This window comes from Dendrobates tinctorius, unplaced genomic scaffold (genome assembly GCF_039654945.1).
Source record: "Dendrobates tinctorius isolate UK_male_01 unplaced genomic scaffold, ASM3965494v1 ptg000126l, whole genome shotgun sequence".
In the NCBI taxonomy this organism is placed as follows: domain Eukaryota; kingdom Metazoa; phylum Chordata; class Amphibia; order Anura; family Dendrobatidae; genus Dendrobates; species Dendrobates tinctorius.
In genome coordinates, this window is record NW_027361794.1 from 27,750,388 (window position 1) to 27,822,476 (window position 72,089).

Below are 72,089 nucleotides of genomic sequence, written 5' to 3' on the forward strand. Positions count from 1 at the left end.
CTTCCAGGTTTGATGGCAAATTCGCGCCGAGGTAGGCTTCCGGGCGCTAACCATTGTAGCAAGCACCTCGCGCCCAAACCCCACCTGGGTCAGAATCCAAGATTCAACGGCCATGCCATCAAACACAGGGCCCCTGAGCTCGAGTGGAAGTAGATCTGGGCGCTCTGGCAGTCGCCAAGGAATGTCGGCGAGCAGCTGCACTAGATCCGCGTACCAAGCTTGACGGGGCCAGTTTGGGGCCAGGAGAATCACTGGAACCCCTTCTGTTTTGATCTTTTTGAAGACTCTCGGAAGTAGTGGCAGCGGGGGAAATAGATATGAGAGGCAAAACGGGTTCCACGGCAGAACCAACACATCCAAAGTGACTGCCTGCGGGTCCCTGGACCGAGCGACAAACAGGGGCACCTTGGCATTCGCCCCTGAGGCCATCAGGTCCCTATCCGGTGTCCCCCACCATTGGAAAATCTGCTGGAAGATCTCAGGGTGTAGTGATCACTCCCCGGACGCAAGACACTGCTGGCTGAGGAAGTCTACTGCCCAGTTCTCCACGCCCGGGATGTGGACTGCCGATATCACCGAGTGGTTCCTCTTGGCCCAATGCAAAACGTGCCCTACTGTTGTGAGTTCATTTTCCCCTTCACTACTGAGGCCCGATGAACTCCCTCTTCTGGTAAAGAAAGGTAGTGAGCCTGATTGTCAAGCACCTGAGCCTAATGATGATGACTGGCTGAGTGGAGTGACTGACTGGATATAAGGCCGCCGACGCCCTTCTGCCCTGCGGGTGATTTCTCTGTGGGATCCTTGGAGACCAGTCTGAATTCCTGCTCTTCTAAAGCTAAGTTTTCGGCTCTGCCTTTTGCATTTGTGCCTTGACTTTGTTTTGCTTTGTTTTTCTGGATTTCTGCCATTCCCTGCTGGGGTGAGCTGAATTCCTTTAGCTCTGTCTTCAGAAAGTACCTGAGTGCTGATATAGCTTTTGAAGCCTAGCTGCTTCAGGGTCTTTTTCCATATCAGCCTGTTGGCTTATGTCTTTGATAGGGTTTTGGCAGATTGCAGACAGCAACCTTCCTTTCCTGTCCTGTTTAGTTAGTTTGGGCCCCATCGTTTGCTCAGCCTATCTTTCTGTCTGTGTGAGTGTTTTTTCATCTTGCTTCACCGTCATTATATGTTGGGGGCTGCCTTTTACTTTGGGGTCTGCTCTGGGGCAGTTTAGATTTCCTTTTCTGTCTTTAGGCTATTTAGCTCTCCGGCTGTGATCGAGGGGTCTAGGGCACCGTAGGAACCCCCCACAGCTACTGCTAGTTGTGTTGATAGGTTCAGGGGTCTGCAATCTGATAGTTGCCAACTTCTCAGGTTTCCTGGACGTAGCTTCTATTTTTGTGTCTTCCTCCTACGGTGACTCTTTCATAACACCCTACCTTGCGCATGGTTGCTCTGCTGCGGGTGCCCCCTTGATGATTTATGTAAGCCACCGCCGTGGCGTTGTCCGATTGAATCCGGACTTGGCGGCCTGCTAGAAGGTGACGAAAATGTTGCAGAGCCAGCCAGATCGCTCGTATCTGCAACAAGTTGATCGGGAGGTGTGCCTCCTGTGGCGACCACCGTCCTTGGGTCGTGTGGTAGCGAGAAAACGCTCCCCAGCCGGGGAGGTTGGCGTCGGTTGTGACCACCAACCAATAGTCTGGGGGAAAGGGTTTCCCCTGAAGCAGGGAGGAACTGGTTATCCAACACTCGAGTGACTGTCTGACCTGAGAGGACAACCGGCACCGATGATCGAGCGAGAATGGGTTCTTGTCCCAGGATGACAAGAGGGCGTGCTGCAGGGGGCGAAGATGGAACTGGGTGAACGATATTGCTTCCATCATTTTTCCTAGAATCCTCATCCCGAAACGGATGGTATGAGGGACTGGTTGATGAAATGTCCGGACTCCCTGCCGGAGAGCTAGGGCCTTGTCCTGATTGAGAATTACCAACCCTCGAAAGGTGTCGAAGATCATCCTAAAAGGAAATCCTCTGAGCTGGAACAAGAGATGATTTCTTCACGTTGACCAACCACCCTAAGCGGGAAAGAGTAACTAGCGTGATGTTGACACTTTCCTTGCATGCCCAAATAGAAGGGCCCTTGACCAAGAGGTCATCTAAGTAAGGCAAGACGACTATGCCCTGGGAGTGCAGGATGGTCATGACGACTGCCATGACCTTTGTGAACACTCTGGGGGCGGTGGCTAGCCCGAAGGGAAGTGCTGCGAACTAAAAATGTAGACTGTTGATGGCGAAGCGTAGAAATCTTTGATGCGGAGGAAAAATGGGGATATGTAGGTAAGCATCTTGGATATCGATAGAGGCCAAGTATTCTCCCTGCCCCATGGCCGATATGACTGAACGGAGTGCCTCCATTTGGAAATGTCTGACCCTGATGAATTTGATCAGGAGCTTCAGGTCCAAAACAGACAGTCCCGTCCCTCTCGGGGACCATGAATAGGTTGGAATAGAAGTCATGAGCCTTTTCGTGTTCTGGCACGGGAATAATGACTCCATTGCGGTAGAGCGATTCGATGGCTCCTAGCAAAGCCCTTGCCTGGGTATCCACCTTGGGAAGATAGGAAAGAAAAAACCGTCTTGGGGGGGTACCTGACAAACTCTATCTTGTACCCTGAGGACACCAGCTCTCTTACCCATGTGTCGTGTGCGATGGTGAGCCAGACATGGCGAAACCAGAGTAGGTAGCTCAGTGGATAGCACTGCAGCCTTGCAGCGCTGGATTCCTGGGTTCGAATCCCACCAAGGACAACATCTGCAAGGAGTTTGTATGTTCTCCTCGTGTTTGTGTGGGTTTCCTCCGGATACTCCGGTTTCCTCCCACATTCCAAAGACATACTGATAGGGAATCTAGAATTGTGGGCTTCATCGGCGACAGTGATGATAATGTGTGCAAACTGTAAAGCGCTGCGGAATATGTTAGCGCTATATAAAAAAAATAAAGAGAAGATCTTTGGGACCTGGATCCCCTCGACCTGGGCTGGTGAGTATGCATTCTCCCCAAGGGGTTGGCTCTATATGAGACCTGTCGATCTCTATCCTGGTTGGGGCAACCTGAAGCGGCGGAATTGGCCGCTGTAGTCCACCCGGGGTTGCGAGAAGCCCGAAAACGTGCCTGAAACTGGTGACGAACTGGCGGTTTGACCTATTGTTGAGGGAGAAAACCGCTCTTCCCTCAGGTGGGATCAGAGATGAGCTGATCTAACTTCTCTCCGAAAAGGCTGCACTGATAAGGTAGAGAAGTCAAGGACTTCTTGGAGGCTGAATCGGCCCGCCATGTCCTTAATCATAGAGCTCTCCTAATGGAAATTGTGCTTGCGTCAGCAAGTGCCGCGCAATTGGCCGCATCCAAAGATGCATTGATTAAGTAGTCCCCAGCCATAGCGATCTGACTCGCGATCTCTGATAGTTCTGCAGGTAGGGCCCTATCCTGCAAGGCTTTGTTTAATGATTCTGACTAAGAAATCATGGCCTTGGCCACCCACGTTGCCGCGAACGAGGGAGAGAGTGAGTGCTGACCCTGATGCCTCAAATACTGAGTGAGCCAAGCTCTCTATGAGACGATCTGTGGGATCCTTCATAGAAGAACCACTAGGTACGGATAACAGGGTTTTAGAGGCCAAGCGTGACATGGGTGAGTCCACCGTTGTGGATTCCGTCCATCTTTTACAGAGGTCCGGGGCAAACGGATACCTCGCTTCGAGCGCCTTCTGGCCCGAGAAGCGTCTGTCCGGCCGTTCCCTGTGTCGTTGCACTATGTCCTCGAATTCTGGGTGAGTGCAAAATACTCTATGCGGCTGCTTAACTCGCTTAAATGACACCTTATGGCCAGAAGCCAAGGTGCAATCATCCTCAATCCCCAAAGTCTGGTTGACGGCTTCAATGAGGCTGTCCACTGTTTCTCAACACCCCGGAGTATCTAGGTCAAGGGGCTCGTCTGAGCATTGCTCGCTATCGACTACTGGTGAAGGAGAGCGAGAAGCAGAACTCACGGATGCCGAGGCACCGGATGAACCGGGAGACGCCGTGTGGGTTCGTTTCCCCCGCGTCTGCCTGGAGTGAGGGCGGCCCCTGCAGGCCGGATGCTCTTGTGAGGTAAAGGACCCCTCTAACACAGGCAAGCCACTGTCCCTGCCCCTATCTGGGGCACGAAGGGACTCGATTGCTCTTGTAAGCGACGCCATGGACTGCGACAGTGATAGGGCCCACTCGGGGGACTTGCACTGGGCTCAGTCGCAGGGTAAGGCTCCTGGGCGCGTTTGGAATCACAGGCTTCGCATAATCGCTTGCTCTGTGCCCGCGGAAACGCGGCCCGACAAGAGATGCATGCAGCGTATAGAAACGTGTGCGTCTTCGCTTTTTCAGACATGCTGTATCTACCCGGCATCAGCACTGCAGACCGCTGGGGGGGGCACTCCTCATTTTCCCGCAGCGTGGCCTCTCGGGTTGGGGGGCAGCACTTACCCCAGTCCTGTGCCCCCACGTGTCCTGGAAGTGCCGGGCATTGCTCCAGCTCAAAGAAGCGCGCGCCACAGCTGCGGGAGGGCCGTCAGAAGAAGAGGCATCCTTGGGACAGTCTTTCCAGTTTTGCGGCCTAGCGCTGGTCCGAAACCGGGGCCTCAATTTCTTCGGCGCCCGCCCAGGCCACAGGAGGCAGGCTGCCGGAAGTGACGCGAAGGAGGGACTTCTGCCTGCGGCCTAACGCCAACCGAAACCGCGGGCTAGATTTACATCGCCTGCCCGTGACGGGGGGTGGGCGGACCCGTCTCCCACGGAGTTCCAGGCCGAGGATACATGGCTGGACATCAGGACCCGCCACCGTGCGCGACGGGGGTGCTATCTTCGGATGCTGCCGCTCTGACCCCCGAGGAAAAGGCTAAGGGCTCCATCCCTGTGGACGCTGCTGCAGGAGCCCTCCCCGGCCATCCCCCTCCGTGACCATGCTTCAGCTTCCCAGCTCAGGTAGAGGGGAGGGGGGCCACATATAGGACAGTGCAGGCACCCTAGCTCCATCTTTCCCTCCAGGGATGAGGAGAGGGACCGTCCGCTGCCTTGCAGCACCGCAGTCTAGCATTGGTGGAGCAGTGGGAGCCGCACGGACTATGCTTGTGCCTCTGTACAGCCTAGGGTTTCAATACCTTAGGGAGGTCAGGGCTAAGTCCGGCATCATGTCCCACGTTGCGGGACAGGATACATGGAGGCGACACTCGCACGTGCTCGCCCGTTGATGGTTTGGGGAAATCGGACCCTTTCAATAGGATCCATTGCCCCTATCTCATCTTCATGGAAAAAATAAAAAAGTCTGGGAAAAAAGGACCAGATGTGTCCCACGTTGCGGGAGAGGATACGTGGAGGCGACACTCGCACGTGCTCGCCCGTTGTTGGTTTGGGGAGATCGGACCCTTTCAATAGGGTCCGTCGCCCCGGTCTCATCTTCATAGAAAAAGGGAAAAAGAAAAAAAAATAAGTCTGGAGAAAAAACAGGCATGTGCCTCCAACGGACACAAAACATGAACTGGTTTCTGCCCGCAATCAGGGTGAGGGTGTTTACGGCGGAGGAGGAGCTAACCTCTTTTTTTCACTCTTAGTGTCAGCCTCCAGGCGGCAGTAGCATACACCCACAGTACCTGTGTCCCCCAATGAGGCGAAGGAGAAAATCTTGTTTTTGAAAATTTTGTCCCCGCCAATCCTTTAGAATGTGAAGATGTCAGAAGACTCACCAAGTGACATTTTATTGCACTCATCCCAGTAACTGAAACAAGAAAGAACCCCCAGAGAAGATGTCGTGTATGTTCCTAGAGAGGAATGAGGCATGATCCCCGCTATTATTACCCACAATGCCCATCATTGCCAGCCTTATGCCTCCATGACGGCTTTACAATCTTCCACACAGAACCACGTTTTTTAACTGTTTTGACATTCAAGCATTTGGATTATTTAGTGACAGACACATTTGAGTAGAGCGGACTTAACAACTTCCGGGGGTAGGTGGGGGGAGGTCTCCAGAGACACAAGCTGGGCACAATATATTGGGCACTACAATGACTTTTTTTTGCAATTTTTGCTCTGAAACTTCCACTACGTGTTTCTGGAAATCATCCTTGTAGTGAAAATGGTCACTATATCCATAGATGAATTCCCAGAGGGGTGTCATTTCCAAAATGGGGTCACTTCAGGGGGGATTTGAGGGGGAAAATTTTTGTGAAAGAAAAGTAAATGTTTATATTTTCATTCCACATTCCATTCATTCCTGTGAAGCATCTGAAGGGTTAATAAACTTCTTGAATGTGGTTTTGAGCACCTTGAGAGGTGCAGTTTTTAGAATGGTGTCATTTTTGGGTATTTTCTGTAATTTTGACCCCCTAAACTCACTTCAAATGTGAGGTGGTTCCTAAAAAAAATGGTTTTGTAAATTTTTTTGCAAAAATGAGAAATCGCTGTTTAACTTTTAATCCTTATAACTTCCTAACAATAAAAAGTTGATATAGATGCTACTGTGCAGGCGCCGCCATCGCCGCTGACATTTTGCTGGATGTAATTTTTTTTCTAAGCCTCACAATAGCCACAATATTATAGGCATTATCACCAATAATATCAATGCTATTATATGCATTATGTAATAATGGGGGCAGGTCAGTGAGGGATCAGCGACCTGTCATAAGCCAATACAGATGAATATGTAATCAGAGCACCACATAAAGCCCCGCCCACAGCCCCACCCACAGCCCCGCCCCAGAGCACGAGAATCTCATTACCTGAAAGCTACAAATACAGATTAAACAACAGTAAACCAGAGTTGCCCTCATTTATGGTGGACCATTGGAGCTACTATGGATCCTGAGCAGAAGATTAGAGAAAATAATATTGCTCCCCATTTCAGGAGAGATTGTGCAGTAATCTGAATTCCTAAGGATCAAAAAAAAATGTAATTGGTTGTAAGTTTTATAGAAAAGGGCTTTCAATGCCCAAAGTCATTTGAACAGTTTTGGGTGTAGGAGAATGTTGTGGTCTAGAGGCAAAATGGGGATCATGGTAATGTGGCACCCCTGAGGGTTCAGTCGCCACAGAGGTACTGCACCTCCTCCTGAGGTGTGGTACCCCACCATCCAGGTAAGGTGAAGACACCTGACCACACTCCAACACCTACAACCCCACGCCACAAAGTAGTGTAGCAAAGCACCTTCGGCGGCTCCCTGCTTGGAGTGTAGCATAGCACCCCTTGATGGCTCCCTGCTTGGAACATGAAACGTGCTGGGAGGTGGGTGGGGTTAGTTCACATAAAAGAGCGGAAAGAGTTGAGTCAGTCATTCAGTCAGTCTTTCATTCAGTCAGTGAGTGAGGATGTAGAAGGACAGAGTATGAGACACAGAAGATCCCTGGGAGAGGGATGGAAGAAGGAAGTGCTGCAGCAGGCCACAGTGATCTGGGTCTGCTGGCACAGGAAAGAGACAGAGAAAGGAAGCTTGATTCTCCATTGGGAAGAAGGATTAGCACGGAACGTGAGGAGAATAAGACCAGGGTTAGAGGAGAACCCTTTTCAAGTTCTAAGCGCAAGGCCGGGGTCCGGTCCCCGAGGTTGTACGGATACTAATGGTCCTGCAGCAGACACCGGAGGAATAGAAGTAGTGACCACTTTATTCCCACTCAAGACTTGGGGGCACAACAGCAACATATTAGTGAGCCGGGACTTAGTAGCAAGGAGTCCCCGAAGCAGGCTACAGCTGTCTGCCGTAAAAAAATAAAAATAAAAACAAATCTGAACTGAGAAAGTAAGTTAATGTGTATGCACAATGTAAGTGCATATTAACACATGACCATTAACCATAGAAAACAAAAAGCAAAAAACACAAATATCCTGAACTAAAAAGTAAAAAATATACTGCCAATAATGCATAAAGGTAGTAATAATAATAAGGGTATTTAGTAAACATAATTTTGATCAAAATAATGTACAAGCCATCCCGCCACGTCACGGCAACCCTTGTGGGACAGTCCCTACTCTAGTATTTAAAACCTTTTCACTTGCCAAGTGACGTGAATGTTAACAAGGATCGAGCAGCTGAACCACTAGTAACAGCTTAGGCCAGACTGGATGGCTTTCCCAGCTCAGAAGCTGCCGTACAAGAAGAGTTCATAGGAACATCTGTCAGGAGGAACTCCAGTGTAATTCAGTACTGAGAGTACTTCACTCAAAGGCGCTATAAGAGGAGACGTTCAGGAAAGGCACATATGTTGGCGGAGTGTTGGAAAGGAGTACTTCATCTTGCCTGGAAGTTGGCTGAGCTCCTGGCCCGGAGGACACGGCACAGATGCGGGCACCTGTACCTGCAACAGACTGTGAGTAAAGCTTTGGAACTACATGCCCTGGTGTCCTTATTCCTGCGCCAACCTGCCCAGCACTGCTACATCTCTTGCGCCTGACACTACACCATCTAAGTGTCACTTCACCTACACTGCCCGGGGACTACAGCCCTGCCTGTGGAGGGCTATAACATCATTGCTGCACCACACCATCTGTCCCAGAGGATCTGTCTGCAGCGTCGGCTTACATCTCTATTGCCAAACACCACAGGTGGCATCACGAATCACTCATCATAAGCACACTGAACATTTCCCTTTACAATGGGCACCCAGGGCCACGGGCCAGGTCCCAGCTGCTGTGACATCTGCCATTGAAGCTTATCGGGCCCGGTACCCCACAGCCCTGGGAGGGCGTCCCAGTAACACGGCCGGACTACACCACCGATAAAGCAGCCACAGCCGGTGACTGAGAGGAATCTGTGACTTCTCTGCATTCAGTGGTTACTACTCACCTGGGTAGTCATATGTGGGAATCTCCTCTTTACACCACTCATCACCCCTTCACATATGTCTCTGTAGTATTAATATGGGTCAGATCTTCACCCTGAAACAAATATTGTAAAAGTCACAGACAGATGGAGAAGTCCCATCTATGATCAGCTCTAATCCTGCCATCTCCACCGTTCTCATTACACAAGCATAAAACATATAATACTGGTGGATAAAACAAGACTGAGCACAAGACCTTCACAGCCGTCTACACATCATAGGGGAGATCTCCTGACACCTTCTCTCCATCTACCTGATGATCCTGAGGAGCACTGGGATCTTCTTGTTTACAGTCCTCACAGACAAAAGGCAAATACAGTCAAAAGGTCAAACACCAAGTAAAAACAATTTTATTGGTATGTATAAAAATATGTATACACATATATACAGACAAACATGCATGGAAAAGGGCTGAAGGATGGAAAAAGGCTATATCAACCACATACAAAAGAGCCCAGGTAGGTGTGTCACAGGGGAGTAGCAATAAACAACAGGGTACTGTGAATACATCAATCACTCATAATGTTATGCCAACAGGTAATAAATACCGGGTACCCATGCAGGCAAATATGCCATATCAAGAACACATTCACATGTTCATACAAGAGATGAATGCCACCAATATTAAGCAAAGTATAGAAATATACAGGTACCTTGTAGGCAAAAGGCAACCCTCCCGGACCAACCTACCAACCCCAACGCGCGTTTCGGCGTGCCTTCATCAGGGGGAATAAGGCTTAAGGTACTGGATCTGAATTTAAATACAATCCATACCGGAACCATCATCGCGGCCGCGCGGCCCCCCGGTGACGTCACGTCCGCCGGATCGCGCTCGCACGGGCAGCCGAGAGCCGGAAACACGTGGGGCCCCACGTGATCCGGAAGTCGGCGCACCACAGAGACACGAGCCGGCCGACACAACGAAAGCAGGGCGCACGTGCACCGTAATGAATAAGATAGGGCGCGCCATGGCATATGTGGGCAAGGAAATGGGCGGCTGGAAAGAATGATAGTCAAAGTATGTCACAAAGACAAAACCTAGCAGAGAATTATATACAATTTACATCACATAACAAATAATAAGAAAAAGAAAAAGAATTGGCTTTGTAGAAATGACATCATACAGTGGACCAATAGCATAAATCCATATAGTGAAAACCCATGCCTAGACGAACATAATTGCCATAGAATCGCAGATGAACATAACAATATAAACAAAAGCGTTAACATTATACAGGTATATGTTTATATAGAGTATCAACAAAGAAAATGAAAATGCACATACAAATATAACAAAAGTGATCCCATATGGATGCATAAAGACAGATACGTCACAAATATAATGGCCATGTCATTAATTATAGCACACATATTATCCCATACATTGAGAGTATAAATACAACATGACAGATACAACATCAATCTGTCTCACCAAAAATACGGACCCCAAAAATTATTTATATATATACATGTGCATATACCTGCAAGCAAAAACATTCAAGATGACAAAAAACGACACCAACGCATATAATATATATGTATAACGACGATTATGGAATAAATCCAAAGATGAATACGCGTCCATATCAGTAACCGGATACAGATAGCCGTCAACAATAACACAAAACACTAGAAAAAAAAAGGAAAACAAAAACATAATTAAAATCAGTTAAAAACAATGTATGCGGAAGCATAACCAAGCACAGTAGACCAATGGTTAGAGAAATGGCGAAAAGCTGAGATTCTCATTTAATCCGTATGGCTGAACTGTATTAAGGGTCCAAATCCATCTACACTCCAATTGACCTAAACGTTTGGACAAATCACCACCCCTGATATTAATCTCCAACACATCAATGCCGCAAACTCTCAAAAGAGAGCTGTTGCATTGATGGAATAACTTAAAGTGTTTGGGGATAGTTTTGAGGGTGGTTGTCTCATCATGCCCGTCGGCAGCTTGAATGCCCAAAACGTGTTCTCTAATCCGGACCTTAAGCTGTCTTGTCGTCATCCCCACGTAAGTTAAACCACAAGGACAAGTGGCGAAATACACCACATACCTTGTGGTACACGTGATACGTTTCCTAATACTATAGGTTTTTGTACCAGCCGAATTAGAGAAGTCATTGCACCTGTCCACATTAGGGCATGCCACACAGCGGCCACAAGGAGAACAACCACCCACAATTGAGCCAGCGCCCAAAAACGTCTGTGACTGTAAACCCACATGGTGGCTTTTAGTTAAGAGGTCACGTAAATTTCTAGCACGTCTAAACGTGATTAAAGGTTGTTTAGGTAGAAACTTATTAATTATAGGATCCACTTGTAGAATAGGCCATGCCTTAATTAGTGCTGACCTAACACGATCCGAATGAGGATGGAACGTAGTAATGAACCTACAATGATTCATGTTATCAGGTTCCCTGACCCGTTTATTGTATAATAGAGAATTCCGTTTAGAGTGCTTGGCCCTATGATAGGCCTTCTTAACAATCCGCCTACTATGTTGAATCTTTTTTATTGAAGAAGTTAAAAGATTTTAACATACAACAAACAAGACATAAGGTACAAGATACAGTATTAGACATGGTTATACACCAATCCGTACCGGATTCGCCAACATTTTACCCATAACCTGTGAGGGTGTATTACAAGTATCAAAGAGATAGGGTAAGGAAACAGAAAGAAAAGGATAACTCACAGGGAGGGGAGGGGGGGACTGAGGGATGGGTTACGGATCTCCGAGCCGGTCTCTAAGAAACATTTTCAGTTAACCGAAGTAGTCCAGGCATCTCCCTGAACACCATCCAGGGCTGCCATGTTCGAATCAAGCGAGAATTATCTCCCTCCAATTCAGCCATCAACTCCTCCATACGAAAAATGTCTATAAACTCTGATAACCACTCTGCTATAGTTGGCTTTGTCGTTGTACGCCAGTAGCGCGGGATCACCATCCTTGCTGCAGTAATACAAAACCGGAGAAGGCTCTTCTTTTGTGTTGATATGGAACCCGGAAGAATTGATAAAATGGCAATTTGTGGGGAGGGAAGGACACATTTCCCAGAGATCTCCTGGTATGCCCGAAAAACCCCCTCCCAAAAGGGTCGTATAGCAGGGCATTGCCACCATATGTGGTATAGCGTGCCTCTCTCCATTGCACATCGCCAGCATGTATCATCCAATGTCGGGAAGATGGACTTCAATCTAACGGGGGACAGATACCACCTAGTCAGTATCTTGTAATTTTTCTCTTGAGCGCCCCCGGCCGGAGACATTTTATGTGTATAAAGAAAAGCTTTATCAAGGTCCTCCTTCGAGAACTTGCATCCCATCTCTTCCTCCCATGCGCGGATGTAACTTGGAACCCCTTCCGAATCCCCTGAGTGAAGTTCCTTATATAAAAAGGAAATCAAATGTGAGGGAGGGTCTTGCATTTGTAAGAGAGCTTCCAACCGCGTCATGGGAGGGCGAGAAGTACAGTCGGCCAAACGTCCCCGTATAAACGATCGCAACTGGTTATACTCCAACCAGGAGAGTGTCCTACCTGGGAACTTTTCCCGTAAGGCGTCCCATGTCAGAAATTTTCCGTCCATTAGTGTCTGTCCCAATCGTAAGTCAGAACTCCTGTGCCAACCCAAAAATTGGTCTCTGTGACACCCTGGGGGAAAGCCCGGATTACCAAATATCGGTGACAATGGGTTCAAATTACTGATCAGTTTCTGTTTATGTTTAACCCGATTCCAGACCCGTAGAACTTCTCGATTCAAGAAACCTGTTGGTCCCTTATAGTCATTTGCAACCTGTTCAGTTCGTCTGATCCACGGGAGATGACGCAATGGGACGCCGAAAGATACCTGTTCCAATTGTACCCATTGTTTAGAATGATGACCGAACTGCCAGTCAAACAGACGTGCAAGTAGGGAAGCTCTGTGATAGAGTTCCAAGTCAGGGAGGCCCGCTCCACCTCTGGGTTTCGGGGCGGTTAGAATAGAATATTTAAGACGAGGTTTAGATGTCTGCCAGACAAAGTGTATTAACGCAGATCTAATGGTCTGAAAGAATGTCTTCGGCGGCACTATCGGGACCGCCTGGAATAGATATAAGAACCTTGGAAGAATGTCCATTTTAAATGAATTCATCCTACCAAACCATGAGATGGTCTTCCGTCCGTATTCCCTCAACCGTTTCAGAGTCGACTCCAACAAAGGCACATAATTTAACTTATATAAGTCGGTCGTGTCAGTAGGGATTTGAATGCCTAAATATTGAATGGCCCCAGTCTTCCACCGGAAGGGGAAATTTCCCATAAGTCTTATAAGTTCAGCCTGTCCTAGGGATATATTTAGGGCTTCAGTTTTCTGAAAGTTAATCTTGAAGTTACTGACCTCTCCGTATTTTTGAAACTCCTCCATCAATGATGGAAGGGTTATGTGTGGCTGGGATATGTACACTAAGAGGTCATCCGCATAAAGAGAGACTTTATACTGAATATCGTCCACCCATAGACCGTGTACACTAGGATTCTTCCTGATCGCCACTGCTAAGTGCTCCATAACTATCGCATAGAGAAGGGGCGACAAAGGGCATCCCTGCCTGGTCCCGTTCCCAATGGTCATAGAGCCCGACATTGCTCCATTTACCTTGACTCTGGCCGACGGGCCAGAGTATAGGGCTGCGACCCTATGCAGAAAGCGGTTCCCTAGGCCCAGCTGTCGCAGGGCCGAAAACATGAAGCCCCAGTGCACACGGTCGAAGGCTTTCTCCGCATCCATCGACAGTACAGCCAACGGTTTACATTTCGATTTAGCATAGGCAGTCAAGTTGAGAGTCTTACTTATGCCGTCCCTCGCCTCCCTTCCTCGCACAAACCCCACCTGATCTGAATGTATTACCGAGGGCAAGAGGGGAGCCAGATGATTAGCCAGTATTTTGGCGTATAATTTTACATCAACATTGATGAGAGATATTGGGCGATAATTTGTTACTAATTTAGGGTCCCTGCCCGGCTTTGGCAACACCGTAATAAAAGCCTGTAAAGACTGTGGGGCAAACGGGGACTCAGCTGTGATGGAGTTAAATACCCCCATCATAATAGGGCTAAGTTGTTCCTGAAACATCTTATAGAAATGAGGGGAAAACCCATCCGGTCCCGGGCTTTTACCAGCCGGAGTGTTTTGGATGACTTCAACAATCTCCTCTGTCGTAAAGTCCGAATCCAACGGGATGGTTAAATCCGTGGACAGTGTGGGAAGAGCGGTGTCGTGAATATACGATTCTATGCTTGGTTGAGGATCCAAAGGTGACTGAGGGGAACAATCTCCACCAATATTATATAATGTATGATAGTAATGCCTCATTATGTCCAAAATTTCTGTCGGGTTCGACGTCGCTCGACCCCCCTTTTGCTGAAGAGAAGAGATATATGTAGTCTGGTTACGCGGATGTAAGAACCTGGCCAGTAGACGTCCGCATTTGTTAGCCTGACCGTATAATATACTTTTAAAGCGATTTCTGTGGTGTCGGTATTTCTCATTCAGTAGGGACTTCAGATCGTCTCTGTATTTGATCAAGTCAATCAGCGTTTCCGTGTCCTTGTCCGTTTTATGCTTCGTCTCTAACGTCAATATCTTTTCTGTCAAGTCTGTAATCTCTTTACTTTTTATTCGTTTCAAGCGAGATCCATGCTTAATGAGGACCCCTCTGAGAACACATTTAAGGGCCTCCCATTTAACAGGGATGGCAGTAGTGTCGTGTGCATGGTCTTGTAAGAAGTCCGCTATGGTAGACTTGATGTCGGCCGCACAAGTATTATCTTTTAAAAGATTATCGTTCAATCTCCATGTCCAATGCCGCTGCCCCGAGTCAGGATGGCTAATGTCCAGAAACACTGGAGCATGATCCGACCATAGAAAACTCCTGATAGAAGGTCTCGGGTTCCAGGCCAATGCACAGTGGCTAAGGAGAAAGAAATCAATCCTCCCATAAGAGTTGTGCGGTGTGGAAAAGAACGTGTAGTCTCTTTCAGTGGGATTACAAAGTCTCCAGACATCAGTGAGTCGCAAATCCTGGAGATCCCTTTTCAGTGAGGATAGCTGGCGATATGAAAGATATGACCTTGCTGCCGTGGAGTCTAGAGTCGGGTTAAGAGTCATGTTAAAGTCACCTCCCAGTATGACCACCCCCTCGGCAAACTCAGCCACGATCTTCAGGAAAGATCTAGCAGCTCGTATTTGGTCCCGGCCGGGAGCGTACCAACCCGCTATAGTATATGTGGTTGAAAAAATTTAAATTTTCAAAAGCACGTATCTGCCCTCCGCATCAACCAATGTGTCCAATATGGTATGCTGGAGGGATTTATGGAGCGCTATGGAGACCCCGCGGGAGCGTGAATCCGGGTTAGCACTATGAAACCAGGTCGTGTAATGTCTGTCGTGAATATTAGGGGTGTCCGACTTTAAAATGTGTCTCTTGTAGGATTACTATATTTAATCTTTTCTTATGCATGCCATATAAAATATGTGACCGCTTCTGCGGAGTATTAAAGCCTCTAGTATTCAAAGAGCCCAGTGTTATCTTTTGTACAGTGTTCTTACCCTACATTGTATCTGCAGCGTGAGGCCAAGGATGCAGGCTACGGCTAACAAGATGGATCGGCTCCGGAGTCCTACGCCCATTGTTGATGAGGGAAGGAGAGCTAGGGAAGGGAGTGGGTATTAACAAAGAAAGTAGACGAGAGGTTAGAAAAAGGAAAAAGAGAAAGGAGACAAAGAAATAGGATTTTTAACTATACGAGTGTAAGTAAGCACACTCCAGGAATACCTGTTGGAGGTAAAATATAACAGCTGCGTGCCTCGATGGCAACCCAGCGCCTCCGGGGGTTAAGTGTATAGCAAAAAGAGGAGTTGGAGACACCTACTCCCCCAGTTCCCGACCATGCAATGATTTAACCATCGTATTCCCTTTATAACGGGAACTAAACAGATAGAGAATATACGTGTAACAGCTAATTATAGGCTAGTGAAACATGCCCCAATTCTCAACTATTTTCAATATCGACAGCACTGATAGTATTATAAATACTTCGCTTTTAAACAACAAACCAGTATAACCTACTAGACTGTAAGTTAACTCTCAAAACATAACACCGCAGAGCCACCTGCAATTTAGGACAAGGCATACTATCCAGCCTCGTCGTCTACAGGATGCATGTGCCCTGGACCGTTGGGCCGACCCCTGCGACGACGTTGCTGCTGAGGGATCTGGCCTCTTTGGAGACCTTGAAGTCCATAGTATGAAGGCAGGGGTGGCCAGTCAGGTATATCCACCTCCGTTAGATCCAAGGCAGCTGAGAACGCCGGAACTCCGCCAGGATGACTCAAACAATGCACTCTACCTCCCTTCCGAACCCGAAGGCAGAATGGAAATCCCCAAGTATAGGGAAGGCCTCGTCGTTGTAGTTCGTCTAAGAGGGGGTGGAGAGCTCTGCGTCTCTGTAGTGTCCATCTGGACAAATCTGCGAAGAGCTGTATACGAGATCCCAAGTGGTTCATAGATTTTGCTTTCCTGGCTGCTCCCATGATCGCATCTTTAAGTTGGTACTTGTGAACCCGGCATATCACATCTCTTGGTGGATCTTGCTCGCCGGGACGCGGGCCCAGGGACCTGTGGGCACGATCCAGTTCCAGTTGGGCATCCTGAGGCCTATCTAGTACCGAGTTAAAGATATCTCTCAAAGTGGTGTTCAACTCTTGGGGGGATATAGTCTCAGGCAATCCCCTTATTCTTATATTGTTTCTGCGTCCCCTATTCTCGGAATCGTCCAGCATTTCAGCTAGAGTTTGCAACTGTCTTGCTTGTGCGGCTGTGGCAGTTTCCTGAGCCTCCATTCTTTCGGTTAGGGAGGCTATAAGCTGGTCATGAGATTCCACTTTCTCACCACATTGCTGGATATCATCTCTTAATACGGAAAGTTCAGCCTTATAGGAGCATTCCAGACGAGCAATGTACTGCTCCATATCCTGCTTCGTCGGGATATCTTTTATCTTATTGTATAATAGGCTGAAATCAGCTCCCATGGGTGTCACGGAGCACCCTGTCGTGGAGGAGAATGATCTCCCGTGTTGCGGTGTCAGGAGTGCGTCTGGTCGGCGGGTTACATTATTTTGTATATCTGATGCTGCGGTGTCCATCATCATAGAGTCTGCAGGGACAGCTGTAGTGGCCATGTCGACGTCTGGGGGGACACTGCCGCCTCTCTGTGACACGGGGGGTTCTGCACTCATCCCCCCGGGGTTCTTATCTGATCCGCCGGCCTGTATCTGCGCGGGACCGTCCGCGTGGTGCCCCTGTGATTGACGGATCTCCTGGGCCCCAGAGGATTTATTAGGAGGAGATAGCCTCGCTGCCTGCTGGGCCCCCGTGGATGTGCCCCCTTTCCCTCCACGGGGTCCCCCTCCGGCTGCCGTCTCACCAGTTTTCTCTCCTCCCGCCTGCGCCTTACTTCCTGGTGGCGGCGGGGCCTGCAGCGCTCCGGTCTCCACACCTGTCATGGCGCCCGCGGCCTTCCTTCTTTCCGCTCCTACAAGGTAGCGGGAAATGCCTCCGGGAGTGCTGTCGGGTGCTGAGGGGCCCGCGGACGTATTCCCCCTGGTCCTCCTAGCCGACATCAGAAGGTGGGGTAAGTATTCTGGGCTCTGTTCGGGTCGGTCACCGGTGCTGGAGCGGGAGCTCTCTTACATGCGTCCTCACTCCTCGCTCGCCATGCCACGCCCCCTTGCTTTTACTTTTTACAACTGAAGAAGAGGAGGCGATAGAGCTGGAGGCTGAGTCAGCAATGTAAGACAAAACTTTTTCCTGATGCTCTGCCTTTAAAAGCGGTTTGCCAACTCCTAGAAAACTAAGCGTTCGAGGCCTTAGGCTGGTTTCACATTTGCATTTTTTTTCGCGGTAATTTAGCGCTAAATAGCGCATGCGTTTTTTTTCCCTATACTTTGCATGGGATGCGCTTATGTGCGCATACACATGCGTTTGTACGCGTTTTACCGCGCATGCATTTTTTTTGCGGTATGCGCTCGGGCGCACAAAATGCAACTTGTTGCATTTTTTGTGCGTCCGATTTGCCTCAAAAAAACGCATGCGCGCGCAATGCGTTTTTTTACAGCAAGACACCCAATATAAGTCTATGGGTGCGCATATGTGCGCATTGGCATGCTTATGTATGCGTTTTTTTGCACATGCGTTTTTTTTTGTTAACCATGGAATTTAGGGGTTTGGGTTAGAGTTAGGGTTAGTTAAGGGGGTTTAGGGTTATTGTTAGGGTCAGGGTTAGGGTTAGGGTCAGGGTTAGGGTCAGGGTTAGGGTTAAGTATGGTTTGGTTAAGGGTTAGGGTCAGGGTTAGGGTTAGGGTTAAGTATGGTTTGGTTAAGGGTTAGGGTTAGGGTCAGGGTTAGGGTTAAGTATGGTTTGGTTAAGGGTTAGGGTCAGGGTTAGGGTTAGGGTTAAGTATGGTTTGGTTAAGGGTTAGGGTCAGGGTTAGGGTTAAGTATGGTTTGGTTAAGGGTTAGGGTCAGGGTTAGGGTTAGGGTTAAGTATGGTTTGGTTAAGGGTTAGGGTCAGGGTTAGGGTTAGGGTCAGGGTTAGGGTTAAGTATGGTTTGGTTAAGGGTTAGGGTCAGGGTTAGGGTTAGGGTCAGGGTTAGGGTTAAGTATGGTTTGGTTAAGGGTTAGGGTCAGGGTTAGGGTTAGGGTCAGGGTTAGGGTTAAGTATGGTTTGGTTAAGGGTTAGGGTTAGGGTTAGGGTCAGGGTTAGGGTTAGGGTTAGGGTCAGGGTTAGTAAAGTCATGGTTTGGGTTAGTGTGAGGGGCCACCTAATGTTGGAAAAAAAACGCAAACGCGGTAAAAACGCACTAAAAACGCATACAAACGCATAAAAACGCTGCTTTTTTTCATGCATGCTCATAAAAATGCTTGAAAAAAACGCAGCAGTTGTATGCTTTTGTATGCGTTTTTCAATGCGTTTTTTTGCGGGAAAAACGCGCTGCAAAAAAAAGCAAGTGTGAAACAGGCCTTATGTAGCCAGACGATGACGCAGGGTCAGCACCTCCTGCATTCGGTCCTATTTTGCTCTTGCCACTACCATCAGATCCACCACCAACACCATCATTACCAGCTGCCAACCCCCGCCCAATTCCACGGCCTCTTCCACCAGCCTTCCTCATTTTTGGTAGAAATGTAGACAAAATCCAACAAACTATATAGTAATGTAAAACAAGGTACAAGGTGTCTATAGGACAGGGGAGATTTAGAATTTCTGCACACACTTGTGGACAGTGGACACTTTTGGATTGTGTGAAGCCCACTGATATCTGAGCGCTATGTGACAGGCTCGATGGCACAGCTGCCTGTGACCAAAGTGACGAGAGGATAATGGAGATTTTGAATCTCTGCGCACACTTTTGGACACTGGACACTTGTGGATTATGTGAGGCCCACTGATATCTGAGCGCTATGTGACAGGCTCGATGGCACAGCTGCCTGTGACCAAAGTGACGAGAGGATAATGGAGATTTTGAATCTCTGCACACACTTTTGGACACTGGACACTTGTGGATTGTGTGAGGCCCACTGATATCTGAGCGCTATGTGACACGCTCGATGGCACAGCTGCCTGTGACCAAAGTGACGAGAGCATAATGGAGATTTTGAATCTCTGCGCACACTTTTGGACACTGGACACTTGTGGATTGTGTGAGGCCCACTGATATCTGAGCGCTATGTGACACGCTCGATGGCACAGCTGCCTGTGACCAAAGTGACGAGAGGATAATGGAGATTTTGAATCTCTGCGCACACTTTTGGACACTGGACACTTGTGGATTGTGTGAGGCCCACTGATATCTGAGCGCTATGTGACACGCTCGATGGCACAGCTGTGACCAAAGTGACGAGAGGATAATGGAGATTTTGAATCTCTGCGCACACTTTTGGACACTGGACACTTGTGGATTGTGTGAGGCCCACTGATATCTGAGCGCTATGTGACACGCTCGATGGCACAGCTGCCTGTGACCAAAGTGACGAGAGGATAATGGAGATTTTGAATCTCTGCGCACACTTTTGGACACTGGACACTTGTGGATTGTGTGAGGCCCACTGATATCTGAGCGCTATGTGACAGGCTCGATGGCACAGCTGTGACAAAAGTGACTAGAGGATAAGGGAGATTGGATTGCTTTTAAAAAAGCAGTTTGCGGAGCAGTGGGTAAACAGCAATGCCAGCGTGTCAGGAAGCCTTAAAAGGCAGCCCAACAACCAACACCACTGATACACCACAATATAGCCTCCCCTTGCACTGCACACACAGTGACTGGTGTGTTGTGCAGGCCAAATCGCTAGCAGCAGAAGCAGTTTTTTTGTCTTCTTCCCTGCCTAACGCTCTCCCTACAGAATCAGCAGCAACCTCTCCCTATACTAAGATCGGCAGAAGTAAGATGGCGGTCGGCGTGCACGCCCTTTTATACCCCCTGTGACGCCCACCAAAGCAAGCCAATCACTTGCATGCCCTTCTGAAAGATGGTGGTGACCCGTGCCTAGGTCATCACGTTTCCCAGTGTCCGTGGATCCTGATTGGCTGAAAAAGAGCGCAAAACAAACTTTTGAAACGCGACTTTGGCGCATAAGTCGCCGACCTCGTGGCCGACCTCATCCTAGGGTCGGGTTTCGTTTCATGAAACCCGACTTTGCCAAAAGTCGGCGACTTTTGAATTTTTTTGACCCGTTTCGCTCAACTCTAGTCAGGCCAGTAGATAACAGGCTCCAATTAAGACGCCAGACGTACATTACAATAGCCGTGGGATTTACAAAGGTGGGGGGAGGTCAGAAGTGGCATATCTTGCTTACTTCTGCCCAGGGGGTGGCAGCAGGTCGGTTGCTGCATTAAGGGCATACATCTCCTATTCGGTGTGCTGGGGGGGTTCTGTAACAATGACTCTACGTTATAAACTTCTGTGAAGCACTTAGGGGTTCAAAGTTCTCACCACACATCTAGATAAGTTCCTTGGAGGGTCTAGTTTCCAAAATGGTGTCACTTGTGGGGGGGTTCCACTGTTTAGGCACATCAAGGGCTCTGCAAACATGACATGAGGTATCGGTGTACTGATGAGAAATTGCCCAACAAATTTTAGGATCCATTTTATCCTGTTACCCATGTGAAAATGAAAAAATTGATGCTAAAAGAAAATGTCATGATCCCAGTGCAGGTTTTTGAGCTGCACACCAGGGGTTAATGTCTGGAGCTCTGTGCAGGTTTTGACCTGCACACTTGGGGTTAATGATTGTGACCTCTTTCTGGTTCTGGGAGAGCTTCATAAACCCCTGGGTAGCTTCAATCCCTGCCAGTTATACTTTTGCCTTTGGCCGAGTGTACTGACACTGTGTGCCTGTTTGTTGCTATAGCTTGTTTATATGGTTCTGACCCGATTCTGTTTCCCGTTGTGAGTTTGCCTGTTGATGTTGATTTTGTACTGCGTTATTATCTGTGTATGACTCATTGCCTGTGACTTGACTACTCTCTGCTCGCCCCTCTTGTACCTTGCAACTATCTGTGTATGACTCATTGCCTGTGACCTGACTACTCTCTGCTCGCTCCTCTGGTACCTTGCAGCTATATCTGTGTGTGACTCATTGGCTACGTCCTGACTATTCTCACTGTCTATGCCCCTTGGTAACTTTGTCTCGCAGTTACTCTGCTAGGAATTGTCTTGCATCTCCTAGCTCTGTGGAGTTTAGGCCACGCCCCTCACAGATCTTACCCAGAAGGGAGCTGATGTAAAAAATTGGTCTGTACTCGCTAAGGAATCCTTCTCAGCGATTAAGAAATGTTTCATGTCTGCCCCGGTGTTGGTGCAACCTGACCCGTCCAAACCATTCATTGTGGAGGTGGATGCTTCTGAAGTGGGGGTGGGGGCTGTGCTGTCCCAGGGTCCAGCCACCCTTACCAATCTCAAACCCTGTGCCTTCTTCTCCAAGAAGTTCTCTTCAGCTGAGAAAAACTATGATGTAGGCAATAGAGAACTTCTTGCGGTCAAGCTGGCGTTTGAGGAATGGAGGCACTTTTTGGAAGGGGCAGCTCACCCTATCACGGTTGTCATGGATCACAAAAATTTGGCATACCTTGAATCTGCTAAGAGGCTTACTCCTAGACAGGCCCGTTGGTCACTTTTTTTTTCACGATTTCAGTTCTCAATTACTTTTCGACCGGGGTCCAAAAATGTTAAAGCGGATGCCCTGTCCAGAAGTTTTGATCCAGTGTCTCCCCCTGAGCCGCCGTCCTCCATTCTTCCCCCAGGGGTGGTAGTGGCGGGGGTCTCAACTGAGTTGGAACAAGAAATCCTAAGGGCTCAAGCCCTAGCTCCGGCAACCAGGCCAAGCGATAAACTGTTTGTTCCAGATTCATTGCGGCCTAGACTTCTGCAGGAGTTTCATGATTCTAGGCTGAGTGCTCATCCAGGTATCAAGTCTTCATTAAGGTCCGATGTCAAGGAATTTGTTTCTGCTTGTGACATATGTGCCCGTTCCAAAAGCTCGCATAACCGACCGGCTGGGGAACTCATACCTTTACCGGTTCCTGATAGGCCATGGACTCATCTTTCCATGGATTTTATTACCGGCCTTCCACCTTCCAGGGGCAATACCGTGATCTGGGTGGTGGTGGATAGGTTTCCTAAACAGGCCCATTTCATTCCCTTGGCAGCATTACCTTCAGCAGAAACGTTGTCAAGATTGTTTGTGCAGCATGTGGTCCGATTGCATGGGGTACCCCTGAATGTTGTGTCTGACAGAGGTGTGCAGTTTGTGGCCAAATTTTGGAGGGCGTTCTGTATGAAATTGGGCATCTCACTCTCCTTCTCGTCGGCATATCACCCGGAGAGTAATGGTCAGACAGAACGCACCAATCAATCCCTGGAACAAATTCTCAGGTGTCTGACCTCCGCCAGACAGGAGGATTGGTGTGATGCGTTACCGTTGGCTGAATTCGCTTTTAACAACCGGGTGAGTCAGTCCACCAACATGTCCCCATTCCTGATTAACTATGGCTTTAATCCGCATTTTGGGGAGTTTTCTCGGGTGGATTCCATTCAATGGTTAAAAAACCTCTGGGCTGAAGTCCGGCGTAATATCTCTCGAGCCCAGGGGAGATACAAATATTTTGCGGACAAAAAGAGAGCCTCGGGAGACATGTTTCAGGTGGGAGAGAAGGTTTGGCTCTCCACGCGTAACATCAACTTAAAGGTACCATCAGTTAAGTTGGGACCAAAGTTCATTGGTCCGTACGAGATTATGGAGATAGTCAACCCTGTGGCATATAGGTTGCGTCTCCCCGCCTCCTTAAAAATATCTAATGTGTTCCATAAGTCTCTGTTGAAACCAGCAGGATCTGTCAAAGAGAACTATGAGACTGTTGTTCCTCCAGTGCTGGTGGAGGGTCAATTGGAGTATGAGGTCGGACATATTGTGGACTCTCGGCGGGTGCGCCGCTCTTTGCAGTACCTGGTCCACTGGAAGGGATATGGACCAGAAGAGCGCTCATGGGTCCCTGCTCGCTCGGTACATGCAGATCGCCTGGTTCAGGCGTTCCATGCCAAGTACCCGGGGAAGCCTGGGGGTCCAGAGGCCCCCCGTTGAGAGGGGGGTACTGTCATGATCCCAGTGCAGGTTTTTGAGCTGCACACCGGGGGGTTAATGTCTGGAGCTCTGTGCAGGTTTTGACCTGCACACTTGGGGTTAATGATTGTGGCCTCTTTCTGGTTCTGGGAGAGCTTCATAAACCCCTGGGTAGCTTCAATCCCTGCCAGTTATACTTTTGCCTTTGGCCGAGTGTACTGACCCCCGTGTGCCTGTTTGTTGCTATAGCTTGTTTATATGGTTCTGTCCCGATTCTGTTTCCCATTGTGAGTTTGCCTGTTGATTTTGTACTGCGTTATTATCTGTGTATGACTCATTGCCTGTGACTTGACTACTCTCTGCTCGCCCCTCTTGTACCTTGCAACTATCTGTGTATGACTCATTGCCTGTGACCTGACTACTCTCTGCTCGCCCCTATGGTACCTTGCAGCTATATCTGTGTGTGACTCATTGGCTACGTCCTGACTATTCTCACTGTCTATGCCCCTTGGTAACTTTGTCTCGCAGTTACTCTGCTAGGAATTGTCTTGCATCTCCTAGCTCTGTGGAGTTTAGGCCACGCCCCTAGCAGTCACGTGCTTCAGGTCCTGCGGGTGTGAAGTACACATCTACTCGGTTGCTGCCCGCTCCACAGGTATCTTTGAGCACTGTTCGCTTTACTCAGGACACGCGCACTGGCTCAGTGAGCAAGTTCAGTGCGGTGTCTCTGACAGAAAATTTTTGTGAAAAAAAAGTACTTTTTCATTTTTATGGATCAATTTGTGAAGCACCCGGGGGTTCAAAGTGCTCATATGCATCTAGATAAGTTCCTTGGGGGTCTAGTTTCCAAAATGGGGTCACTTGAGGGGGAGCTCCAATGTTTAGGTACACAGGGGCTATCCAAACGCGACATGGCAACCGCTAAATATTCCAGCATATTTTCCATTCAAAAAGTCAAATAGCGCTCCTTCCCTTCCGAGCCCTGCCGTGCACCCAAACAGTGGTTTATGACCACATATGAGGTATCGGTTTACTCAGGAGAAATTGCTCAACAAATTTTGCGAACCATTTTATCCTGTTGCCCATGTGAAAATGAAAAAATTGATGCTAAAAGAACATTTTTGTTGGAAAAATTAAAGTGTCCATTTTTCCTTCCACGTTGCTTTAGTTCCTGTGAAGCACCTGAAGGGTTAATAATCTTCTTGAATGTAGTTTAGAGCACCTTGAGGGGTGCAGTTTTTAGAATGGTGTCACTTTTGGGTATTTTCTGCCATAGAAACCCCTCAAAGGGAAATCAGAGGGACAGGTGGTCGCTAAAAAAAATGGTTTTGTAAATTTTGTTGTAAAGATGAGAAATCACTGTCAACTTTTCCATGGTTCCAATTTCACATGGTTGAGCGCACTTGGGATCTGCCCCCAAGGCCCTGCCCATGCCCAATGTTTGGTCCGTAGACCGCGGCTAGGAGTTAGTCCCGCTTTTGTGCCCAGCAGTGATGGTGGATCTGCTGGGCTTCAGGGCGCTGGATGCTTAGGTTTCCTGTCTTTCAGATGGTTCTAGGGCAACAGTGACAACAAGCAAATACTCGAGCAGCCCTGGATAATCCACGCCGGCAGGATGATAAGATCCGGCGGAAGATGGAACCTATGAGAAGAGAAGTGAATATAATGTAAGTGATGGGACGCCATCGGACATGATACTACTGTGCGGTCACTGTGGCCGGACGGCAGAGGAATATTATCACACAGAGGTCAGGGGTCATTGTCAGCCATCATACATGTGATAATCCCATTACTGACAGATGACATCTGCTCCACATGAGTGATTCTCACTAACATCACACAACATGGGGCTGATTCTCACACTTACCTCGTCTCTTTTTCCCCTTTTTTCCTTTTTCTGATTTTTCTTCTTTATTACTCAGATTTGTTGCAGATATTCTTTCTGTCTGAGCTGGAAAATCTGATCAGAAAGTAAAAAACAAAACCTCAGTAACGCCATATCCTAATGGGATCTGCTTTGTCTCCTGTATATAGTAGGATTGTTCTAGTCCTGTCTCCTATAGTCCTGATAATCTGGTATTATATCATAATAGGGCAGAATAAGTCCTATATAATGTACATAATCCCATCTGAGGGGCATTAGATGTGTCACTGATATAGAGCAGTAAGCGTCCTGTGTGCCGCCATGTGGTGTATCACTGATGAGCGATATTCTATTGTAGGAGACGATGTCTCCTTATGATGATGTAGGTTATTGGATCCCACAACGCATCTCACAGAATCCATGAAAAAGCTCCTGTCCAAAATTAGTGAAATAGAGATGCAGTATGGGCCCATGGGCAACATAAATAACAAAGGAGACCTATTACAGAAAAACCATGTGGAGATATTGGAGCCTTGAAGTCAACATTCACATTGTTTTTGCTGTAGACATGGACATACCTGATAGTGGGGACGAGGATGGTAAGATGGTAATAGCGTCGTCGTCTCCATCAGATACGGGGACAGATCCTTTCTGCCTGTTAGGAAGAAAAAAACTCATAAATCACAAGTAAACACATTATAAAAGGGGTTGTCTATAAGAACACCAACTATAAGGCCTAATGGGAGATATGACTGCCATAGAAGGGAAGGTCTTCTGCTCAACGCTACCTTCTACTAAGAATGTGTGGCATGTAATACTACATCTCTCCTACAGTGTCGGCAGCACGAAAAATGCTCAACCGGCGGCAGATATGGGCTGTTATCACCAATGGTTTCTGAAGCCAAATGCACAATGACCGCTAACCATGGGATGGTGGGTGCTGCATGTGATATTCTGGTATTTATGTCCTATATTTGGTGATGAGCTCCCAGTAATGACCCCATAATCTACTTACTTTTCTGAAACGTTTGTGTTGGATTTTGGTGCACACTCTGGAGGGGACTCGGGATCCTCCTCATCCTCTGAGTCCAGATGTTTCTTTATCTCAGAATGATCTACAAGACATAGGTAATGAAGTGTTATTAGAGGTTGTCAGTATAACGTAGTCACCATTTATACATGAAACATGGAAAACATAAAAACCATGTGGAGATATTTGAGCCTTGAAGTCAACATTCACATTGTTGGTGCTGTAGACATAGACATACCTGATAGTTGGGACAAGGATGGCAAGAGAAAAGCAGAATCGTCACTATCAAATATGAGGACAGATTCTTTCTGCCTGTATGGAAGAAGAAAAACAAGTAAATCACAAGTAAACGCATTATAAAAGGGGTTGTCTCACTATAAGAACACCGACTATAAGGCATAATAGGACATATGACTGCCATAGTGGGGAAGGTCTTCTGCTCAAAACTAACTTTTATAGAGCAGAGCAGAAAACAACTACCATGAATATCTGGCATATTATATGACATCTCTCCTACAATGTTGGGGGGCAGCACTAAAAATGCATAACCATCCACAATTATGGGCTGTTATCACCAGAAGTTACTAATGCCAAATGCACAATGACCGCTAACCAAGGGATGGTGGATGCTGCATGTGATATTATGGTATTTATGTCGTATATTTGGTGATGAGCTCCCAGTAATGACCCCATAATCTACTTACTTTTCTGAAACGTTTGTGCTGGATTTTGGTGCACACTCTGGAGGGGACTCGGGATCCTCCTCATCCTCTGAGTCCAGATGTTTCTTTATCTCAGAATGATCTACAAGACATAGGTAATGAAGTGTTATTAGAGGTTGTCAGTATAACGTAGTCACCATTTATACATGAAACATGGAAAACATAAAAACCATGTATGGATATTTGAGCCTTGAAGTCAACATTCACATTGTTGGTGCTGTAGACATGGACATACCTGATAGATGGGACAAGGATGGCAAGAGAAAAGCAGAATCATCACTATCAAATATGAGGACAGATTCTTTCTGCCTGTATGGAAGAAGAAAAACAAGTAAATCACAAGTAAACGCATTATAAAAGGGGTTGTCTCACTATAAGAACACCGACTATAAGGCCTAATAGGACATATGACTGCCATAGTGGGGAAGGTCTTCTGCTCAAAACTAACTTTTATGGAGCAGAGCAGAAAACAAGTACCAAGAATATCTGGCATATTATACGACATCTCTCCTACAGTGTTGGGGGCAGCACTAAAAATGCATAACCATCCACAATTATGGGCTGTTATCAGAAGAAGTTACTAAGACCAAATGCACAATGACCGCTAATCATGGGATGGTGGATGCTGCATGTGATATTATGGTATTTATATCCTATATTTGGTGATGAGCTCCCAGTAATGACCCCATAAGCTACGTACTTTTCTGAGACATTTGTGCTAGATTTTGGTGCACACTCTGGAGGGGACTCGGGATCCTCCTCATCCTCTGAGTCCAGATGTTTCTTCATCTCAGAATGATCTAGAAGACATAGGTAATGAAGTGTTATTAGAGGTTGTCAGTATAACATGGTCACCATTTATACATGAAACATGGAAAACTTAAGAGACCTATTACAGAAAAACCATGTGGAAATATTGGAGCCTTGAAGTCAACATTCCCATTGTAGGTGCTGTAGACATGGACATACCTGACAGTTGGAACAAGAATGGCAAGAAACAAATAGCGTTGTCGCTATCAGATAAGGGAACAGATTCTTTCTGCCTGTTTGGAAGAAGAAAAACATGTAAATCACAAGTAAACGCATTATAAAAGGGGTTGTCTCACTATAAGAACACCGACAATAAGGCCTAATAGGACATATGACTGCCATAGCGGGGAAGGTCTTCTGCTCAAAACTAACTTTTATCGAGTGGAGTGGAAAACAACTACCATGAATATCTGGCATATAATAATACATCTCTCCTTCAGAGTGGGCAGTTCTAAAAATGCATGACTGGCCTCGATCATAGGCTGTTATCACCAGCAATTACTAAGGCCAAAAGCACATTGACTGCTAACCATGGGATGGTGGATGTTGCATTTGATATTATGATATTTATGTCCCATATTTGGTGTGCACATAATCAGCCTAGAGATCCCAGTAATAGCCCCATAATCTACTCACATTTCTGAGATATTTGTGCTGGATTCTAGGGTACAATCTGGAGAAGACTTAGGATTCTCATTAATCTTCATTCTGTTAGCGGTGGTAAGGAGCTACATGCGGAAGCAATAAGATATGAAATAATTGTATGTCTACCTTCATAGGTCTTTTTATACATATTTTTGATTTATTAATCACATACTTACTTTAAAAAGCCTTTCAGAAGATGATGTAAAATTTTTAAAGTCAAGGCTCTCATTGTCCTCACTTGTGGCCTTCTCATCCTCTGAGACCAGATGTTTCTTCATATCCCAAAGGTCTGCAAGACATAGGTAATGAAGTGTTATTAGAGATTGTCAGTATAATAGAGTCACCATTTATTAATGGGAACCAATTGTCACAAAATAAGGAAGACGAGACAAACAGACACTTAGTCTAGATGATGGCTCCTTCTACTTACTGGTAAATAAGCTGGTGTCCACAAGCTGAGGAACGTACACTAGCTTTTGACTTAGAAGGGAATCAAAGTCTAAGTCAACAAGAAATGGATGACCCCTGATCTCAAAAGCTCCTCCTGGATAAAGGAAAACAAAAGTGATTTGGACATTGTCAGAGACAGCTTCATATCTGAACAGTTTATCTTAATTAGAACTAATTACACAACTGAGCAGACATGTAGGAAATAGAATGAAAATCTTAGTAGGGAGAACTATAAATGATGAAGCTGATAGAGAAGTAATGATCCTCATGGACATGAGTGATACGTCATCGGTGTAACAAGGGAATATTGATATTATTGTATCTGTTACCTGTCCCAAGTCTATCCACAGGATTTGCTCTGAGCAGCTGACTGATGAGGTCCTGCAGAAGGCTATCCACAGGATTTATACTGAGCAGCTGAGTGATGAGGTCCTGCAGCTGAGTGATGGGGTCCTGATCATCGGATAGAGTAGCTTGATAAGTATCCCAAATTATATCTCCTGTTATATAGAAAGTTACAGAAAATAAATCCTCTGTATTGGACTATAAGGTAAAGCAAAGGAAATAACTAAAGCCATGTAACCAGACAAAGCAATGATGGGATTATTCTACTTACCACCGACAATATTTTTATTCAGCCCAGTTTGGAAATCCCCATCAAATGGTGTATAGCCATGGACAAATTCATATAATATGATGCCCATTGACCACCAGTCAATAGGTCTTCCGTAGCCTTTCTTCAGGATGACCTCAGGGGCTGTGTACCACGGGGTGCCGCACACCTGGAAACCAACAGAAGATAGAGATGAGAATCGATGAAACGATTATTATGACAAGTTCTTGACATAATAACAGAATTAGAGAAGATAAAATATCAGTGGAAAAGCTGTCTAAAAATGAAGAATGTGGGGAAGAGAAAATAGAGTTATGAGATTTGTACAGAACAAGCTAAGTTCCTGTGTGTAATGCTGACCTCCTCATCCTGGAACTCTCTGGAGATGTCCTCTGCTGATTGCTTGTAGATGTTGGTGTGTGGTATCATGACACCAACTTTTGAAAGTCCAAAGTCGCTAATTTTAATATGTCCAGCAGATGTTATCAGGAAGCTGTGAAAGAGAAGATGATTTTAGCTTTATTGTCCGTGAGATGATAAGGGATAACTTCCCCCTTTGTTATACTACAGGTATGCACTTACTTCTCCGGCTTCAGGTCTCTGTGCACCACACCGTAACTATGCAGGTATTCCACACCAAGGACCGCTTCTGCAAAGTACAAGCGGGCCAACGGGACAGGGAAATGACCCATCATGTTTAGAAGGGTCCGACAGTCTCCACCTATAGAAGAAAGGAAATATGACCGGTGAGGGGTTTATACAGCAGAACACCATGATCTATAAAGAGAAGTGAGCAGAAACATTGGGGCAGGAGAAAATATATAAGCACAGAATGTACAGAATATTAGTCTGAGGTCATGATGAAATTGTTGTCCAAGTAACTAATGACATAAAGTGATGTCACATCTCGTCTACAGCTGGAGATATTGACGTGCTCAGTGCGGACCGACAGGGAGATCCCACACATCAATGACTTTCCGGGCACCATGGTAAGAGATAACCTATAGTAAATGCTCTGTGGGGATGTAACCGTCCATGGGGATAAGTCTTAATGATGTGAGAGGTGATAAGATGTCAGCAGACATGGGCTGAATATAACACAAGGTACGGGTCCTACCTCCTACATACTCCATGACCATACACAGGTCAGATCTCATAGGGAAAGAGCAGAGCATGGAGGCCACAAAGGGACAATCTGCGAATGTTAGGATGTCCCGCTCCAGAAAGGCCATGTCCACTCTAATAGGAGTTTTCAGGCTCCTCTTGGTCACTTTCTTCATGGCAAAGGTCTGTTGTGATTCTTTGTGGCGCACTAGGTAGACGGCCCTGAATAGAAGGAGAATCCATGGTTTATAATAAAGCCTTATTAACAGTCTATATACACAAGTCATTCCATGATCTTTTATACTAATGTTTAATACCAGCTAGAAATCCACATCTAGAACCCATGAAATAACACTCCATAGATGATGGGAGGTCTGCACCACGCCACGTCTGCCCTCACCAGGTCACATTGTAGATGAGAGAATCTACCGAAATTCATCTTGGGCAGATTCCCTGTAACCCACCAATAGATAGGATTCAGTAAAAATAAAAATTGGATAAAATTGAAAATGCTCCAATAGTCGTAAGAAGTTGGTTTTTGGCTTTCTCCACAGCCCGTGGCAGAATAAATGGAGGGGCAGGAAGAGGTTAAAATTTAATGAAACACATTAGACCCACTTGTCCTCGTCCCTGCCCATCCATCATTGCAGTGCTCCGTCCTCTGTGCCGGTCTTTGGCTGTTCTTCCTTCTGCTGCTGGGGCCGGTGATCGGACTCACATGGTTATGGTGGAGGGTGGGGGTGCAGATGTCATTACCGTCAGTATCGTGTCACCCCTCACGTGACCGTGTGCAACCAATTACTCTTATCAGCTCCATAATGGGGCCCCAAAAAACCTAAGATCGATGCGGAGGACAGGGAAACTGGTGTAGGCGGAAGCAGAAGAGCAGAGGAGGTCTAGGACCGGGGAGTGTCGTCTATTATATCATCCCTTTCCTTACAGACTGATTGGTTACAGAACAGTTCGCTCAGCTGTATATAACTGAGCTGAATGGTGACCTGGAGATGTGGACTCCAATCGTTTCCCTATGACAACACTGACTGGCAGAGCACAGAGGCCGAAGCATTGTCATAGGGAACCCTGAGAAATGGGGATTATGGGAACAGAAATCTCACCCAAAACCTCCTCTGCCGATCAGTTTAGATGTTTCATAGTCGCTCATACGCGGTTCTCCTGCCGGGATCAATGATTTCATCAAGTCCTAAAAAAGAATAAGAAATAATACTAAGATCTAGAAGCTGCAGGAAAACATCTCAGGATGAATCTGTCAGCAGCATAAACCTGGTGACAGATTCCATTTACTATAAATACTATTCTCTAACACCATAGAGTCATCTACGCTTAGAACAGAGCCGTCCCATGGTTATATGGGGATAATACTGGACGGGTCACTCACACCCCATGATCTGGTGATACACAGACACCCCCTATGGCTCTATAATACTTACACCGGCAGATTCTTGGATCTCCGGGATCCCACAGATTCCAATGTTGGGATTCGCCAGCGCTGATGGTACTAAAATAGTGATAAAGTGATGAAGAAATAAAATATATTAGTCGATATCAATCCTACATACATAATACCGCAACATAAGGGAGAAATAACAAGACGTCTGTAAACGGGAATAATACGGACGTACGGTGCATCCATAGATTAATGTAAGGTAAGTGGTGGCGGACCCCCAATCATCACATGAATGAGGACCCCCATCCTCGCTGCACACTCCTATATGTAACATGTGCTGACAGGTCCCATTACATGGAGTAGAGAGTGATCTGCCATTATTCCCTGCTGTGTAATATCTGTATATAATAGGGGAACATCCTACACCGTCATCCCACCACTCCTATATGTAACATGTGCTGACAGGTCCATTACATGGAGTAGAGAGTGATCTGCCATTATTCCCTGCTGTGTAATATCTGGATATAATAGGGGAACGTCCTACACCATCATCCCACCACTCCTATATGTAATATGTGCTGACAGGTTCCATTACATGGAGTAGAGAGTGATCTGCCATTATTCCCTGCTGTGTAATATCTGGATATAATAGGGGAACATCCTACACCGTCATCCCACCACTCCTATATGTAATATGTGCTGACAGGTCCATTACATGGAGTAGAGAGTGATCTGCCATTATTCCCTGCTGTGTAATATCTGGATATAATAGGGGAACATCCTACACTGTCATCCCACCACTCCTATATGTAACATGTGCTGACAGGTCCCATTACATGGAGTAGGGAGTGATCTGCCATTATTCCCTGCTGTGTAATATCTGGATATAATAGGGGAACATCCTACACCGTCATCCCACCACTCCTACATGTAACATGTGCTGACAGGTCCATTACATGGAGTAGAGAGTGATCTGCCATTATTCCCTGCTGTGTAATATCTGTATATAATAGGGGGAGCGTCCTACACCGTCATCCCACCACTCCTATATGTAATATGTGCTGACAGGTCCATTACATGGAGTAGAGAGTGATCTGCCATTATTCCCTGCTGTGTAATATCTGGATATAATAGGGGGAACGTCCTACACCGTCATCCCACCACTCCTATATGTAATATGTGCTGACAGGTCCATTACATGGAGTAGAGAGTGATCTGCCATTATTCCCTGTTGTGTAATATCTGTATATAATAGGGGAACATCCTACACCGTCATCCCACCACTCCTATATGTAATATGTGCTGACAGGTCCATTACATGGAGTAGTGAGTGATCTGCCATTATTCCCTGTTGTGTAATATCTGTATATAATAGGGGAACATCCTACACCGTCATCCCACCACTCCTATATGTAATATGTGCTGACAGGTCCATTACATGGAGTAGAGAGTGATCTGCCATTATTCCCTGCTGTGTAATATCTGGATATAATAGGGGAACGTCCTACACCGTCATCCCACCACTCCTATATGTAATATGTGCTGACAGGTCCATTACATGGAGTAGAGAGTGATCTGCCATTATTCCCTCCTGTGTAATATCTGGATATAATAGGGGAACATCCTAAACCGTCATCCCACCACTCCTATATGTAACATGTGCTGACAGGTCCATTACATGGAGTAGAGAGTGATCTGCCATTATTCCCTCCTGTGTAATATCTGGATATAATAGGGGAACGTCCTACACCGTCATCCCACCACTCCTATATGTAACGTGAGCTGACAGGTCCATTACATGGAGTAGGGAGTGATCTGCCATTATTCCCTGCTGTGTAATATCTGGATATAATAGGGGAACGTCCTACACCGTCATCCCACCACTCCTATATGTAACATGTGCTGACAGGTTCCATTACATGGAGTAGGGAGTGATCTGCCATTATTCCCTGCTGTGTAATATCTGGATATAATAGGGGAACGTCCTACACCGTCATCCCACCACTCCTATATGTAACGTGTGCTGACAGGTCCATTACATGGAGTAGGGAGTGATCTGCCATTATTCCCTGCTGTGTAATATCTGGATATAATAGGGGAACGTCCTACACCGTCATCCCACCACTCCTATATGTAACATGTGCTGACAGGTCCATTACATGGAGTAGAGAGTGATCTGCCATTATTCCCTGTTGTGTAATATCTGGATATAATAGGGGAACGTCCTACACCGTCATCCCACCACTCCTATATGTAACATGTGCTGACAGGTCCATTACATGGAGTAGAGAGTGATCTGCCATTATTCCCTGCTGTGTAATATCTGGATATAATAGGGGAACGTCCTACACCGTCATCCCACCACTCCTATATGTAACATGTGCTGACAGGTCCATTACATGGAGTAGAGAGTGATCTGTCATTATTCCCTGCTGTGTAATATCTGGATATAATAGGGGAACGTCCTACACCGTCATCCCACCACTCCTATATGTAACATGTGCTGACAGGTCCATTACATGGAGTAGAGAGTGATCTGCCATTATTCCCTGCTGTGTAATATCTGGATATAATAGGGGAACGTCCTACACCGTCATCCCACCACTCCTATATGTAACATGTGCTGACAGGTCCATTACATGGAGTAGGGAGTGATCTGCCATTATTCCCTGTTGTGTAATATCTGGATATAATAGGGGAACGTCCTACACCGTCATCCCACCACTCCTATATGTAACATGTGCTGACAGGTCCATTACATGGAGTAGAGAGTGATCTGCTATTATTCCCTACTGTGTAATATCTGTATATAATAGGGGAACGTCCTACACCGTCATCCCACCACTCCTATATGTAACATGTGCTGACAGGTCCCATTACATGGAGTAGAGAGTGATCTGCCATTATTCCCTGCTGTGTAATATCTGGATATAATAGGGGAACGTCCTACACGTCATCCCACCACTCCTATATGTAACATGTGCTGACAGGTCCCATTCCATGGAGTAGAGAGTGATCTGCCATTATTCCCTGCTGTGTAATATCTGGATATAATAGGGGGAACGTCCTACACCGTCATCCCACCACTCCTATATGTAATATGTGCTGACAGGTCCATTACATGGAGTAGAGAGTGATCTGCCATTATTCCCTGTTGTGTAATATCTGTATATAATAGGGGAACATCCTACACCGTCATCCCACCACTCCTATATGTAATATGTGCTGACAGGTCCATTACATGGAGTAGTGAGTGATCTGCCATTATTCCCTGTTGTGTAATATCTGAATATAATAGGGGAACAACCTACACCGTCATCCCACCACTCCTATATGTAATATGTGCTGACAGGTCCATTACATGGAGTAGAGAGTGATCTGCCATTATTCCCTGCTGTGTAATATCTGGATATAATAGGGGAACGTCCTACACCGTCATCCCACCACTCCTATATGTAATATGTGCTGACAGGTCCATTACATGGAGTAGAGAGTGATCTGCCATTATTCCCTCCTGTGTAATATCTGGATATAATAGGGGAACATCCTAAACCGTCATCCCACCACTCCTATATGTAACATGTGCTGACAGGTCCATTACATGGAGTAGAGAGTGATCTGCCATTATTCCCTCCTGTGTAATATCTGGATATAATAGGGGAACGTCCTACACCGTCATCCCACCACTCCTATATGTAACGTGTGCTGACAGGTCCATTACATGGAGTAGGGAGTGATCTGCCATTATTCCCTGCTGTGTAATATCTGGATATAATAGGGGAACGTCCTACACCGTCATCCCACCACTCCTATATGTAACATGTGCTGACAGGTTCCATTACATGGAGTAGGGAGTGATCTGCCATTATTCCCTGCTGTGTAATATCTGGATATAATAGGGGAACGTCCTACACCGTCATCCCACCACTCCTATATGTAACGTGTGCTGACAGGTCCATTACATGGAGTAGGGAGTGATCTGCCATTATTCCCTGCTGTGTAATATCTGGATATAATAGGGGAACGTCCTACACCGTCATCCCACCACTCCTATATGTAACATGTGCTGACAGGTCCATTACATGGAGTAGAGACTGATCTGCCATTATTCCCTGTTGTGTAATATCTGGATATAATAGGGGAACGTCCTACACCGTCATCCCACCACTCCTATATGTAACATGTGCTGACAGGTCCATTACATGGAGTAGAGAGTGATCTGCCATTATTCCCTGCTGTGTAATATCTGGATATAATAGGGGAACGTCCTACACCGTCATCCCACCACTCCTATATGTAACATGTGCTGACAGGTCCATTACATGGAGTAGAGAGTGATCTGTCATTATTCCCTGCTGTGTAATATCTGGATATAATAGGGGAACGTCCTACACCGTCATCCCACCACTCCTATATGTAACATGTGCTGACAGGTCCATTACATGGAGTAGAGAGTGATCTGCCATTATTCCCTGCTGTGTAATATCTGGATATAATAGGGGAACGTCCTACACCGTCATCCCACCACTCCTATATGTAACATGTGCTGACAGGTCCATTACATGGAGTAGGGAGTGATCTGCCATTATTCCCTGTTGTGTAATATCTGGATATAATAGGGGAACGTCCTACACCGTCATCCCACCACTCCTATATGTAACATGTGCTGACAGGTCCATTACATGGAGTAGAGAGTGATCTGCTATTATTCCCTGCTGTGTAATATCTGTATATAATAGGGGAACGTCCTACACCGTCATCCCACCACTCCTATATGTAACATGTGCTGACAGGTCCCATTACATGGAGTAGAGAGTGATCTGCCATTATTCCCTGCTGTGTAATATCTGGATATAATAGGGGAACGTCCTACACCGTCATCCCACCACTCCTATATGTAACATGTGCTGACAGGTCCCATTCCATGGAGTAGAGAGTGATCTGCCATTATTCCCTGCTGTGTAATATCTGGATATAATAGGGGAACGTCCTACACCGTCATCCCACCACTCCTATATGTAACATGTGCTGACAGGTCCCATTACATGGAGTAGAGAGTGATCTGCCATTATTCCCTGCTGTGTAATATCTGGATATAATAGGGGAACGTCCTACACCGTCATCCCACCACTCCTATATGTAACATGTGCTGACAGGTCCCATTCCATGGAGTAGAGAGTGATCTGCCATTATTCCCTGCTGTGTAATATCTGGATATAATAGGGGAACGTCCTACACCGTCATCCCACCACTCCTATATGTAATATGTGCTGACAGGTCCCATTACATGGAGTAGAGAGTGATCTGCCATTATTCCCTGCTGTGTAATATCTGGATATAATAGGGGAACGTCCTACACCGTCATCCCACCACTCCTATATGTAACATGTGCTGACAGGTCCGATTACATGGAGTAGAGAGTGATCTACCATTATTCCCTGCTGTGTAATATCTGTATATACAGTCATATGTAAAAGTTTGGGCACCCCTATTAATGTTAACCTTTTTTCTTTATAACAATTTTGGTTTTTGCAACAGCTATTTCAGTTTCATACATCTAATAACTGATGGACTCAGTTATATTTCTGGATTCAAATGAGGTTTATTGTAGTAACAGAAAATGTGCAATCTGCATTTAAACAAAATTTGACCGGTGCAAAAGTATGGGCACCCTTATCATCTTCTTGATTTGAACACTCTTAACTATTTTTTACTGACTTTCTGAAGCACTAAATTGGTTTTGTAACCTCATTGAGCTTTGAACTTCATAGCCAAGTGTATCAAATCATGAGAAAAGGTATTTAAGGTGGCCACTTGCAAGTAGTTCTCCTATTTGATTCTCCTATGAAGAGTGGCATCATGGGCTCCTCAAAACAACTCTCAAATGATCTGAAAACAAAGATTATTCAACATAGCTTTACAGGGGAAGGATACAAAAAGTTGTCTCAGAGATTTAACCTGTCAGTTTCCACTGTGAGGAACATAGTAAGGAAATGGAAGAAAACAGGTACAGTTCTTGTTAAGCCCAGAAGTGGCAGGCCAAGAAAAATATCAGAAAGGCAGAGAAGAAGAATGGTGAGAACAGTCAAGGACAATCCACAGACCACCTCCAAAGACCTGCAGCATCATCTTGCTGCAGATGGGTCACTGTGCATCGGTCAACAATACAGCGCACTTTGCACAAGGAGAAGCTGTATGGGAGAGTGATGCGAAAGAAGCCGTTTCTGCAAGCACGCCACAAACCGAGTCGCCTGAGGTATGCAAAAGCACATTTGGACAAGCCAGTTACATTTTGGAAGAAGGTCCTGTCGACTGATGAAACAAAGATTGAGTTGTTTGGTCATACAAAAAGGCGCTATGCATGGAGGCTAAAAAACACAGCATTCCAAGAAAAACACTTGCTACCCACAGTAAAATTTGGTGGAGGTTCCATCATGCTTTAGGGCTGTATGGCCAATGCCGGCACCGGGAATCTTGCTAAAGTTGAGGGTTGCATGGATTCAACTCAGTATCAGCAGATTCTTGACAATAATGTGCAAGAATCAGTGACGAAGCTGAAGTTACGCAGGGGATGGATATTTCAGCAAGACAATGATCCAAAACGCCGCTCTAAATCTTCTCAGGCATTCATGCAGAGGAACAATTACAATGTTCTGGAATGGCCATCCCAGTCCCCAGACCTGAATATCATTGAACATCTGTGGGATGATTTGAAGCGGGCTGTCCATGCTCAGCGACCATCAAACTTAACTGAACAGGAACTGTTTTGTAAACAGGAATGGTCACAAATACCTTCATCCAGGATCAAGGAACTCATTAATAGCTACAGGAAGCGACTAGAGGCTGTTATTTTTGCAAAAGGAGGATCTACGAAATATTAATGTCACTTTTATGTTTAGGTGCCCATACTTTTGCACCGGTCAAATTTTGCTTAAATGCAGATTGCACCTTTTCTGTTAGTACAATAAACCTCATTTGAATCCAGAAATATAACTGAGTCCATCAGTTATTAGATATATGAAACTGAAATAGCTGTTGCAAAAAACAAAATTGTTATAAAGAAAAAAGGTTAACATTAATAGGGGTGCCCAAACTTTAACATATGACTGTAATAGGGGAACATCCTACACCGTCATCCCACCACTCCTATATGTAACATGTGCTGACAGGTCCCATTCCATGGAGTAGAGAGTGATCTGCCATTATTCCCCACTGTGTAATATCTGTATATAATAGGGGAACGTCCTACACCGTCATCCCACCACTCCTATATGTAACATGTGCTGACAGGTCCCATTACATGGAGTAGAGAGTGATCTACCATTATTCCCTGCTGTGTAATATCTGTATATAATAGGGGAACGTCCTACACCGTCATCCCACCACTCCTATATGTAACATGTGCTGACAGATCCCATTCCATGGAGTAGAGAGTGATCTGCCATTATTCCCTGCTGTGTAATATCTGGAGATTCCTTGTAGGAGGTTATGTGATCGGTTCACCTGTGATCAGATCGCTGCTCAGCTCCGGCTGACTCCTATTAGAGTCAGGGGTTTCCGGGGTCACAGTCGCCCCATATTCGTCGTCGCCTTCTGGTGTTTCCTGATAGATATAATACAGTTAATTAATATGTGGAAGATTTCACTAAATCACCAAATACATGAATCAGGAAGGAGTAAACCAACATTTACTGATGCACCAACTGTAACTCTACAAATCACGCGCCATCATGAGAACTTTTCTTAGAAACGTCTCTCACTTATGTGGATTATGTGACACCAGATCTTCTGATATCTGATTGGTGATCTGGAGAAGATCAGAAAACAAGGACGTGTGATAGAGAAGATGATGGCTCCTTACCGGGCGTTCCGGCGAGCAGGCCGGACCTTCTAATACATGCAGGACTTCTTCGGCCAGTTCCTTAACAAAAGCCAAATCTCCATATTGAGATCTATTTTCAGCCTATAAAGAAGAAAAGACACAAAAAGAAAAATTCAGAGATAAGAAAGGAAACAATGGAGGCGGCCATTGTATGTGTCCTCTGCTCCTCTCTGCAGATACAACGACTCCATATCTAGGGACTCGTTGTGTTTTATATGGAAGGAAAGAAGCTTCTCTCCCACCATTATTATCTATGACTATGGAGAAGATTTGTGCCGAGTGTCCGCCACTTACCTGCTGTAGTAATGTTCTGATGTTGTGACGTAAATCCGTCAGATACTCTGATGTTAGTTTATCTTCATTGTTTTTGGTCAGGCAGTCATTGACTAGCTCCACCACCAGCCGGTGAGTGAAGCAGAGGACGCCATCGGGTGGTAGAAGCTCAGTGTTAGGGAGATTGTTGGTAAGAGTCTCCAACAGAGCATCTACCTGAAAATCGCTCAGACATAATCCAGACACAGTGAAAAATTGCAAACGCTCTCAGTCACTATAGAACCATAAATGGCACCGGTGACCCTGTGAACATTCTATAAGTAGGGACTGAGCTGTGATGTCACAATGGCCAAGAATCACCAGTGATGTCATAATGGGCTAGCATCACCAGTGATGTCATAATGGGCTAGCATCACCAGTGATATCATAATGGGCTAGCATCACCAGTGATGTCATAATGGGCTAGCATCACCAGTGATGTCACAATGGGCTAGCATCACCAGTGATGTCATAATGGGCTAGCATCGCCAGTGATGTCACAATGGGCTAGCATCACTCTGTCACTCTGATGGTCCGTATGGCATGTGACTGTTTTCTGGCTCTGTCTGGTTTTTTCCCGTGCTGAATACAAGTATTTGCTGTGCTTTTACATGCATTTTTTAATTCACTTGAATAAGTAAAATTTGCTGCAAAACTCCTGAAACACTTGACAAACCACTGATTTAAAAAAACGCTGAGATTTCAGAATCCTTGTTTTCTAGGTCAGTACTATAAAATGAGTCTACATATTAGTCCATAAGAAATTGACCAGGTCACACTCCGTACATTAGATTCCTAAACAAGGGCCCCGATCATGGAAAAAAGGAGAGTCTCTATACAGGAGCCTCTCACATCATTAGAAGATCATCAAAAGGGAATTGATTTCAGTTCTTCAATACAAAAAGTGAGAGTCACCTATTCTATAGAGTCATTACACACAGACATCTCCATCTGTGATACTCACACTGACAGACTCATGGATCTCCGGGGGCTACGATTTTCCATTATCAGGATTTGCCAGCACATTTGTTCCTAAAATCTGAATAAAAAAATCTGAATAAATATAATATATTAGATTGTACCAATCCTAAATATGTAATGCAATGATATCATTAGGAAATGACAAATCTCCATGTTACACTGGGCAACACATTTTTTCCAAAGTTTTGCTTCCTTGAAAATGTGACGTGATTATAATAAACCCATTAGAGCCCAGCAGAAATATAATTTCAGATCGTCTGCATCACTTTACTGAACTTGAAAGGATTCAAAGGCGGGCTACTAAAATGATAAATGGGGTTGGTTCACTACAATACCCAGAAAGGTTATCAAAATTAGGTCTATTTACTCTAGAAAAGAGAAGACTTAGGGGAGACCTAATATATATGTGCAAGTATATCAGAGGGCAATACAGAGATCTCTCCAATGAACTGTTTGTACCAAGGACTGTGACAAGAACAAGGGGGCATTCTCTTCATTTGGAGGAAAGACAATTTCTGCACCAGCATAGAAGAGGGTTCTTCACGGTAAGAGCAGTGAGGCTCTGGAATTCTCTTCCTGAGGAAGTGGTGATGGCCAACTCACTGAATGAATTTAAGAAAGGAATGGAGGCTTTTCTTGTGAGTAACAGTATAGAAGGTTACGAATAACAGAATATTATAGGTAGATGGTTGACCCAGCTTAGGGGAAGGAATTTTTTTCCCTATGGAGAAAATTGGCTTCTACTCTGTGGGTTTTTTGCCTTCCCCTGGATCAACAATGCAGAACAGCTGCACTAAAAATAGGCTGAACTAGATGGACATAAGGTCTTCCTTCAGCCTTCAAAACTATGTTACTATGTTACTTAGAAACGTTGTGAAACATGAGATGACGTTTTACGGATTATGAAGCATTAGGTCATTTGTAGTCACCGTCTGGTGCGTCCCGTATTAGTGTCCGGCAATAGTCAGTCAGCATTGATGGAGTCCAGGACACTTGATAATGCTTTTTCATAGTAGCAATATCTTTGGGAAACCATTCGCCATGGTCATTACTAATGGCACCAAGATTTACAGGGAAGAATTCCAAATGTGAATGCAAGAAATGAATGTTCATGTTGCACTTCATCGCTTTGTAAGCTTCCAGAAGGTTGATGACAGTTTGATGTAATTTGGGGTTGGGTTGTTGCGAAAAATATTCTGGGAATCATCCTTGAATGATTTCCAAGCAATTTTCTCATTCCCCGCCAGCAGCTCCTTGAATTGCTTGTCATTCATGATGTGTCAGATTTGTGGACCAACAAAAATGCCTTCCTTAATCTCAGCGTCGGTTATTCTTGGGAACATTTGAATATTGAATTATTGATTAGTATTGGTATTGGACGGTGAACATTACCATTGTGTAACAAGACAGCCTGGAGTCTTTACACTGATGAGTCAATTAGGAGACACCACTGTCTTGACTCATGCGAGCAATCCAAAGCTGCAAACAACCCACCAATGTCGGTGCAAAAGCTCAGGTTGTCAACCAGTTCTAAAAACTGTGTTATGACATCTTAGCGGCTTCGAAAGACAGAAACTTTTGTAGCGGGTGACAGCAAATGCCATCCTTGAAGTCTTGAAGCCAGTAACTGCATTTGGTTTTGGCAAACATAAGTTCTGGAACAAGTCATTAAGTTCTGGCTGTGATATAAGATGAGGCTCACCAGACATACATGGCTCAATGTCTGAATCAGCATTGTTCCCCATCGCTGACCTATGGACAGCAACATCTTCATTGGATGCCTCCTCTAGGCTCCTTGTCTCTAGAGGCTTTGCTACTGGACGAGGGTCATCATGTGGCACTGGTCTCATAGCTGAAGGCAGATTAGGATATTCCATGGACTTCTTGTTCTTTTGTAGGAAAACCTGGGACATTGGTTAGACAGATGTAACAGTCACGTGATCCTTCTGTTCCTGGCACTGACTTATGAGAACCTCTCATCCAACCTGTAAGATCAACAGATGTGAGGAGCCCAGGATTTGTCTTGATCAAGCTCATAGGCTTTCATGATGAGAGCTGTCATGGTGCATCTTTGAGGCTTCAACATGTAAGAGGAAATCCCCTATGACGTCACATAACCTCACCGTATCATATGAATGATGCCGTCAGCAATGTTTCTAGTCTCACTGCACATCAGGCATGCGCACTAACCTGTTACCATGTTTATTGTGGGCTAATGAAAGGGCAGGAATACAGTCACCAAATACTGCTTTACATAGCAGCCAATAAGACCTATATTGCATAAATAAGAATGATTAAATATGAATTCTGAAGCGGAACCTGTATAAAGTGCTATGTGCAAGTTAAAGTGACAGTGTACCTATTTATCAATTCAATAAAAACATGAAAAAGGAACTAGATGAGAGATAAACCCGATAATGTCTAGATATAATAAGTAAATGTGAATTAATAGCTGCCCCTAAAAGTGCTAATCAGTAGTGACAGAGTTCCGTTTCAATCCTAATGCACTGAGTCTACAAGTGGAAAACATTTTTTATTATTATGATCAAATATAGTGACTAATAAGATCATAATGTGCGGGTAAAGGGAACGCTACCCCACAACAAGCAAATGCTTCATAGTTCATTCCCACATTTGAAAAGTAAGTCCAAGAAGAAAATTGTATTGCAAATACCAACTATAGATTGTCATCTCGGTAGCACAAGGTTGTGGATGGAGGATCCTATCCACCAAAAGGATCATTTTCTGATGCGATCATTGATATAATGATGCCATATATGATGTAATATATCACCAAGGGATTCAGGAATCATCAGGGGTTAGAAACAAATAACATTTAATGGAAATAAACACACAAATTAAAATCTAAATAAGAGACAACATATTTAGAAATATGGGACAAAACTCAAATGTTCATTTAAACCTGATGGTGTCATGGTATCAAGGACTAAATCAATATCGTCTTTGAAGACAATGGAGTCTACGAGACAAGGGTGAGAGGGTGATGAAGGCTAAATTTATGTATAGCCGAAACGCGTTGTATGTCTAACAATAAACTGGATATTCCTTGAAATATTCGGAGTAATTAATGAATCAGCTGGAAGCGCTCCTTGACAAACTGGAAATCCTTTTCTGCATGGTTTCAAGGACTGCAATCCACCTAAATTCCCTATGAAGCACTGTAATCCACCTACATTCTCTTTGATGGACTGTGATTCACTTACATTCCCTATGAAGGACTGTAATCCACCTACATTCCCTTTGAAGGACTGTAATCCACCTACATTCCCTATGAAGGACTGTAATCCACCTATATTCCATATGAAGGACTGTAATTCACCTACGTACCCTATGAAGGACTGTAGTCCACCTACATTACCTTTGATGGACTGTGATTCACTTACATTCCCTTTGAAGGACTGTAATCCACCTGCATTCCCTATGAAGGACTGTAATCCACCTATATTCTCTATGAAGGACTGTAATCCACCTATATTCCATATGAAGGACTGTAATCCACCTACGTACCCTATGAAGGACTGTAGTCCACCTACATTACCTTTGAAGGACTGTAATCCACCTATATTCCATATGAAGGACTGTAATCCACCTACGTACCCTATGAAGGACTGTAGTCCACCTACAATACCTTTGAATGACTGTATTCCACCTACATTCCTTTGGAAGGACTGTAACTCGCCTACATTGCATTCCCTTTGAAGGACTCTAATCCACCTACATTCCCTTTGAAGGACTGTAATCCACCTACATTCCCTCTGAAGGACTGTAATCCACCTACGTTCCCTTTGAAGGACTGTATTCCACCTACGTTCTGTTGGAAGGACTGTAATCCACCTGCAGTACATTCCCTTTAAAGGACTGTAATCCATGTAAATTACCTTGGAAGGACTGTAATCTACCTACAGTACATTTCCTTTGAAGGACTGTAATCCATCTACATTCCCTTTGAAGGACTGCAATCCACCTACATTCTATTTGAAGGACTGAAATCCACCTACATTCCCTATGAAGGACTTTGAAGGACTGTAATCCATCCACAATCCTTTTGAAGAAACGTAATCCACCTACATTCCCTTTGAAGGACTGTAATCCACCTATATTCCCTTTGAAGGACTGTAAACCACCTATATTCCCTTTGAAGGACCGTAATCAACCTACATTCCCTTTGATGGACTGTAAACCACCTATATTCCCTTTGAAGGTCTGTAATCCACCTACATTCCCTTTGAAGGACTGTAATCCACCTACATTCCCTTTGAAGGACTGCAATCCACCTACATTCCCTTTGAAGGACTGAAATCCACCTACTTTCCCTATGAAGGACTGTAAACCACCTATATTCCCTTTGAAGGACTGTAATCCACCTACATTCCCTTTGAAGGACTGTAATCCACCTATATTCCCTTTGAAGGACTGTAAACCACCTACATTCCCTTTGAAGGACAGTAATCCACCTACATTCCCATTGAAGGACTGAAATCCATCTACATTCCCTATGAAGGACTGTAATCCACCTACGTTCCCTTTGAAGGGCTGACAATCTAAGGACACAGCAATGCTGAATAACAGTCTACACTGCGTCACTAGATCCTTATACAGGGGTATAAAGAGGCCTCACTGTACAGGAGAGACCGGAGTGAGGAGCAGAGGCCTGATCACAAGAACTGACAATCTGAGGAGACAGCAATGCTGAATAACAGTCTACACTGCGTCACTAGATCCTTATACAGGGGTATAATGAGGCCTCACTGTACAGGAGAGCATAAAGCAAAGAGCAGGGGCCTGATCACAAGAGCTGACAATGTGAGGACACAGCATTGCTGAATAACAGTCTACACTGCGTCACTAGATCCTTATACAGGGGTATAATGAGGCATCACTGTACAGGAGAGACCGGAGCGAGGAGCGGTGGCCTGATCACAAGAGCTGACAATCTGAGGAGACAGCAATGCTGAATAACAGTCTACACTGCGTCACTAGAATCTTATACAGGGGTATAATGACGCCTCACTGTACAGGAGAGACCGGAGCGAGGAGCAGGGGCCTGATCACAAGAGCTGACAATCTGAGGAGACAGCAATGCTGAATAACAGTCTACACTGCGTCACTAGATCCTTATACAGGGGTATAATGAGGCCTCACTGTACAGGAGAGACCGGAGCGAGGAGCAGGGGCCTGATCACAAGAGCTGACAATCTGAGGAGACAGCAATGCTGAATAACAGTCTACACTGCGTCACTAGATCCTTATACAGGGGTATAATGAGGCCTCACTGTACAGGAGAGACCGGAGCGAGGAGCAGAGGCCTGATCACAAGAGCTGACAATCTGAGGACACAGCAATGCTGAATAACAGTCTACACTGCGTCACTAGATCCTTATACAGGGGTATAATGAGACCTCACTGTACAGGAGAGATCGGAGCGAGGAGCAGGGGCCTGATCACAAGAGCTGACAATCTGAGGAGACAGCAATGCTGAATAACAGTCTACACTGCGTCACTAGATCCTTATACAGGGGTATAATGAGGCCTCACTGTACAGGAGAGACCGGAGCGAGGAGCCGGGGCCTGATCACAAGAGCTGACAATCTGAGGAGACAGCAATGCTGAATAACAGTCTACACTGCGTCACTAGATCCTTATACAGGGGTATAATGAGGCCTCACTGTACAGCAGAGACCGGAGCGAGGAGCCGGGGCCTGATCACAAGAGCTGACAATCTGAGGGGACAGCAATGCTGAATAACAGTCTACACTGCGTCACTAGATCCTTATACAGGGGTATAATGAGGCCTCACTGTACAGCAGAGACCGGAGCGAGGAGCCGGGGCCTGATCACAAGAGCTGACAATCTGAGGAGACAGCAATGCTGAATAACAGTCTACACTGCGTCACTAGATCCTTATACAGGGGTATAATGAGGCCTCACTGTACAGGAGAGACCGGAGCGAGGAGCAGAGGCCTGATCACAAGAGCTGACAATCTGAGGACACAGCAATGATGAATAACAGTCTACACTGTATCACTAGATCCTTATACAGGGGTATAATGAGGCCTCACTGTACAGGAGAGACCGGAGCGAGGAGCAGAGGCCTGATCACAAGAGCTGACAATCTGAGGACACAGCAATGATGAATAACAGTCTACACTGCGTCACTAGATCCTTATACAGGGGTATAATGAGGCCTCACTGTACAGGAGAGACCGGAGCGAGGAGCCGGGGCCTGATCACAAGAGCTGACAATCTGAGGAGACAGCAATGCTGAATAGCAGTCTACACTGCGTCACTAGCTCCTTATACAGGGGTATAATGAGGCCTCACTGTACAGGAGAGACCGGAGCGAGGAGCAGGGGCCTGATCACAAGAGCTGACAATCTGAGGAGACAGCAATGCTGAATAACAGTCTACACTGCGTCACTAGATCCTTATACAGGGGTATAATGAGGCCTCACTGTACAGGAGAGACCGGAGCGAGGAGCAGAGGCCTGATCACAAGAGCTGACAATCTGAGGAGACAGCAATGCTGAATAATAGTCTACACTGCGTCACTAGATCCTTATACAGGGGTATAATGAGGCCTAACTGTACAGGAGAGACCGGAGCGAGGAGCAGGGGCCTGATCACAAGAGCTGACAATCTGAGGAGACAGCAATGCTGAATAACAGTCTACACTGCGTCACTAGATCCTTATACAGGGGTATAATGAGGCCTCACTGTACAGGAGAGACCGGAGCGAGGAGCAGGGGCCTGATCACAAGAGCTGACAATCTGAGGAGACAGCAATGCTGAATAACAGTCTACACTGCGTCACTAGATCCTTATACAGGGGTATAATGAGGCCTAACTGTACAGGAGAGACCGGAGCGAGGAGCAGGGGCCTGATCACAAGAGCTGACAATCTGAGGAGACAGCAATGCTGAATAACAGTCTACACTGCGTCACTAGATCCTTATACAGGGGTATAATGAGGCCTCACTGTACAGGAGAGACCGGAGCGAGGAGCAGGGGCCTGATCACAAGAGCTGACAATCTGAGGAGACAGCAATGCTGAATAACAGTCTACACTGCGTCACTAGCTCCTTATACAGGGGTATAATGAGGCCTCACTGTACAGGAGAGACCAGAGCGAGGAGCAGGGGCCTGATCACAAGAGCTGACAATCTGAGGAAACAGCAATGCTGAATAACAGTCTACACTGCGTCACTAGATCCTTATACAGGGGTATAATGAGGCCTCACTGTACAGGAGAGACCGGAGCGAGGAGCAGGGGCCTGATCACAAGAGTTGACAAAATGAGGAGACAGCAATGCTGAATAACAGTCTACACTGCGTCACTAGATCCTTATACAGGGGTATAATGAGGCCTCACTGTACAGGAAAGACCAGAGCGAGGAGCAGGGGCCTGATCACAAGAGCTGACAATCTGAGGAAACAGCAATGCTGAATAACAGTCTACACTGCGTCACTAGCTCCTTATACAGGGGTATAATGAGGCCTCACTGTACAGGAGAGACCGGAGCGAGGAGCAGGGGCCTGATCACAAGAGTTGACAAAATGAGGAGACAGCAATGCTGAATAACAGTCTACACTGCGTCACTAGATCCTTATACAGGGGTATAATGAGGCCTCACTGTACAGGAGAGACCGGAGCGAGGAGCAGAGGCCTGATCACAAGAACTGACAATCTGAGGAGACAGCAATGCTGAATAACAGTCTACACTGCGTCACTAGAGCCTTATACAGGGGTATAATGAGGCCTCACTGTACAGGAGAGCATAAAGCAAAGAGCAGGGGCCTGATCACAAGAGCTGACAATCTGAGGACACAGCAATGCTGAATAACAGTCTACACTGCGTCACTAGAGCCTTATACAGGGGTATAAAGAGGCCTCACTGTACAGGAGAGACCGGAGCGAGGAGCCGGGGCCTGATCACAAGAGCTGACAATCTGAGGACACAGCAATGCTGAATAACAGTCTACACTGCGCCACTAGATCCTTATACAGAGGTATAATGAGGCCTCACTGTACAGGAGAGAACGGAGCGAGGAGCAGGGGCCTGATCACAAGAACTGACAATCTGAGGACACAGCAATGCTGAATAACAGTCTACACTGCATCACTAGATCCTTATACAGAGGTATAATGAGGCCTCACTGTACAGGAGAGAACGGAGCGAGGAGCAGGGGCCTGATCACAAGAGCTGACAATCTGAGGAGACAGGAATGCTGAATAACAGTCTACACTGCGTCACTAGATCCTTATACAGGGGTATAATGAGGCCTCACTGTACAGGAGAGACCGGAGCGAGGAGCAGAGGCCTGATCACAAGAGCTGACAATCTGAGGAGACAGCAATGCTGAATAACAGTCTACACTGCGTCACTAGATCCTTATACAGGGGTATAATGAGGCCTCACTGTACAGGAGAGACCGGAGCGAGGAGCAGAGGCCTAATCACAAGAGCTGACAATCTGAGGAAACAGCAATGCTGAATAACAGTCTACACTGCGTCACTAGATCCTTATACAGGGGTATAATGAGGCCTCACTGTACAGGAGAGACCGGAGCGAGGAGCAGAGGCCTAATCACAAGAGCTGACAATCTGAAGAGACAGCAATGCTGAATAACAGTCTACACTGCGTCACTAGATCCTTATACAGGGGTATAATGAGGCCTCACTGTACAGGAGAGACCGGAGCGAGGAGCAGAGGCCTAATCACAAGAGCTGACAATCTGAAGAGACAGCAATGCTGAATAACAGTCTACACTGCGTCACTAGATCCTTATACAGGGGTATAATGAGGCCTCACTGTACAGGAGAGACCGGAGCGAGGAGCAGAGGCCTAATCACAAGAGCTGACAATCTGAAGAGACAGCAATGCTGAATAACAGTCTACACTGCGTCACTAGATCCTTATACAGGGGTATAATGAGGCCTCACTGTACAGGAGAGACTGGAGCGAGGAGCAGAGGCCTGATCACTAGAGCTGAAAATCTGAGGAGACAGCAATGCTGAATAACAGTCTACACTGCGTCACTAGATCCTTATACAGGGGTATAATGAGGCCTCACTGTACAGGAGAGACCGGAGCGAGGAGCAGAGGCCTAATCACAAGAGCTGACAATCTGAAGAGACAGCAATGCTGAATAACAGTCTACACTGCGTCACTAGATCCTTATACAGGGGTATAATGAGGCCTCACTGTACAGGAGAGACCGGAGCGAGGAGCAGAGGCCTAATCACAAGAGCTGACAATCTGAAGAGACAGCAATGCTGAATAACAGTCTACACTGCGTCACTAGATCCTTATACAGGGGTATAATGAGGCCTCACTGTACAGGAGAGACCGGAGCGAGGAGCAGAGGCCTAATCACAAGAGCTGACAATCTGAAGAGACAGCAATGCTGAATAACAGTCTACACTGCGTCACTAGATCCTTATACAGGGGTATAATGAGGCCTCACTGTACAGGAGAGACCGGAGCGAGGAGCAGAGGCCTAATCACAAGAGCTGACAATCTGAAGAGACAGCAATGCTGAATAACAGTCTACACTGCGTCACTAGATCCTTATACAGGGGTATAATGAGGCCTCACTGTACAGGAGAGACCGGAGCGAGGAGCAGAGGCCTAATCACAAGAGCTGACAATCTGAAGAGACAGCAATGCTGAATAACAGTCTACACTGCGTCACTAGATCCTTATACAGGGGTATAATGAGGCCTCACTGTACAGGAGAGACTGGAGCGAGGAGCAGAGGCCTGATCACTAGAGCTGAAAATCTGAGGAGACAGCAATGCTGAATAACAGTCTACACTGCGTCACTAGATCCTTATACAGGGGTATAATGAGGTCTCACTGTACAGGAGAGACCGTAGCGAGGAGCAGGGGCCTGATCACAAGAGCTGACAATCTGAAGAGACAGCAATGCTGAATAACAGTCTACACTGCGTCACTAGATCCTTATACAGGTGTATAATGAGGCCCTCACTGTACAGGAGAGACCGGAGCGAGGAGCAGAGGCCTAATCACAAGAGCTGACAATCTGAAGAGACAGCAATGCTGAATAACAGTCTACACTGCGTCACTAGATCCTTATACAGGGGTATAATGAGGTCTCACTGTACAGGAGAGACCGGAGCGAGGAGCAGAGGCCTAATCACAAGAGCTGACAATCTGAAGAGACAGCAATGCTGAATAACAGTCTACACTGCGTCACTAGATCCTTATACAGGGGTATAATGAGGCCTCACTGTACAGGAGAGACCGGAGCGAGGAGCAGGGGCCTGATCACAAGAGCTGACAATCTGAAGAGACAGCAATGCTGAATAACAGTCTACACTGCGTCACTAGATCCTTATACAGGTGTATAATGAGGCCCTCACTGTACAGGAGAGACCGGAGCGAGGAGCAGAGGCCTAATCACAAGAGCTGACAATCTGAAGAGACAGCAATGCTGAATAACAGTCTACACTGCGTCACTAGATCCTTATACAGGGGTATAATGAGGCCTCACTGTACAGGAGAGACCGGAGCGAGGAGCAGAGGCCTAATCACAAGAGCTGACAATCTGAAGAGACAGCAATGCTGAATAACAGTCTACACTGCGTCACTAGATCCTTATACAGGGGTATAATGAGGCCTCACTGTACAGGAGAGACTGGAGCGAGGAGCAGAGGCCTAATCACAAGAGCTGACAATCTGAAGAGACAGCAATGCTGAATAACAGTCTATACTGCGTCACTAGATCCTTATACAGGGGTATAATGAGGCCTCACTGTACAGGAGAGACCGGAGCGAGGAGCAGAGGCCTGATCACAAGAGCTGACAATCTGAGGAGACAGCAATGCTGAATAACAGTCTACACTGCGTCACTAGATCCTTATACAGGGGTATAATGAGGTCTCACTGTACAGGAGAGACCGTAGCGAGGAGCAGGGGCCTGATCACAAGAGCTGACAATCTGAAGAGACAGCAATGCTGAATAACAGTCTACACTGCGTCACTAGATCCTTATACAGGTGTATAATGAGGCCCTCACTGTACAGGAGAGACCGGAGCGAGGAGCAGAGGCCTAATCACAAGAGCTGACAATCTGAGGAAGCAGCAATGCTGAATAACAGTCTACACTGCGTCACTAGATCCTTATACAGGGGTATAATGAGGTCTCACTGTACAGGAGAGACCGGAGCGAGGAGCAGAGGCCTAATCACAAGAGCTGACAATCTGAAGAGACAGCAATGCTGAATAACAGTCTACACTGCGTCACTAGATCCTTATACAGGGGTATAATGAGGCCTCACTGTACAGGAGAGACCGGAGCGAGGAGCAGAGGCCTAATCACAAGAGCTGACAATCTGAGGAGACAGCAATGCTGAATAACAGTCTACACTGCGTCACTAGATCCTTATACAGGGGTATAATGAGGCCTCACTGTACAGGAGAGACCGGAGCGAGGAACAGGGGCCTGATCACAAGAGCTGACAATCTGAAGAGACAGCAATGCTGAATAACAGTCTACACTGCGTCACTAGATCCTTATACAGGGGTATAATGAGGTCTCACTGTACAGGAGAGACCGGAGCGAGGAGCAGAGGCCTAATCACAAGAGCTGACAATCTGAAGAGACAGCAATGCTGAATAACAGTCTACACTGCGTCACTAGATCCTTATACAGGGGTATAATGAGGCCTCACTATACAGGAGAGACCGGAGCGAGGAGCAGAGGCCTAATCACAAGAGCTGACAATCTGAGGAGACAGCAATGCTGAATAACAGTCTACACTGCGTCACTAGATCCTTATACAGGTGTATAATGAGGCCCTCACTGTACAGGAGAGACCGGAGCGAGGAACAGGGGCCTGATCACAAGAGCTGACAATCTGAAGAGACAGCAATGCTGAATAACAGTCTACACTGCGTCACTAGATCCTTATACAGGGGTATAATGAGGTCTCACTGTACAGGAGAGACCGGAGCGAGGAGCAGAGGCCTAATCACAAGAGCTGACAATCTGAAGAGACAGCAATGCTGAATAACAGTCTACACTGCGTCACTAGATCCTTATACAGGGGTATAATGAGGCCTCACTGTACAGGAGAGACCGGAGCGAGGAGCAGAGGCCTAATCACAAGAGCTGACAATCTGAGGAGACAGCAATGCTGAATAACAGTCTACACTGCGTCACTAGATCCTTATACAGGGGTATAATGAGGCCTCACTGTACAGGAGAGACTGGAGCGAGGAGCAGAGGCCTAATCACAAGAGCTGACAATCTGAAGAGACAGCAATGCTGAATAACAGTCTACACTGCGTCACTAGATCCTTATACAGGGGTATAATGAGGCCTCACTGTACAGGAGAGACCGGAGCGAGGAGCAGAGGCCTGATCACAAGAGCTGACAATCTGAGGAAACAGCAATGCTGAATAACAGTCTACACTGTGTCACTAGATCCTTATACAGGGGTATAATGAGACCTCACTGTACAGGAGAGACTGGAGCGAGGAGCCGGGGCCTGATCACAAGAGCTGACAATCTGAGGACACAGCAATGCTGAATAACAGTCTACACTGCGTCACTAGATCCTTATACAGGGGTATAATGAGGCCTCACTGTACAGGAGAGACCGGAGCGAGAAGCAGGGGCCTGATCACAAGAGCTGACAATCTGAGGAGACAGCAATGCTGAATAACAGTCTACACTGCGTCACTAGATCCTTATACAGAGGTATAATGAGGCCTCACTGTACAGGAGAGACTGGAGCGAGGAGCCGGGGCCTGATCACAAGAGCTGACAATCTGAGGACACAGCAATGCTGAATAACAGTCTACACTGCGTCACTAGAGCCTTATACAGGAGTATAATGAGGCCTCACTGTACAGGAGAGACCGGAGTGAGGAGCAGGGGCCTGATCACAAGAGCTGACAATCTGAGGACACAACAATGCTGAATAACAGTCTACACTGCGTCACTAGAGCCTTATACAGGAGTATAATGAGGCCTCACTGTACAGGAGAGACCGGAGCGAGGAGCAGGGGCCTGATCACAAGAGCTGACAATCTCAGGACACAGCAATGCTGAATAACAGTCTACACTGCGTCACTAGATCCCTATACAGGGGTATAATGAGGCCTCACTGTACAGGAGAGACCGGAGCGAGGAGCAGAGGCCTGATTACAGGAGCTGACAATCTGAGGACACAGCAATGCTGAATAACAGTCTACACTGCGTCACTAGATCCTTATACAGGGGTTTAATGAGGCCTCACTGTACAGGAGAGACCGGAGCGAGGAGCCGGGGCCTGATCACAAGAGCTGACAATCTGAGGACACAGCAATGCTGAATAACAGTCTACACTGCGTCACTAGATCCCGATACAGGGGTATAATGAGACCTCACTGTACAGGAGAGACCGGAGCGAGGAGCAGAGGCCTGATCACCAGAGCTGACAATCTGAGGACACAGCAATGCTGAATAACAGTCTACACTGCGTCACTAGATCCTTATACAGGGGTATAATGAGGCCTCACTGTACAGGAAAGACCGGAGCGAGGAGCAGGGGCCTGATCACAAGATCTGACAATCTGAGGCCCCAGCAAAGCTGAATGACAGTCTACACTGCGTCACTAGATCCTTATACAGGGGTATAATGAGACCTCACTGTACAGGAGAGACCGGAGCGAGGAGCAGGGGCCTGATCAAAAGAGCTGACAATCTGAGGAGACAGCAATGCTGAATAACAGTCTACACTGCGTCACTAGATCCTTATACAGGGGTATAATGAGGCCTCACTGTACAGGAGAGACTGGAGCGAGGAGCAGGGGCCTGATCAAAAGAGCTGACAATCTGAGCAGACAGCAATGCTGAATAACAGTCTACACTGTGTCACTAGATCCTTATACAGGGGTATAATGAGGCCTCACTGTACAGGAGAGACCGGAGCGAGGAGCAGGGGCCTGATCAAAAGAGCTGACAATCTGAGGAGACAGCAATGCTGAATAACAGTCTACACTGTGTCACTAGATCCTTATACAGGGGTATAATGAGGCCTCACTGTACAGGAGAGACCGGAGCGAGGAGCAGGGGCCTGATCACAAGGGCTGACAATCTGAGGAGACAGCAATGCTGAATAACAGTCTACACTGCGTCACTAGATCCTTATACAGGGGTATAATGAGGCCTCACTGTACAGGAGAGACCGGAGCGAGGAGCAGGGGCCTGATCACAAGGGCTGACAATCTGAGGAGACAGCAATGCTGAATAACAGTCTACACTGCGTCACTAGATCCTTATACAGGGGTATAATGAGGCCTCACTGTACAGGAGAGACCGGAGCGAGGAGCCGGGGCCTGATCACAAGAGCTGACAATCTGAGGAAACAGCAATGCTGAATAACAGTCTACGCTGCGTCACTAGATCCTTATACAGGGGTATAATGAGGCCTCACTGTACAGGAGAGACAGGTGCGAGGAGCAGGGGCCTGATCACAAGGGCTGACAATCTTAGGAAACAGCAATGCTGAATAACAGTCTACACTGCGTCACTAGATCCTTATACAGGGGTATAATGAGGCCTCACTGTACAGGAGAGACCGGAGCGAGGAGCAGGGGCCTGATCACAAGAGCTGACAATCTGAGGAGACAGCAATGCTGAATAACAGTCTACACTGCGTCACTAGATCCTTATACAGGGGTATAATGAGGCCTCACTGTACAGGAGATACCGGAGCGAGGAGCAGGGGCCTGATCACAAGAGCTGACAATCTGAGGAAACAGCAATGCTGAATAACAGTCTACACTGCGTCACTAGATCCTTATACAGGGGTATAATGAGGCCTCACTGTACAGGAGAGACAGGTGCGAGGAGCAGGGGCCTGATCACAAGGGCTGACAATCTTAGGAAACAGCAATGCTGAATAACAGTCTACACTGCGTCACTAGATCCTTATACAGGGGTATAATGAGGTCTCACTGTACAGGAGAGACCGGAGCGAGGAGCAGAGGCCTGATCACAAGAGCTGACAATCTGTGGGAACAGCAATGCTGAATAACAGTCTACACTGTGTCACTAGATCCTTATACAGGGGTATAATGAGGCCTCACTTTACAGAAGAGACCGGAGCGAGGAGCAGGGGCCTGATCACAAGAGCTGACAATCTGAGGAGACAGCAATGCTGAATAACAGTCTACACTGCGTCACTAGATCCTTATACAGGGGTATAATGAGGCCTCACTGTACAGGAGAGACCGGAGCGAGGAGCCGGGGCCTGATCACAAGAGCTGACAATCTGAGGAAACAGCAATGCTGAATAACAGTCTACACTGCATCACTAGATCCTTATACAGGGGTATAATGAGGCCTCACTGTACAGGAGAGACCGGAGCGAGGAGCAGGGGCCTGATCACAAGGGCTGACAATCTGAGGAGACAGCAATGCTGAATAACAGTCTACACTGCGTCACTAGATCCTTATACAGGGGTATAATGAGGCCTCACTGTACAGGAGAGACCGGAGCGAGGAGCCGGGGCCTGATCACAAGAGCTGACAATCTGAGGAAACAGCAATGCTGAATAACAGTCTACACTGCGTCACTAGATCCTTATACAGGGGTATAATGAGGCCTCACTGTACAGGAGAGACAGGTGCGAGGAGCAGAGGCCTGATCACAAGAGCTGACAATCTGAGGAGACAGCAATGCTGAATAACAGTCTACACTGCGTCATTAGATCCTTATACAGGGGTATAATGAGGCCTCACTGTACAGGAGAGACAGGTGCGAGGAGCAGAGGCCTGATCACAAGAGCTGACAATCTGAGGAAACAGCAATGCTGAATAACAGTCTACACTGCGTCACTAGATCCTTATACAGGGGTATAATGAAGCCTCACTGTACAGGAGAAACCGAAGCGAGGAGCAGAGGCCTGATCACAAGAGCTGACAATCTGAGGAAACAGCAATGGTGAATAACAGTCTACACTGCGTCACTAGCTCCTTATACAGGGGTATAATGAGGCCTCACTGTACAGGAGAGACCGGAGCGAGGAGAAGAGGCCTGATCACAAGAGCTGACAATCTGAGGAAACAGCAATGCTGAATAACAGTCTACACTGCGTCACTAGATCCTTATACAGGGGTATAATGAGGCCTCACTGTACAGAAGAGACCGGAGCGAGGAGCAGGGGCCTGATCACAAGAGCTGACAATCTGAGGAGACAGCAATGCTGAATTAAAGTCTACACTGCGTCACTAGATCCTTATACAGGGGTATAATGAGGCCTCACAGTACAGGAGAGACCGGAGCGAGGAGCCGGGGCCTGATCACAAGAGCTGACAATCTGAGGAAACAGCAATGCTGAATAACAGTCTACACTGCGTCACTAGATCCTTATACAGGGGTATAATGAGACCTCACTGTACAGGAGAAACCGAAGCAAGGAGCAGAGGCCTGATCACAAGAGCTGACAATCTGAGGAAACAGCAATGCTGAATAACAGTCTACAATGCGTCACTAGATCCTTATACAGGGGTATAATGAGGCCTCACTGTACAGAAGAGACCGGAGCGAGGAGCAGGGGCCTGATCACAAGAGCTGACAATCTGAGGAGACAGCAATGCTGAATAAAAGTCTACACTGCGTCACTAGATCCTTATACAGGGGTATAATGAGGCCTCACTGTACAGGAGAGACCGGAGCGAGGAGCCGGGGCCTGATCACAAGAGCTGACAATCTGAGGAAACAGCAATGCTGAATAACAGTCTGCACTGCGTCACTAGATCCTTATACAGGGGTATAATGAGGCCTCACTGTACAGGAGAGACCGGAGCGAGGAGCAGGGGCCTGATCACAAGAGCTGACAATCTGAGGAGACAGCAATGCTGAATAACAGTCTACACTGCGTCACTAGATACTTATACAGGGGTATAATGAGGCCTCACTGTACAGGAGAGACCGGAGCGAGGAGCAGGGGGCTGACCACAAGAGCTGACAATCTGAGGAGACAGCAATGCTGAATAACAGTCTACACTGCCTCACTAGATCCTTATACAGGGGTATAATGAGGCCTCACTGTACAGGAGAGACCGGAGCGAGGAGCAGGGGGCTGACCACAAGAGCTGACAATCTGAGGAGACAGCAATGCTGAATAACAGTCTACACTGTATCACTAGATCCTTATACAGGGGTCTAATGAGGCCTCACTGTACAGGAGAGACCGGAGCGAGGAGCAGGGGCCTGATCACAAGAGCTGACAATCTGAGGACACAGCAATGCTGAATAACAGTCTACACTGTGTCACTAGATCCTTATACAGGGGTTCATTGAGGCCCTCACTGTACAGGACATACCGGAGCGAGGAGCAGGGGCCTGATCACAAGAGCCGACAATCTGAGGACACAGCAATGCTGAATAACAGTCTACACTGTGTCACTAGATCCTTATACAGAGGTATAATGAGGCCTCACTGTACAGGAGACACCGGAGCGAGGAGCCGGGGCCCGATCACAAGAGCTGACAATCTGAGGAAACAGCAATGCTGAATAACAGTCTACACTGCGTCACTAGATCCTTATACAGGGGGAGAATGAGGCCTCACTGTACAGGAGAGATCGGAGCGAGGAGCAGGGGCCTGATCACAAGAGCTGACAATCTGAGGAGACAGCAATGCTTAATAACAGTCTACACTGCGTCACTAGATCCTTATACAGAGGTATAATGAGGCCTCACTGTACAGGAGAGACCGGAGTGAGGAGCAGGGGCCTGATCACAAGAGCTGACAATCTGAGGAGACAGCAATGCTGAATAACAGTCTACACTGCGTCACTAGATCCTTATACAGGGGTATAATGAGGCCTCACTGTACAGGACAGACCGGAGCGAGGAGCAGGTGCCTGATCACAAGAGCTGACAATCTGAGGAGACAGCAATGCTGAATAACAGTCTACACTGCGTCACTAGATCCTTATACAGGGGTATAATGAGGCCTCACTGTACAGGAGAGACCGGAGCGAGGAGCAGGGGCCTGATCACAAGAGCTGACAATCTGAGGAGACAGCAATGCTGAATAACAGTCTACACTGCGTCACTAGATCTTTATACAGGGGTATAATGAGGCCTCACTGTACAGGAGATACCGGAGCGAGGAGCAGGGGCCTGATCACAAGAGCTCACAATCTGAGGAGGCAGCAATGCTGAATAACAGTCTACACTGCGTCACTAGATCCTTATACCGGGGTATAATGAGGCCTCACTGTACAGGAGAGACCGGAGCGAGGAGCAGAGGCCTGATCACAAGAGCTGACAATCTGAGGAGACAGCAATGCTGAATAACAGTCTACACTGCGTCACTAGATCCTTATACAGGGGTATAATGAGGCCTCACTGTACAGGAGATACCGGAGCGAGGAGCAGGGGCCTGATCACAAGAGCTCACAATCTGAGGAGGCAGCAATGCTGAATAACAGTCTACACTGCATCACTAGATCCTTATACAGGGGTATAATGAGGCCTCACTGTACAGGAGAGACCGGAGCGAGGAGCAGGGGCCTGATCACAAGAGCTCACAATCTGAGGAGGCAGCAATGCTGAATAACAGTCTACACTGCATCACTAGATCCTTATACAGGGGTATAATGAGGCCTCACTGTACCGGAGAGACCGGAGCAAGGAGCGGTGGCCTGATCACAAGAGCTGACAATCTGAGGAGACAGCAATGCTGAATAACAGTCTACACTGCATCACTAGATCCTTATACAGGGGTATAATGAGGCCTCACTGTACCGGAGAGACCGGAGCAAGGAGCGGTGGCCTGATCACAAGAGCTGACAATCTGAGGACACAGCAATGCTGAATAACAGTCTACACTGCGTCACTAGAGCCTTATACAGGAGTATAATGAGACATCACTGTACAGGAGAGACCGGAGCAAGGAGCCGGGGCCTGATCACAAGAGCTGACAATCTGAGGAGACAGCAATGCTGAATAACAGTCTACACTGCGTCACTAGATCCTTATACAGGGGTATAATGAGACCTCACTGTACAGCAGACACCGGAGCGAGGAGCAGGGGCCTGATCACAAGAGCTGACAATCTGAGGACACAGCAATGCTGAATAACAGTCTACACTGCGTCACTAGATCCCTATACAGGGGTATAATGAGGCCTCACTGTACAGGAGAGACCGGAGCGAGGAGCAGAGGCCTGATCAAAGGAGCTGACAGTCTGAGGAAACAGCAATGCTGAATAACAGTCTACACTGCGTCACTAGATCCCGATACAGGGGTATAATGAGACCTCACTGTACAGGAGAGACCGGAGCGAGGAGCAGAGGCCTGATCACAAGAGCTGACAATCTGAGGAGACAGCAATGCTGAATAACAGTCTACACTGCGTCACTAGATCCTTATACAGGGGTATAATGAGGCCTCGCTGTACAGGAGAGACCGGAGCGAGGAGCAGAGGCCTGATCACAAGAGCTGACAATCTGAGGACACAGCAATGCTGAATAACAGTCTACACTGCGTCACTAGATCCTTATACAGGGGTTTAATGAGGCCTCACTGTACAGGAGAGACCGGAGCGAGGAGCAGAGGCCTGATCACCAGAGCTGACAATCTGAGGACACAGCAATGCTGAATAACAGTCTACACTGTATCACTAGATCCTTATACAGGGGTATAATGAGGCCTCACTGTACAGGAGAGACCGGAGCGAAGAGCAGGGGCCTGATCACAAGAGCTGACAATCTGAGGACACAGCAATGCTGAATAACAGTCTACACTGCGTCACTAGATCCTTATACAGGGGTATAATGAGGCCTCACTGTACAGGAGAGACCGGAGCGAGAAGCAGGGGCCTGATCACAAGAGCTGACAATCTGAGGAGACAGCAATGCTGAATAACAGTCTACACTGCGTCACTAGATCCTTATACAGAGGTATAATGAGGCCTCACTGTACAGGAGAGACCGGAGCGAGGAGCCGGGGCCTGATCACAAGAGCTGACAATCTGAGGACACAGCAATGCTGAATAACAGTCTACACTGTGTCACTAGAGCCTTATACAGGAGTATAATGAGGCCTCACTGTACAGGAGAGACCGGAGTGAGGAGCAGGGGCCTGATCACAAGAGCTGACAATCTGAGGACACAGCAATGCTGAATAACAGTCTACACTGTGTCACTAGAGCCTTATACAGGAGTATAATGAGGCCTCACTGTACAGGAGAGACCGGAGCGAGGAGCAGGGGCCTGATCACAAGAGCTGACAATCTGAGGAGACAGCAATGCTGAATAACAGTCTACACTGCGTCACTAGAGCCTTATACAGGGGTATAATGAGACCTCACTGTACAGCAGACACCGGAGCGAGGAGCAGGGGCCTGATCACAAGAGCTGACAATCTGAGGACACAGCAATGCTGAATAACAGTCTACACTGTGTCTCTAGATCCTTATACAGGGGTATAATGAGGCCTCACTGTACAGGAGAGACCGGAGCGAGGAGCAGGGGCCTGATCACAGGAGCTGACAATCTGAGGAGACAACAATGCTGAATAACAGTCTACACTGCGTCGCTAGAGCCTTATACAGGGGTATAATGAGACCTCACTGTACAGCAGACACCGGAGCGAGGAGCAGGGGCCTGATCACAAGAGCTGACAATCTGAGGACACAGCAATGCTGAATAACAGTCTACACTGCGTCACTAGATCCTTATACAGGGGTATAATGAGGCCTCACTGTACAGGAGAGACCGGAGCGAGGAGCAGGGGCCTGATCACAGGAGCTGACAATCTGAGGAGACAACAATGCTGAATAACAGTCTACACTGCGTCGCTAGAGCCTTATACAGGGGTATAATGAGACCTCACTGTACAGCAGACACCGGAGCGAGGAGCAGGGGCCTGATCACAAGAGCTGACAATCTGAGGACACAGCAATGCTGAATAACAGTCTACACTGCGTCACTAGATCCTTATACAGGAGTATAATGAGGCCTCACTGTACAGGAGAGACCGGAGTGAGGAGCAGGGGCCTGATCACAAGAGCTGACAATCTGAGGAGACAGCAATGCTGAATAACAGTCTACACTGCGTCACTAGAGCCTTATACAGGGGTATAATGAGACCTCACTGTACAGCAGACACCGGAGCGAGGAGCAGGGGCCTGATCACAAGAGCTGACAATCTGAGGACACAGCAATGCTGAATAACAGTCTACACTGCGTCACTAGATCCTTATACAGGGGTATAATGAGGCCTCACTGTACAGGAGAGACCGGAGCGAGGAGCAGAGGCCTGATCACAAGAGCTGACAATCTGAGGACACAGCAATGCTGAATAACAGTCTACACTGCGTCACTAGATCCTTATACAGGGGTTTAATGAGGCCTCACTGTACAGGAGAGACCGGAGCGAGGAGCAGGGGCCTGATCACAAGAGCTGACAATCTGAGGACACAGCAATGCTGAATAACAGTCTACACTGCGTCACTAGATCCCGATACAGGGGTATAATGAGACCTCACTGTACAGGAGAGACCGGAGCGAGGAGCAGAGGCCTGATCACCAGAGCTGACAATCTGAGGACACAGCAATGCTGAATAACAGTCTACACTGCGTCACTAGATCCTTATACAGGGGTATAATGAGGCCTCACTGTACAGGAGAGACCAGAGCGAGGAGCAGGGGCCTGATCACAAGAGCTGACAATCTGAGGAGACAGCAATGCTGAATAACAGTCTACACTGTGTCACTAGATCCTTATACAGGGGTATAATGAGGCCTCACTGTACAGGAGAGACCGGAGCGAGCAGCAGGGGCCTGATCACAAGAGCTGACAATCTGAGGCCCCAGCAAAGCTGAATGACAGTCTACACTGCGTCACTAGATCCTTATACAGGGGTATAATGAGGCCTCACTGTACAGGAGAGACCGGAGCGAGGAGCAGGTGCCTGATCAAAAGAGCTGACAATCTGAGGAGACAGCAATGCTGAATAACAGTCTACACTGTGTCACTAGATCCTTATACAGGGGTATAATGAGGCCTCACTGTACAGGAGAGACCGGAGCGAGCAGCAGGGGCCTGATCACAAGAGCTGACAATCTGAGGACACAGCAATGCTGAATAACAGTCTACACTGCGTCACTAGATCCTTATACAGGGGTATAATGAGGCCTCACTGTACAGGAGAGACCGGAGCGAGGAGCAGGGGCCTGATCAAAAGAGCTGACAATCTGAGGAGACAGCAATGCTGAATAACAGTCTACACTGCGTCACTATATCCTTATACAGGGGTATAATGAGGACTCACTGTACAGGAGAGACCGGAGCGAGGAGCCGGGGCCTGATCACAAGAGCTGACAATCTGAGGACACAGCAATGCTGAATAACAGTCTACACTGCTTCACTAGATCCTTATACAGGGGTATAATGAGGCCTCACTGTACAGGAGAGGCCGGAGCGAGGAGCAGAGGCCTGATCACAAGAGCTGACAATCTGAGGAGACAGCAATGCTGAATAACAGTCTACACTGCGTCACTAGATCCTTATACAGGGGTATAATGAGGACTCACTGTACAGGAGAGACCGGAGCGAGGAGCAGGGGCCTGATCACAAGAGCTAACAATCTGAGGACACAGCAATGCTGAATAACAGTCTACACTGCTTCACTAGATCCTTATACAGGGGTATAATGAGACCTCACTGTACAGGAGAGACCGGAGCGAGGAGCAGGGGCCTGATCACAAGGGCTGACAATCTGAGGAGACAGCAATGCTGAATAACAGTCTACACTGCGTCACTAGATCCTTATACAGGGGTATAATGAGGCCTCACTGTACAGGAGAGACCGGAGCGAGGAGCAGGGGCCTGATCACAAGAGCTGACAATCTGAGGACACAGCAATGCTGAATAACAGTCTACACTGCGTCACTAGATCCTTATACAGGGGTATAATGAGGCCTCACTGTACAGGAGAGACCGGAGCGAGGAGCAGGGGCCTGATCACAAGGGCTGACAATCTGAGGAGACAGCAATGCTGAATAACAGTCTACACTGCGTCACTAGATCCTTATACAGGTGTATAATGAGGCCTCACTGTACAGGAGAGACCGGAGCGAGGAGCAGGGGCCTGATCACAAGAGCTGACAATCTGAGGAAACAGCAATGCTGAATAACAGTCTACACTGCGTCACTAGATCCTTATACAGGGGTATAATGAGGCCTCACTGTACAGGACAGACCGGAGCGAGGAGCCGGGGCCTGATCACAAGAGCTGACAATCTGAGGAAACAGCAATGCTGAATAACAGTCTACACTGCGTCACTAGATCCTTATACAGGGGTATAATGAGGCCTCACTGTACAGGAGAGACCGGAGCGAGGAGCAGGGGCCTGATCACAAGAGCTGACAATCTGAGGAGACAGCAATGCTGAATAACAGTCTACACTGCGTCACTAGATCCTTATACAGGGGTATAATGAGGCCTCACTGTACAGGAGAGACCGGAGCGAGGAGCAGGGGCCTGATCACAAGGGCTGACAATCTGAGGAGACAGCAATGCTGAATAACAGTCTACACTGCGTCACTAGATCCTTATACAGGGGTATAATGAGGCCTCACTGTACAGGAGAGACCGGAGCGAGGAGCAGGGGCCTGATCACAAGGGCTGACAATCTGAGGAGACAGCAATGCTGAATAACAGTCTACACTGCGTCACTAGATCCTTATACAGGTGTATAATGAGGCCTCACTGTACAGGAGAGACCGGAGCGAGGAGCAGGGGCCTGATCACAAGAGCTGACAATCTGAGGAAACAGCAATGCTGAATAACAGTCTACACTGCGTCACTAGATCCTTATACAGGGGTATAATGAGGCCTCACTGTACAGGAGAGACCGGAGCGAGGAGCAGGGGCCTGATCAAAAGAGCTGACAATCTGAGGAGACAGCAATGCTGAATAACAGTCTACACTGCTTCACTAGATCCTTATACAGGGGTATAATGAGACCTCACTGTACAGGAGAGACCGGAGCGAGGAGCAGGGGCCTGATCACAAGGGCTGACAATCTGAGGAGACAGCAATGCTGAATAACAGTCTACACTGCGTCACTAGATCCTTATACAGGGGTATAATGAGGCCTCACTGTACAGGAGAGACCGGAGCGAGGAGCAGGGGCCTGATCACAAGGGCTGACAATCTGAGGAGACAGCAATGCTGAATAACAGTCTACACTGCGTCACTAGATCCTTATACAGGTGTATAATGAGGCCTCACTGTACAGGAGAGACCGGAGCGAGGAGCAGGGGCCTGATCACAAGAGCTGACAATCTGAGGAAACAGCAATGCTGAATAACAGTCTACACTGCGTCACTAGATCCTTATACAGGGGTATAATGAGGCCTCACTGTACAGGACAGACCGGAGCGAGGAGCCGGGGCCTGATCACAAGAGCTGACAATCTGAGGAAACAGCAATGCTGAATAACAGTCTACACTGCGTCACTAGATCCTTATACAGGGGTATAATGAGGCCTCACTGTACAGGAGAGACCGGAGCGAGGAGCAGGGGCCTGATCACAAGAGCTGACAATCTGAGGAGACAGCAATGCTGAATAACAGTCTACACTGCGTCACTAGATCCTTATACAGGGGTATAATGAGGCCTCACTGTACAGGAGAGACCGGAGCGAGGAGCAGGGGCCTGATCACAAGGGCTGACAATCTGAGGAGACAGCAATGCTGAATAACAGTCTACACTGCGTCACTAGATCCTTATACAGGGGTATAATGAGGCCTCACTGTACAGGAGAGACCGGAGCGAGGAGCAGGGGCCTGATCACAAGAGCTGACAATCTGAGGAGACAGCAATGCTGAATAACAGTCTACACTGCGTCACTAGATCCTTATACAGGGGTATAATGAGGCCTCACTGTACAGGAGAGACCGGAGCGAGGAGCAGGGGCCTGATCACAAGGGCTGACAATCTGAGGAGACAGCAATGCTGAATAACAGTCTACACTGCGTCACTAGATCCTTATACAGGTGTATAATGAGGCCTCACTGTACAGGAGAGACCGGAGCGAGGAGCAGGGGCCTGATCACAAGAGCTGACAATCTGAGGAAACAGCAATGCTGAATAACAGTCTACACTGCGTCACTAGATCCTTATACAGGGGTATAATGAGGCCTCACTGTACAGGACAGACCGGAGCGAGGAGCCGGGGCCTGATCACAAGAGCTGACAATCTGAGGAGACAGCAATGCTGAATAACAGTCTACACTGCTTCACTAGATCCTTATACAGGGGTATAATGAGACCTCACTGTACAGGAGAGACCGGAGCGAGGAGCAGGGGCCTGATCACAAGGGCTGACAATCTGAGGAGACAGCAATGCTGAATAACAGTCTACACTGCGTCACTAGATCCTTATACAGGGGTATAATGAGGCCTCACTGTACAGGAGAGACCGGAGCGAGGAGCAGGGGCCTGATCACAAGGGCTGACAATCTGAGGAGACAGCAATGCTGAATAACAGTCTACACTGCGTCACTAGATCCTTATACAGGTGTATAATGAGGCCTCACTGTACAGGAGAGACCGGAGCGAGGAGCAGGGGCCTGATCACAAGAGCTGACAATCTGAGGAAACAGCAATGCTGAATAACAGTCTACACTGCGTCACTAGATCCTTATACAGGGGTATAATGAGGCCTCACTGTACAGGACAGACCGGAGCGAGGAGCCGGGGCCTGATCACAAGAGCTGACAATCTGAGGAAACAGCAATGCTGAATAACAGTCTACACTGCGTCACTAGATCCTTATACAGGGGTATAATGAGGCCTCACTGTACAGGAGAGACCGGAGCGAGGAGCAGGGGCCTGATCACAAGAGCTGACAATCTGAGGAGACAGCAATGCTGAATAACAGTCTACACTGCGTCACTAGATCCTTATACAGGGGTATAATGAGGCCTCACTGTACAGGAGAGGCCGGAGCGAGGAGCCGGAGCCTGATCACAAGAGCTGACAATCTGAGAAAACAGCAATGCTGAATAACAGTCTACACTGCGTCACTAGATCCTTATACAGGGGTATAATGAGGCCTCACTGTACAGGACAGACCGGAGCGAGGAGCCGGGGCCTGATCACAAGAGCTGACAATCTGAGGAAACAGCAATGCTGAATAACAGTCTACACTGCGTCACTAGATCCTTATACAGGGGTATAATGAGGCCTCACTGTACAGGAGAGACCGGAGCGAGGAGCAGTGGCCTGATCACAAGAGCTGACAATCTGAGGAGACAGCAATGCTGAATAACAGTCTACACTGCGTCACTAGATCCTTATACAGGGGTATAATGAGGCCTCACTGTACAGGGGAGACCGGAGCGAGGAGCAGGGGCCTGATCACAAGGGCTGACAATCTGAGGAGACAGCAATGCTGAATAACAGTCTACACTGCGTCACTAGATCCTTATACAGGGGTATAATGAGGCCTCACTGTACAGGAGAGACCGGAGCAAGGAGCCGGGGCCTGATCACAAGAGCTGACAATCTGAGGAGACAGCAATGCTGAATAACAGTCTACACTGCGTCACTAGATCCTTATACAGGGGTATAATGAGACCTCACTGTACAGCAGACACCGGAGCGAGGAGCAGGGGCCTGATCACAAGAGCTGACAATCTGAGGACACAGCAATGCTGAATAACAGTCTACACTGCGTCACTAGATCCCTATACAGGGGTATAATGAGGCCTCACTGTACAGGAGAGACCGGAGCGAGGAGCAGGGGCCTGATCACAAGGGCTGACAATCTGAGGAGACAGCAATGCTGAATAACAGTCTACACTGCGTCACTAGATCCTTATACAGGGGTATAATGAGGCCTCACTGTACAGGAGAGACCGGAGCGAGGAGCAGGGGCCTGATCACAAGGGCTGACAATCTGAGGAGACAGCAATGCTGAATAACAGTCTACACTGCGTCACTAGATCCTTATACAGGTGTATAATGAGGCCTCACTGTACAGGAGAGACCGGAGCGAGGAGCAGGGGCCTGATCACAAGAGCTGACAATCTGAGGAAACAGCAATGCTGAATAACAGTCTACACTGCGTCACTAGATCCTTATACAGGGGTATAATGAGGCCTCACTGTACAGGACAGACCGGAGCGAGGAGCCGGGGCCTGATCACAAGAGCTGACAATCTGAGGAGACAGCAATGCTGAATAACAGTCTACACTGCTTCACTAGATCCTTATACAGGGGTATAATGAGACCTCACTGTACAGGAGAGACCGGAGCGAGGAGCAGGGGCCTGATCACAAGGGCTGACAATCTGAGGAGACAGCAATGCTGAATAACAGTCTACACTGCGTCACTAGATCCTTATACAGGGGTATAATGAGGCCTCACTGTACAGGAGAGACCGGAGCGAGGAGCAGGGGCCTGATCACAAGGGCTGACAATCTGAGGAGACAGCAATGCTGAATAACAGTCTACACTGCGTCACTAGATCCTTATACAGGTGTATAATGAGGCCTCACTGTACAGGAGAGACCGGAGCGAGGAGCAGGGGCCTGATCACAAGAGCTGACAATCTGAGGAAACAGCAATGCTGAATAACAGTCTACACTGCGTCACTAGATCCTTATACAGGGGTATAATGAGGCCTCACTGTACAGGACAGACCGGAGCGAGGAGCCGGGGCCTGATCACAAGAGCTGACAATCTGAGGAAACAGCAATGCTGAATAACAGTCTACACTGCGTCACTAGATCCTTATACAGGGGTATAATGAGGCCTCACTGTACAGGAGAGACCGGAGCGAGGAGCAGGGGCCTGATCACAAGAGCTGACAATCTGAGGAGACAGCAATGCTGAATAACAGTCTACACTGCGTCACTAGATCCTTATACAGGGGTATAATGAGGCCTCACTGTACAGGAGAGACCGGAGCGAGGAGCAGGGGCCTGATCACAAGGGCTGACAATCTGAGGAGACAGCAATGCTGAATAACAGTCTACACTGCGTCACTAGATCCTTATACAGGGGTATAATGAGGCCTCACTGTACAGGAGAGACCGGAGCGAGGAGCAGGGGCCTGATCACAAGGGCTGACAATCTGAGGAGACAGCAATGCTGAATAACAGTCTACACTGCGTCACTAGATCCTTATACAGGTGTATAATGAGGCCTCACTGTACAGGAGAGACCGGAGCGAGGAGCAGGGGCCTGATCACAAGAGCTGACAATCTGAGGAAACAGCAATGCTGAATAACAGTCTACACTGCGTCAATAGATCCTTATACAGGGGTATAATGAGGCCTCACTGTACAGGACAGACCGGAGCGAGGAGCCGGGGCCTGATCACAAGAGCTGACAATCTGAGGAAACAGCAATGCTGAATAACAGTCTACACTGCGTCACTAGATCCTTATACAGGGGTATAATGAGGCCTCACTGTACAGGAGAGACCGGAGCGAGGAGCAGGGGCCTGATCACAAGAGCTGACAATCTGAGGAGACAGCAATGCTGAATAACAGTCTACACTGCGTCACTAGATCCTTATACAGGGGTATAATGAGGCCTCACTGTACAGGAGAGACCGGAGCGAGGAGCAGGGGCCTGATCACAAGGGCTGACAATCTGAGGAGACAGCAATGCTGAATAACAGTCTACACTGCGTCACTAGATCCTTATACAGGGGTATAATGAGGCCTCACTGTACAGGAGAGACCGGAGCGAGGAGCAGGGGCCTGATCACAAGGGCTGACAATCTGAGGAGACAGCAATGCTGAATAACAGTCTACACTGCGTCACTAGATCCTTATACAGGTGTATAATGAGGCCTCACTGTACAGGAGAGACCGGAGCGAGGAGCAGGGGCCTGATCACAAGAGCTGACAATCTGAGGAAACAGCAATGCTGAATAACAGTCTACACTGCGTCACTAGATCCTTATACAGGGGTATAATGAGGCCTCACTGTACAGGACAGACCGGAGCGAGGAGCCGGGGCCTGATCACAAGAGCTGACAATCTGAGGAAACAGCAATGCTGAATAACAGTCTACACTGCGTCACTAGATCCTTATACAGGGGTATAATGAGGCCTCACTGTACAGGAGAGACCGGAGCGAGGAGCAGGGGCCTGATCACAAGGGCTGACAATCTTAGGAAACAGCAATGCTGAATAACAGTCTACACTGCGTCACTAGATCCTTATACAGGGGTATAATGAGGCCTCACTGTACAGGAGAGACCGGAGCGAGGAGCAGAGGCCTGATCACAAGAGCTGACAATCTGTGGGAACAGCAATGCTGAATAACAGTCTACACTGTGTCACTAGATCCTTATACAGGGGTATAATGAGGCCTCACTTTACAGAAGAGACCGGAGCGAGGAGCAGGGGCCTGATCACAAGAGCTGACAATCTGAGGAGACAGCAATGCTGAATAACAGTCTACACTGCGTCACTAGATCCTTATACAGGGGTATAATGAGGCCTCACTGTACAGGAGAGACCGGAGAGAGGAGCCGGGGCCTGATCACAAGAGCTGACAATCTGAGGAGACAGCAATGCTGAATAACAGTCTACACTGCATCACTAGATCCTTATACAGGGGTATAATGAGGCCTCACTGTACAGGAGAGACCGGAGCGAGGAGCAGGGGCCTGATCACAAGGGCTGACAATCTGAGGAGACAGCAATGCTGAATAACAGTCTACACTGCGTCACTAGATCCCTATACAGGGGTATAATGAGGCCTCACTGTACAGGAGAGACCGGAGCGAGGAGCCGGGGCCTGATCACAAGAGCTGACAATCTGAGGAAACAGCAATGCTGAATAACAGTCTACACTGCGTCACTAGATCCTTATACAGGGGTATAATGAGGCCTCACTGTACAGGAGAGACAGGTGCGAGGAGCAGAGGCCTGATCACAAGAGCTGACAATCTGAGGAGACAGCAATGCTGAATAACAGTCTACACTGCGTCACTAGATCCTTATACAGGGGTATAATGAGGCCTCACTGTACAGGAGAGACAGGTGCGAGGAGTAGAGGCCTGATCACAAGAGCTGACAATCTGAGGAAACAGCAATGCTGAATAACAGTCTACACTGCGTCACTAGATCCTTATACAGGGGTATAATGAGGCCTCACTGTGCAGAAGAGACCGGAGCGAGGAGCAGGGGCCTGATCACAAGAGCTGACAATCTGAGGAGACAGCAATGCTGAATAAAAGTCTACACTGCGTCACTAGATCCTTATACAGGGGTATAATGAAGCCTCACTGTACAGGAGAAACCGAAGGGAGGAGCAGAGGCCTGATCACAAGAGCTGACAATCTGAGGAAACAGCAATGGTGAATAACAGTCTACACTGCGTCACTAGCTCCTTATACAGGGGTATAATGAGGCCTCACTGTACAGGAGAGACCGGAGCGAGGAGCAGAGGCCTGATCACAAGAGCTGACAATCTGATGAAACAGCAATGCTGAATAACAGTCTACACTGCGTCACTAGATCCTTATACAGGGGTATAATGAGGCCTCACTGTACAGAAGAGACCGGAGCGAGGAGCAGGGGCCTGATCACAAGAGCTGACAATCTGAGGAGACAGCAATGCTGAATAAAAGTCTACACTGCGTCACTAGATCCTTATACAGGGGTATAATGAGGCCTCACTGTACAGG

At 47.3% G+C, this 72,089-nt stretch overlaps 1 protein-coding gene and 2 long non-coding RNA genes across 3 annotated transcripts; all 3 read right to left on the bottom strand.

Moving 5' to 3' along the window:
• Positions 1 to 24,606: 24,606 nt before the first annotated feature.
• Positions 24,607 to 26,756, bottom strand: LOC141047363 (uncharacterized). Its single transcript, XR_012219786.1, has 5 exons — positions 26,683 to 26,756; positions 26,430 to 26,529; positions 25,993 to 26,069; positions 25,418 to 25,510; positions 24,607 to 25,192 (listed from the first exon to the last, which is right to left on the bottom strand). It is a non-coding gene; the product is annotated as an uncharacterized lncRNA (long non-coding RNA).
• Positions 26,757 to 27,676: 920 nt separating this feature from the next.
• On the bottom strand, positions 27,677 to 32,435 carry LOC141047152 (microtubule-associated serine/threonine-protein kinase 3-like). Its single transcript, XM_073542110.1, has 13 exons — positions 32,429 to 32,435; positions 32,237 to 32,304; positions 31,904 to 31,989; positions 30,802 to 31,010; positions 30,267 to 30,405; positions 30,045 to 30,177; positions 29,688 to 29,853; positions 29,401 to 29,571; positions 29,052 to 29,165; positions 28,798 to 28,910; positions 28,613 to 28,704; positions 28,136 to 28,209; positions 27,677 to 27,696 (listed from the first exon to the last, which is right to left on the bottom strand). The coding sequence occupies exons 1-13, from the start codon at positions 32,433 to 32,435 to the stop codon at positions 27,677 to 27,679; spliced, it is 1,392 nt and encodes a 463-aa protein (XP_073398211.1).
• A 7,214-nt stretch (positions 32,436 to 39,649) lies between these two features.
• LOC141047364 (uncharacterized) lies at positions 39,650 to 41,854 on the bottom strand. Its single transcript, XR_012219787.1, has 3 exons — positions 41,352 to 41,854; positions 40,055 to 40,156; positions 39,650 to 39,796 (listed from the first exon to the last, which is right to left on the bottom strand). It is a non-coding gene; the product is annotated as an uncharacterized lncRNA (long non-coding RNA).
• Between the last annotated feature and the right edge of the window lie 30,235 nt (positions 41,855 to 72,089).

What these genes read in the sequence shown, in the direction of transcription:
- LOC141047152 (XM_073542110.1), bottom strand. An exon ending in AGAGACCTGAAGCCGGAGAA is followed by an intron (nt 30,178 to 30,266) that starts GTAAGTGCATAC and finishes TCTCTTTCACAG; the next exon opens with CTTCCTGATAACATCTGCTG. An exon ending in ATTCTTGTTCCAACTGTCAG is followed by an intron (nt 27,697 to 28,135) that starts GTATGTCCATGT and finishes ATGCATTTTTAG; the next exon opens with TGCTGCCCCCAACACTGTAG.